The 71,878-nt window shown below is 47.4% G+C and overlaps 1 long non-coding RNA gene across 1 annotated transcript; it reads right to left on the bottom strand.

The window, feature by feature from the left end:
• Positions 1–37,810: 37,810 nt before the first annotated feature.
• Positions 37,811–66,180, bottom strand: LOC109940917 (uncharacterized). The gene is made up of 3 exons (XR_002263656.1): positions 66,016–66,180; positions 64,854–65,769; positions 37,811–38,110 (listed from the first exon to the last, which is right to left on the bottom strand). It is a non-coding gene; the product is annotated as an uncharacterized lncRNA (long non-coding RNA).
• Between the last annotated feature and the right edge of the window lie 5,698 nt (positions 66,181–71,878).

Raw genomic sequence — 71,878 nt, 5'->3', positions numbered from 1 at the left:
TGAGGTCAGTTAGATCTATTAGGATAAGATAAAATCTTTTTAAGGTAAGATGAATATATTAAGGTAAGAGAGAGTATTTTAAGATAAGATGGATTGGTTAGAATGAGATCTTTTAAGATAAGATAAATCTCTTAATCTAGATATGTTCCAATGGGGATAATCTAGGCGGTCTAGTTATTTTATAAATATATTTTTATACCTATGTGTATATGCAGATGCAATTGTGGACATTACTCCATAACTCATCACACTCAATCAAAGATCCAAATCAAACAAGTATCATAAGAACAAACATTCAAGTGTATAGTTAACTATAAAAATAGTTTTGTTTTTGTTCCTATGAGTAGGTCTCCTATTCCTAAAGGTCACTTTATGCACAGGACTTCAAAGTGCGAAATCCACATTTGTCTTTAGAAGGAAAAGATAAGAATAATCAGAGTAAAGCGGAAATAGATGAGAAAAGATTAAGATAAGTTTAGAAAAGAATCAGAGTAGCAAAGGTAAGTAGGTAATGGTTGTCCAGTTCTATCTAGGTTTCGTCCTACAGTCAACATTGCTCTGATACCACTTCTGTCACACCCGGATTTTAGGGGTCCAAAACCCGGGCGCGAACATAATCACCAGGTGTGCTGGGACCAAGTCTCACACATATGATGAATCATGGCACAGGATCGAATGTCACAACTTTACTTATAATAGGAGTTCTATACAAAATAAATAAATAATTACATTCTAAGGAGACAACGGTCCAGCAACCCAAAGCTGACTGGGAGACGACGGCCTAGATCTCTCACGAACTCATCGCAGCATCCTCCAAGCGCTTCATCCTGCGGTACCTGTTCTTGACCTGTGGGGGGGGGGGGTGTGAGACAGCAAGAGTGAGCTCACATACGTTCATCGCTCAATAAGTTGTGGGGAATAATGTGCATGAACTCGCCAAAGGTGGGAGCTCACGTGAAGTGTAAGGCTTACCAAAGAGGATGGTTGAAGCTGAGCATTGCTTTTAAAGTTGGTCAAAATTTTATTAGCAATTACTAAGTATAAGTAAATACCAACCCAATTAAGTAGTAGAACAAAAGTAACAACATCACCTGCGATCCAATGCATATGACAAATTGAATTTAGTTCCATAAATTAATCATGTGAGGGTCCGAGCTGCTCATGACCGTGAGCACGGCTAGTATACCAGTTTTACACTCTGCAGAGGTTGCACATCTTTACCCACAAGTCATGTTACCCATCTGCCAAGGGATCGCGACTTCCCATACACCTCTACCGAGGAGGCGAGGCAGGGTAACACTACGAGGCCTTTACAAAGTTCCACTAGCTTCAGAAAACCCGCTACAGTTTATAGGAAGCTCCAATGCAGGAATCCCTTGCAGGACCGCCATCGCAGCAAAATCCTCCCGAGGGCCTCCCTACACTGACCACTCCCCTACTGCCCTTGCCCCTTTCGGGTAAGGTAGTCTTCCACTAGCTTTCCTAATTAATCAGCGAAGGGGTCCCATTCCTCCCTTGTGGTAGCACTGTTTTCCCGGGTGGTCGCTCCATGTTCCAATTAACATAATGATCTTATCATGAACAGTAATAATAAACATATAATAAAAGTGTGATCATGAATAATGTACCTTCATACCCAAAACCACATAAAGCACTAGCAAGTACTACCCAAAAAGTTCAGTGGTAAACAAGGTATAAAGATAGACAAACTAGGGTAACCTATTGGGTCCCATCAAAATTAACCTATGCAGATCATTATGATTAATTAGAACATGGCTGGGTAAAAAGAAGTGATCAAGGGCACAACTTGCCTGGGATTTGAGAATCCAGGTACCAACTTGCTTTTCAGATGACACGTGTCCTCGCGCTAGTTGTAGCAATACAAACAAACATGATATAGACAAAATTAACATCACACCATACAAACTGAGTAATAATGATCTACGCGTTTCTACGAGACTAACACAACTTGAACGGATCAAATCGGAGTTAAAACGGAAGAGTTATGAATTTCCTAAGGTTTAATGTGCTTGAAATAGGATTAAATGATAAATTAATTTTCTAACTGTTTTCATGTCAAAACAGAGACACTAGGTGATAGATAATATTATTACAAAATTTTAGAAACTGGAATGGTTCAATTTGAATTTAAAATGGACTAGATATGAATTTTCCAAGTTCTAGCAATTGTTTTTGCATTAAAAATACATTCACTAATTCATTTATTCATTTTAAACAGGTTCTGGACTGGGCCTCGATTTCCAGAGAAGTCAGGGGCCCAGGCGTAAATGTAACCGAGACTCATAACACTGCAGAGGTGGACGGCGGGTTGATACTAAAATAACAGAGGGTTTCTTTTGCATAATACGCTAGCCGAAGGGGTATCTTCTAATCTGAACCGTTCGATGAGACCCCGGCCGCTAGGATTAGACGCGACCACGGCCGAATCGGTATGGCACGACAGGCGTCGGATCAAGATTCTAGGGTTGAGATTTTATGAGGTCTAACACATTCCAAACCGTTCGATTACATCGACGGTCTAGATTACGCCCTAGCGAATCAATACGCGCGGGATGAGCACGTCCGTCCGATAGGATCCGATGGCCAGATCCGCTAGCTAATCACCGCCGTCCATCTACCCATCCACGGTACAGACCTACTCCCCTACCTCTCGCGCCGGAGCGCGGCGGCGCACAGACCAGGGCCGCGAACTCCGGCGAACCGCCCAGGTGCAACCCCGCCCTATTACACACCCCGATTACTACTACATGGTCACCGAGTTAAAGCGAAAGGGGTGGTAGGAGACTCACCGGAGATAACGCCCCGACGAGCACTGACCGCGACAGGGGGGCGAATCCACGGTGGAGAGTACCTCCGGCGAGAAATCTCCAAGCCACCGAGTCCTTACGAGCTTCAAATCCCTCACGAACGCGATCTTCACCCACCAGCGAATCTTCTTGCACAGTTGTTTGACTCCGAGCCCTTGCAGTTTTGAGGAGATGCCGCGGCGGCGATTGTGGTCAACAATGGTGGCGTGAACGGATATGGAGAGGGGGTCGCGGCTCGAGCATTTATAGGCGCTGTCACACCCGGTTTCAGAAGGCAAACCGAATGCGAACTATGTACGTGCCAGGATCAGAATTCACGTACACAGCGATTACATAAATGAACATCATCGCACAGTGCTCGAATAATGACATAAAAGAGTATTAACTTATTACATCACAGAGTCATAGACATCCACATAGTCATCGAATTAACAGATAAATCAAAGTGCTAGCGAAACGCAGTAAAGATAAGGCCTTCACAGGCAGCTGACTGGGGGTTGCCGCCAACCCACACCTAAAACTCGTCGTAGTCTTGGAACTCCTGGAAGTCTCCTTCCACGACTTCGTCTTCTCCTAAGCAATGGTTGCAATGTGGACAACCTGGTGTTTTGTGGTAAAGCAAGGATGAGTACACATCAACGTACTCAGCAAATGCCCCGTTTGGCTGAAGTGGACTAGCTTTATGTGGGGTTAGGCTCAAGCAGTTGCTTTTAGTTGGTCAGGTATTTATTATTAGTGAAGCCAGGTTTTAGCAATAACCAACCCATGAACCATTTCCTCATCGAGGAACATCATTATCATCATCGAACCAAAATCATAAATGGAACCACTGTGTCTCGAACCATTTGTATCTCTAATCAAAGAGGATCCCAAGGCTGCTCTTAACCGTGAGCACGGCTGATATACCAGTTTCACTACCCTCTGCAGAGGTTGCACACTTTACCCATGAGCCGTGATTCCCTCTCTAGCCCGGGCTTGCAAGACCCTTATTCACTCCCAAGGTGAATGGCCAGGGATTCACTACGAAGCCTTTACAAAGATTCCCTAGAGGTCATAGCTGCCCGTTAGGTTTCTCCAGTTTGATAAACACAGTACCTCTCCCCGCAGGAGGGCGACTAAACAGCAAAACGAAAGAACCTCGGCACCCAGCCTCGGCAGAGCAAGCACTGTGCCTGGACCCCATTGACGGCACGACGGCGAAGCAACTACACTTCTAGTTCATCTAATTAATTAGCTAAGGGCACCCCATTCCACCCTCATGGTTGCACTGTTATCCCGGGTGGTCTCTCAACGAACAGGTCCTTACGGAGAGGTACTCAGGAAACAGCCTGAGCCCCCTAGAGTATCACAAGATCATCAACATCATCAGGATAACAGTATCATAAATAGTCACATCATGTTCATTGATTAAGTTAAAGCAATAGCAGAACGCTAACCATGATAACCCAGAGGTAAACAAGGATGAGATAAATAGAAAGCTAGTCAATCCTTAGGTTTCAATTGAGTAATGCGGGACAATAAATTATAAGTGAATGGGACAGAATAGGTCAGAGGACACTTGCCTTCACCAAACAGATGATCAGGGTCTTCAACCTTGTAGAACTCGAAGAGCCAGATCACTTGGTCGCCAACGCTTGATCTTTGATCCCTCGAAGTTCGGAAACGGATCATAGTCTATTCGCGATGCGCAACAGATACAAAAAGGCACAAGCAAACAAACATATATAAATGCATAAGAACATTACACCATACAAGATAAAATGTTATAAAAACATGTAGCATAAAATAGAGCTCGATTCTATGGTCACGCGAGAGAGAGAAACATCAAACTCGAAGCTACAGTTGAGAAGTTAGCGCGTTAACGCTAAGCAAGTATTAACTATAACTTTTAGTTCAACATTATCAAATATAAATATTACACATCAGTCAGTTCGATTAATCTGCTACACTAACAAATGTCAGTTAATTAAATAATTTAATTAAAACGAGAGATTCTAAGCGAGATAAAATTACGACGCGCGACACAACATGACATCGTGCAAACGACGCGCAGACAAGCGCGGCATAGCACGCTGACGACACCCGAAAATAGTGCGCGCGACTAGCGCGAACGACACACGAACCAGCACGCCGCCACGTGCGGAGCAGCACGCGCGACAGGCGAGAACGTGTTAAATAGAGGACATGTTTACACTAAACAAATATTAAATAAATAAAAAGTATTTAAGTTAACATTAACTATGGTAATATTTATTATCCAAATGCAAGCCGAAAACTATAAATAATCAAATTGGAATATTAATCTAATCAATATTAGTCGAGCAGACATTAAATAAATTATTTAAAATATGTGACCCAACAGATTACCGTTATTAACATGAGTGTTTGTAAGCGAAAACAATTTATTACCACGCGCAGACGCCGCGCGACACACGTGGTCGACACGCGACACTGTACAAAACAGCGCGTGGACGACACGCGAAACAACTCGCATGACGGTGCGCGATACACACGAGTCAACACGACTATGCGCGCAAACAGCACGATGACGCGCAAATGGCACGCGACAACGCACGCGACGCGCATGAATCACTAACAAATATCATGTTTATATTAAGTATATTAATTCAAAAGCACTTCGATCAGAATAATCACCTCAACAGTTATTTATAAATGCGCAAATAAAACTAGCAATTAGTTTTATTCAAATTGTTATTCTAATAAATATTGGATAACAAATAATTAATTAGTTGATTAAAACTTACGTCATGACGGAATAATGTTACTAATGTGAACTTGACGCTGCTACGGAGTTGACGCGACCGAAACGAGTCGAAACAGGTTTGCAACGCATTATATATAGAACCACTAACAATCATGGCTAATAAACAATTTCATTAAAGCGCGCGAATTGCGACTCGCGCGAACGACGACACGTGAACAGCACGCACGAACGTCACGCGGGTAGAACACACGATACACGAGAATCACTAACTAAATATTGTTTTATGCTAAACACTAAATAGATATTAAATACAATATCTAAGTTGTTAAAATCACATTACCACATATTTACAATCGCATAATTAAAATCACGACTTTGATCCGATTGAGTAGTTAAATTAATGATCGACAATTAAGTAGGGAATTAATCAGTGTAGGGTATAGACGCGGGATCCTCACCTTCGCGATGACGCATGGTGAGGCGAGGCTAAAGACGCTTGCTCTGGCATGCGGTGCTTTGCAAGCGACCTCGGCTCGGCGACTCACATTGGCGAGGGCGATCAACGACGAGCCAACATGGAGGTGGGGCTGCGCACGCTGGGAGACTCGACGGCGACAGCTGGGCGAGCGAGACGGCTCCGGGCGCGACGTCGAGTGCGGGCGAGATGGCTCTGTAGCCATCTAGAGCGGGCGACTGACCGACCCAGGGGTATCACCGGAGGACCGAGATCGGCCGGGGTGAGGCTTCGGGCGCACCAGCGGCTACAGCCGGCCGGCTGTAGTGCGCAGGAGACAACCGGCAATGGATGTGCACGGTCCCGGTCCCGGCCAGACTAGCGAGGTGTCGCGGGCACGCGCCTGGCCCTGCGAACGAACCAAGGCAAGGCGGACCCAATCAGCGCCGAGGATCGGCCGGACGGACGACCGATGAGTCGATCTGGCGGACCGCTCCAACATTCAGCTCGCCATGGACTCCTGGGCTCGAGCAGCGGTTTGCACACGACGCGAGTTTGAAGACCATCGACCGGACGAAGCAGGGGCACTGGGCGAGCTGGCTGTCCAGTTCTCGCATCATGGGTAAGAGGGATGGTTGAAGGAGAGGGTGGGGCGTGTGGGCCGAGGGAGGAGCGGCGGCTGGGCGCGGGTTTTTCCCATTTTCTTCGCGTCGTGGGCGGTTCCCTCGGAGAAGACGAACAGGAACGGGACGCGCGTTCTGGAGAAAAAAATCGCGTCAACTGCTGCCTGTGTCCGCTGCACCTATTGGGCTGCTGGGGGAGAAAGTGCCAAGCGGGCCACGGGGGGCGCTGCTGGGCCGAGGGAAGAAAAAAGGGGGAAAGCGCAGGGTGGGCTGCGCGCTAGGGCGCGGTTGGGCCGGGGGAAGCGCGTGGGCCAGGGAGGGAGAGCATGGCGTTGGGGGGCACTGGGCCGAGCGGCCTGGCGGCCTGGGCGGATGGCACCCATGCGACCAGGGCTGGGCGCGCGGGAGGAGTGGGAAAGGCGCGCGCTGCTGGGCCGCTGGAAGTCGAGCAGGCCGGGCGCGCTGGGGACGCGGGGGGGGGGGGGGGGGGAGTGTGGGCCGCGCGCCAAGGCCGGTTAGAGAAGATGGCGCTGGGCCGCGGGGGGAGATTGGGCCGACGTAGGCCGAGAGGGGGAGAGAAAGAAAGGTGGGCTTCTTTGTTGTTTTCCATTTTGCTATTTTCTCTTCCTTTTTATTCATATTCAAATCTAAATATAGTAATTGAACCAAAGATTCAAACATATTTAATGAGTTTGAATTGATGCACGAACACAACAATTTGACATAAGAAAAACTCGCCATGATGTGCAACAATCAAGGATTCTTTTTATGGTTTCATTTTACTAGGCTTACATATATATAAAACAAAATAATTTCTCCATTTTTAGGAAAAAGAGAAGAAAAGCAAAGAACTGAGAGAGTAACACCTGAATTTGGTGGATTTTAGAAAAGAAATTTTATACCCCCAAATTCAGGGTGTTACAGATCTAACCCCCTTAACAGGAATCTCGCCCTCGAGATTCAAGAAGAGGCTAGCAAGAAAATGAGATTTTTTCATCGGTTGATCGTGGCTTTCTTGAGTTGACTTTGGCTATGCAAGCTTAACTTGTGGACTGGTTGCTTTGGCCTTCAGGTGCTTGAGACCGATTGATGCAATTCTTGAGGATCTCTTGGACCGGTGGGTTAGGACCCACACACGCTTTGCTGCGCCACTCTGATCTTGTTGGTTGATGTTGATCGCATTGTCTTCATTGGGGTTAGCGGCTAACCCCCTTAACAGGAGCGTTGATACGCACTTGATGAAGATGCTGCCGACTGTGATGTTGATGGATTAAGAGAAGTTAGAGGTTGCCCACTGGACCAGTGCAAGAGGGAAGGGTATAGATAGAAAAGGTAAGCATAGTTGGATTAAAGAGAGAAAAGGGAGAGCACCCAGCTACCTAACCCTATGGCACTCAACTAGTAAACTGATGCCATTGCGGACCCAGGGGCCACAACACACCAACACTCATCACAAAGAAGCAACTCAGTCATTGCACGAAGACAAACAGCACAAGCATACCACGACAAACACCTCGTTGCTATACGTAACTTTTAATTAAATGGTGATCTTTCCTTACCAAGGGGAAATTATTCTAAGGCCATAGAAAGGCAAGGGGAATAATAAGACATACAGAATAGGGGCATGAGCACTATAAAGGATGGAGCTAAAGTAAGGATTGTAACCGACCGGGGAGAGAATGCAACCAAGGTCAAAATAGGGAAAACACCATTCTCAAATCGAGATGGGAAAGATAATATTTCAAAAGGTAGGCATAGGATAAGCATCAAGGTAAAGATCAAGGGATGACAAGGGTTAAGGTGATAATAATCAAACACACAACTAAGGATGTATTTAACAAAACTTACAAGGTGTCAAAGAAGGAAGAGCAGTCAATGATGAAGTAGGTGAGGCATTATTCTCGAACAGGGATGAAAAATAGGAGGCTTTGAAGGGTACGTTCAATGTAAGCAGGAAGGCAAGGGAATATGTATCACGAGGGTCTAAAGGTGATAACGGACAAGGATGTAGGAGAAGAGGTAAATGGGCATAAGAACAAAGGATATGAGATCGAGGGACGATAAGGTGAAGGTGATAGCAAATAAAAACACAGCAAGGGATGGAATTAACACAAATGTTTTAAGGCAACAAGAAGTGAAAAGAAATCAAGGTAGAGATGGGTAACTCGCACTCTCAAACTGGGTTGAAAGAAAGTGGAGGCTTTTAAAGGATAAGCTCGAGGTGAGCATTTAGGTAGAGGACATTAATATCGCAAGGGACAAAGGCGATAACGGACAAGGGTATAAGAGAAAAGATGAAGGCATAGAAGAGCCAGTGGTATGAGTACAACAAAGAATGGAGTTAAGATAAGACTCACACCTAGCAAAGACGAGGTTCCGACCAAGGGCAGGATAAGTAAAACACTTCCCTCGAATTGAGATGAGAGAGGGAACTTTAAATAACAGACATTTGATAGTCATCAAGGTAAGATGGAGAGACGGTGAAGGTAAAGGTAGTAACAGATAACAAAGGGTGGAGTTAAAAACTCGCAAGCGACACGGAATAGGATGCAACTGAGGGAAAATAGGTAACCTTCAATGTTTAAAATTGAGACGAAAGAGAGAAGGTTTTGGAGCATAGGTATAAGATAGGCATCAAGGTAAGATATAGAGGTGTCAAAGACAAAGGTGATAATAATGAAAGGCATAACAGAGGATAGATTTAAGGCAAGACTCGCGAAATGGCGAAGTGGAGAAAACAATCAAGGTAAGATAGGTGATGTTTCAATAGAATGGTTGAAGTAAGAATTCATTATCGAGAGAAGTTATAGAGGAACAACGAGATCATCAAGGATGGGCAACATAAAATGATCGCTCATGGACTGTTAAGAAACAGGGGTGGTCAAGGACATGTTAACTGAAATGTCTTAAACAGACATTGGGGTATGAAGATAAGCATACATGAAAATATAAGAGTAGGCAAGACTCAAAGGATACCAGCGTACTAAGACCAAGGTAATAGAAATTGTTGAAAGATAGCGACTTAACAACAGAATAAGAAAGGATCTCAGAAGACAAGAAGGTCATGGACACATAAACTGAACTGTTTAAATAGGCAACAGAGGTACAAGGGTAAGTACTTTAGATCAAGGGATAAGGGTATTAAAAAGGTAAGGATACAAGCATGTCAATAACAAAATGGAATAGAGGTCAAATGGTAGCAATTTAATAATGGAAGAGGAAAGAGTCCCAAAAGAATAAAGGCTATGGTCAGGGGGCACCTACAAAGATGTCGCAAGCACAAGAGTGAGAAAAGTTCTAATAGACTGAGAGAAGTATAGACCATGCTAGAATAAAATACCTTTTGACAAGGGGGCATATAGGAGCACAACATAGAATTAGTCGAGGTGACTAATATTTTGAAGCAGAACCAAGGGTGAGGTGAAGTAATGATCAATAAATCCTTAAAACGGCCAATGCTACTCTAGGTCAGCGGTCCTACAGTCAGCACGGCTTTGATACCACTTATGTCACACCCGGTTTCAGAAGGCAAACCGAATGCGAACTATGTACGTGCCAGGATCAGAATTCACGTACACAGCGATTACATAAATGAACATCATCGCACAGTGCTCGAATAATGACATAAAAGAGTATTAACTTATTACATCACAGAGTCATAGACATCCACATAGTCATCGAATTAACAGATAAATCAAAGTGCTAGCGAAACACAGTAAAGATAAGGCCTTCACAGGCAGCTGACTGGGGGTTGCCGCCAACCCACACCTAAAACTCGTCGTAGTCTTGGAACTCCTGGAAGTCTCCTTCCACGACTTCGTCTTCTCCTGAGCAATGGTTGCAATGTGGACAACCTGGTGTTTTGTGGTAAAGCAAGGATGAGTACACATCAACGTACTCAGCAAATGCCCCGTTTGGCTGAAGTGGACTAGCTTTATGTGGGGTTAGGCTCAAGCAGTTGCTTTTAGTTGGTTAGGTATTTATTATTAGTGAAGCCAGGTTTTAGCAATAACCAACCCATGAACCATTTCCTCATCGAGGAACATCATTATCATCATCGAACCAAAATCATAAATGGAACCACTGTGTCTCGAACCATTTGTATCTCTAATCAAAGAGGATCCCAAGGCTGCTCTTAACCGTGAGCACGGCTGATATACCAGTTTCACTACCCTCTGCAGAGGTTGCACACTTTACCCATGAGCCGTGATTCCCTCTCTAGCCCGGGCTTGCAAGACCCTTATTCACTCCCAAGGTGAATGGCCAGGGATTCACTACGAAGCCTTTACAAAGATTCCCTAGAGGTCATAGCTGCCCGTTAGGTTTCTCCAGTTTGATAAACACAGTACCTCTCCCCGCAGGAGGGCGACTAAACAGCAAAACGAAAGAACCTCGGCACCCAGCCTCGGCAGAGCAAGCACTGTGCCTGGACCCCATTGACGGCACGACGGCGAAGCAACTACACTTCTAGTTCATCTAATTAATTAGCTAAGGGCACCCCATTCCACCCTCATGGTTGCACTGTTATCCCGGGTGGTCTCTCAACGAACAGGTCCTTACGGAGAGGTACTCAGGAAACAGCCTGAGCCCCCTAGAGTATCACAAGATCATCAACATCATCAGGATAACAGTATCATAAATAGTCACATCATGTTCATTGATTAAGTTAAAGCAATAGCAGAACGCTAACCATGATAACCCAGAGGTAAACAAGGATGAGATAAATAGAAAGCTAGTCAATCCTTAGGTTTCAATTGAGTAATGCGGGACAATAAATTATAAGTGAATGGAACAGAATAGGTCAGAGGACACTTGCCTTCACCAAACAGATGATCAGGGTCTTCAACCTTGTAGAACTCGAAGAGCCAGATCACTTGGTCGCCAACGCTTGATCTTTGATCCCTCGAAGTTCGGAAACGGATCATAGTCTATTCGCGATGCGCAACAGATACAAACAGGCACAAGCAAACAAACATATATAAATGCATAAGAACATTACACCATACAAGATAAAATGTTATAAAAACATGTAGCATAAAATAGAGCTCGATTCTATGGTCACGCGAGAGAGAGAAACATCAAACTCGAAGCTACAGTTGAGAAGTTAGCGCGTTAACGCTAAGCAAGTATTAACTATAACTTTTAGTTCAACATTATCAAATATAAATATTACACATCAGTCAGTTCGATTAATCTGCTACACTAACAAATGTCAGTTAATTAAATAATTTAATTAAAACGAGAGATTCTAAGCGAGATAAAATTACGACGCGCGACACAACATGACATCGTGCAAACGACGCGCAGACAAGCGCGGCATAGCACGCTGACGACACCCGAAAATAGTGCGCGCGACTAGCGCGAACGACACACGAACCAGCACGCCGCCACGTGCGGAGCAGCACGCGCGACAGGCGAGAACGTGTTAAATAGAGGACATGTTTACACTAAACAAATATTAAATAAATAAAAAGTATTTAAGTTAACATTAACTATGGTAATGTTTATTATCCAAATGCAAGCCGAAAACTATAAATAATCAAATTGGAATATTAATCTAATCAATATTAGTCGAGCAGACATTAAATAAATTATTTAAAATATGTGACCCAACAGATTACCGTTATTAACATGAGTGTTTGTAAGCGAAAACAATTTATTACCACGCGCAGACGCCGCGCGACACACGTGGTCGACACGCGACACTGTACAAAACAGCGCGTGGACGGCACGCGAAACAACTCGCATGACGGTGCGCGATACACACGAGTCAACGCGACTATGCGCGCAAACAGCACGATGACGCGCAAATGGCACGCGACAACGCACGCGACGCGCATGAATCACTAACAAATATCATGTTTATATTAAGTATATTAATTCAAAAGCACTTCGATCAGAATAATCACCTCAACAGTTATTTATAAATGCGCAAATAAAACTAGCAATTAGTTTTATTCAAATTGTTATTCTAATAAATATTGGATAACAAATAATTAATTAGTTGATTAAAACTTACGTCGTGACGGAATAATGTTACTAATGTGAACTTGACGCTGCTACGGAGTTGACGCGACCGAAACGAGTCGAAACAGGTTTGCAACGCATTATATATAGAACCACTAACAATCATGGCTAATAAACAATTTCATTAAAGCGCGCGAATTGCGACTCGCGCGAACGACGACACGTGAACAGCACGCACGAACGTCACGCGGGTAGAACACACGATACACGAGAATCACTAACTAAATATTGTTTTATGCTAAACACTAAATAGATATTAAATACAATATCTAAGTTGTTAAAATCACATTACCACATATTTACAATCGCATAATTAAAATCACGACTTTGATCCGATTGAGTAGTTAAATTAATGATGGACAATTAAGTAGGGAATTAATCAGTGTAGGGTATAGACGCGGGATCCTCACCTTCGCGATGACGCATGGTGAGGCGAGGCTAAAGACGCTTGCTCTGGCATGCGGTGCTTTGCAAGCGACCTCGGCTCGGCGACTCACATTGGCGAGGGCGATCAACGACGAGCCAACATGGAGGTGGGGCTGCGCACGCTGGGAGACTCGACGGCGACAGCTGGGCGAGCGAGACGGCTCCGGGCGCGACGTCGAGTGCGGGCGAGATGGCTCTGTAGCCATCTAGAGCGGGCGACTGACCGACCCAGGGGTATCATCGGAGGACCGAGATCGGCCGGGGTGAGGCTTCGGGCGCACCAGCGGCTACAGCCGGCCGGCTGTAGTGCGCAGGAGACAACCGGCAATGGATGTGCACGGTCCCGGTCCCGGCCAGACTAGCGAGGTGTCGCGGGCACGCGCCTGGCCCTGCGAACGAACCAAGGCAAGGCAGACCCAATCAGCGCCGAGGATCGGCCGGACGGACGGCCGATGAGTCGATCTGGCGGACCGCTCCAACATTCAGCTCGCCATGGACTCCTGGGCTCGAGCAGCGGTTTGCACACGACGCGAGTTTGAAGACCATCGACCGGACGAAGCAGGGGCACTGGGCGAGCTGGCTGTCCAGTTCTCGCATCATGGGTAAGAGGGATGGTTGAAGGAGAGGGTGGGGCGTGTGGGCCGAGGGAGGAGCGGCGGCTGGGCGCGGGTTTTTCCCATTTTCTTCGCGTCGTGGGCGGTTCCCTCGGAGAAGACGAACAGGAACGGGACGCGCGTTCTGGAGAAAAAAATCGCGTCAACTGCTGCCTGTGTCCGCTGCACCTATTGGGCTGCTGGGGGAGAAAGTGCCAAGCGGGCCACGGGGGGCGCTGCTGGGCCGAGGGAAGAAAAAAGGGGGAAAGCGCAGGGTGGGCTGCGCGCTAGGGCGCGGTTGGGCCGGGGGAAGCGCGTGGGCCAGGGAGGGAGAGCATGGCGTTGGGGGGCACTGGGCCGAGCGGCCTGGCGGCCTGGGCGGATGGCACCCATGCGACCAGGGCTGGGCGCGCGGGAGGAGTGGGAAAGGCGCGCGCTGCTGGGCCGCTGGAAGTCGAGCAGGCCGGGCGCGCTGGGGACGCGGGGGGGGGGGGGGGGGGGGAGTGTGGGCCGCGCGCCAAGGCCGGCTAGAGAAGATGGCGCTGGGCCGCGGGGGGAGATTGGGCCGACGTAGGCCGAGAGGGGGAGAGAAAGAAAGGTGGGCTTCTTTGTTGTTTTCCATTTTGCTATTTTCTCTTCCTTTTTATTCATATTCAAATCTAAATATAGTAATTGAACCAAAGATTCAAACATATTTAATGAGTTTGAATTGATGCACGAACACAACAATTTGACATAAGAAAAACTCGCCATGATGTGCAACAATCAAGGATTCTTTTTATGGTTTCATTTTACTAGGCTTACATATATATAAAACAAAATAATTTCTCCATTTTTAGGAAAAGAGAAGAAAAGCAAAGAACTGAGAGAGTAACACCTGAATTTGGTGGATTTTAGAAAAGAAATTTTATACCCCCAAATTCAGGGTGTTACAGGCGCAGGGGGATCGACTCGGGTCCACCAAAATCCGTCCACCGCGGTCGGGTTCAACGGTCCGCATGGATCTCGGCGGAAATGGCGCTGATTCTTGCGATTGGTGCGCTTCTGCTGAGCCGATGCGCGCGGACATGGAAGAACGAAGGCCTGACGCGCGGGACCCGCGTGGCAGTGGGTGCATGTGAGACCGGCCCACCCGACAGCGCCGGTGGAGGCCTTCCTGGGCCGAGGAGAGGGAAAGGGGAAGTGGGCCGCAGTGGAGGAATCGGCCCAGCAGTCGTTTTCCCATTTTTCCTTCCTTTTTCTTTTTACTTTCCCTATTCTTTTCTCTTTAAATTTCAAATTTAAATCCCAATTTGAATTTATATGTGTGACTTTCATACCTAGATCAACTGTACAATACCTATATGAACCTCATTGAATTAATTATTATATTTATTTTATATGTACAGTATCTTTCCTATTTTTCTCTATTTTCTAGAATTTCTTTTAGATGTTAAATTCCACTTTGGACTTTTATATATTTCTTTTCACATGATTTTTTTATGTTATGTCACAAAAATGCACACCACATAAAACCCCAGCATGATGCACAATTTATTTGAGTGTCTCTTGCTAATTATTTATTTGTGTAAGTAATGTGTTCACATGAATGATGAATAGAGATGACACACTCATATATATAAAGGAATATATTCCTCCCTTTTAGGTTTTTTTTACAAAGTGGGTATTACAAGCACCGCCAAATCACTTGTTTTGAACGCCTTTTGAGTTGGGTTTTGTTTCAAACAATTTATTGGCTCTCTTAGGTTTACCCAGCACTAGTTTTTATAACTGTGAACCACCACACCTAACAAGACTTGCCTAGATTAACCTACCTATTTATGCCCCTTTATAGTATGACTAAATAAAAATAAGGCTCCATCACTACTTTAAGTGTCCAACAACTCTATTGGCACTTAGAACTAGCTAACCATTAAATTTCTTGATCATTGTTTGAAAATTTACCATTAATTTCCATCAATAAGTGCATGAATACTCTATCAGCCAAATCATCTTCCATTATTGTGACCTAACTTTACTTGTTTCTATAAAACACAAGTTAGTCACAATAATCTTATATTACCATTAACCATAAAAACCAAACTAGGGTCTACATGCTTTTAATGCTTTCTCATCTTCATCTCTCATGTTGCACTCTCTTTATTCCTATATTCACCACTTGCTATCTCTCCTTGTGCCATCACCAACCGTCTTCTCCCCTTGTGCTAGTGCTATTCATCATCCCTAGTATGCCCCGCCATGTCCCCGCCACCGTCTAACCACATGCTAGCCACCATCATGACTAGGCCTCTCCTAGCGATTGTCATTGAACACATCGAGGTTAGCAACCCATTGGCCTGGCTTCCTATGGTAGCCGATTGGTTGTTGCTTGTCCTCCCCACTGCCCTACCTCCCCATGCTAACGTCCAAAATTATTACCACGACCGAGTACATAATCTTTACACTTAAATAGATAATTATCCATTTATTTTAGTTAGTAACTTAGTGTAACACCCTGAATTTTGGGTATAAAAATTTCTTTGCTTTGTACTCAAAATTCAGGTGTTACCTTTTCTTTTCTTTGCCTTTTCTTTTCCCTTTATTAAAACAATAGAGAGCTATTTTGTTCTATGTTGGCGTGAGCCCTAGAAGTGTCTTGGTCGTTGCATTCATGTTGTTGCATACTATTTCTAAGTGCAAGAAGTGTTTGAAACATGTTAATATATCTTGTAGAAGTTTCCCATAAATTTTCATATTTTTCTGAATATTTTTCTATTTTTCGAAATTCAAAATATATTTATTTAAGGTACTTTAAAACTTTTTAAAAAGTTCTAAATAAGTTTTTTGAGTTCATTGGGGTGACAAATCATGTGTAAGAATTTTCCTATAAGTTTTGGAGACTTCGGGATATTGTTTGGACATTAAAAACGATTTCAGTCTTTTTTGAAATTATTTTTAATTTTAAAAATAGGATAATTACGAAAATAAAATATCTTCAAATACCAGCTATATATATATATGACTGGAATTCTCTCGTCGAGCCCTTTCCAAATTTCGAAACCGTTTCCTCAGTTTAATCCGAAACTCCCGAAATTGCTCGCCGAAGTTCAAAACGGTTCCAACTCTGACGAGAAATTACTTTCAATCTATGCGTCGTTAGCAGAATATGAGGGTACCGCTACGTTCGTATTGCCGAAAGCTTCATCCCGGTGCTTCCGATTCGTCGATCTAACCTCCGGTTTACCGTCAATCGACGAATTTCTTCTCGGCTCTAGCGAGGGTCCTCATCTCCGGTGAGCCCTCCACCATTGTTGTGCATAGAGTTCTTCGTTTCTCTCTCCTCCGTGCAGTCCCTCCCTCTCTTCCCTTGGCAGTGGCGCCCCCTCCCCCTCTTCCCCCCGCGCAGCCCCCGGCGGCGGCGACCGGGCCACGCGCTACGCCCACGCGCCCGCCCGGCCGGCCTAGCCCCCTCTCCCCCTTGCGCAGCCCCTTCCCCCTCCCCTTCCTTGCCATGGTGAGAGAAGAGGTGTAGGGAGGAAGGAGATGACTATTTTGCGAATAGGCCCCAGTAGTGTTTTAAAATTATGCGCAGAAAGATGTTTCAATTTAAAATCGCGATATATTTTGCGTTTTTAATTCGATTCGCTCCGTTCAAGTCACGTTAGATTCATATTAAAATTGTCTACATATTAGAAGTATTATTCTCTGCTGTTACATATTTTATTTAATTTATTTAAATGTTGGTCTGACCGATGGTTATTAAAGCAACATTTTAATTTAAATTTAATTTAGGGTTTTGATTTGCGCATTTGAAAATAAGCACCAACATGGTTAGTATTAATTAAAAGATTTGTATTAATAATATGTTAGTTTAAACGTGCTATCTATTTATTAGTCCTCGCGTGTCGCATTGGCCTGCGCGCTGTGCGCGTGCCAGCAGGCTGTTTCACGCGTCGCACACTTCGTCTTGTGCCTTTAATTCGCCTAGCTTATAGTCACTAATATTATTTAAATTATTTATTTAACTAAGAGCTGTTAGTGTAACGAGAATTAATTAAAACTAGGCGATAGCTCTAGCTGCATCTAATAAATGTCGAATAACGCAAGTACGTAGACGCAATAACTTCTCCATCGTAACTTCGATCTCGACGTTTATTTTTCTCATGTGACCGTAGAAGCGAGCACTATTTTGTTTTGCTCATGTTTATAATGTTTTTCCTTTTATGGTGTACTGTTTCTTTCTGTTTCAAGAATTTTGAATGTATGTTCGCACTCGCTTAGATAACGTTCCTTCCGCGGAGTCCGAGAAAGTTGTAGAAGAAGCCCCTAAGGAGCAGCAGTTTGGTGAAGTCAAGTGTCCTCTGACCTATTATGTCATATTAACTTTATAATTCACTGTCCCGCGTACTATGATTAACCTAAGGATTGACTAGCTTTCTATTTATACTGTCCTTGATTACCTTTTTTGGTTGGATTATTATAATCAGCAATATGCTAGTGCTTTACCCTAATCAACGAACATGATGAGAATTACTTTATGATACCATGATTTATTATGATTATGATTATGAACTTGTGACATTGGGGACCTGGCTATTTCTCGAGTACCTCTCCATAAGGACCTATTCGTTGAGAGACCACCCGTGACCACAGTACAACCATGATGGTGGTATGGGACGCCCTTAGCTGATTAATTGGAGGAACCTGGGGGTGTAGTTTGCTTCGCCGTTGTGCTGTCAATGGGGGTTGGGGCATAGTGCTTGCTTTGATAAGGGTGAGTGCCAAGGTTTATTCGATTTGGTTTTGTTAGTCACCCACATTAGGGAGGAGTATTGTGTTTGTACGACTGACGAAACCTAATGGGTGGCTACACACCAGGAGAATCTTTGTAAAGGCTACGTAGTGCAACCTTGCCGACTCACCTTGGAAGTGTTTGAGGGTTTGATCGACCTGAGGCAAAGAGGTACCACTGCTCGTGGGTAAAGTGTGCAACCTCTGCAGAGGGTTAGAAACTGGTATATCAGCCGTGCTCATGGTTAAGAGCAGCCTTGGAATCCTCTTTGATTAGAGGTACTCTAGATTCATTTATGTTGATGGTTTAATGATGGTGACTATACTTATGATATCTAGTTATTTCCTCTTGGAGGAGGTGCTTTCTTTTGAGAATATCAACTTAGGTTTTATGATAACTTGGCTTCCACTAATGATAAATATCTGATCAACTAAAAGCAATTGCTTTGAGCTTAACACCACGTACAACTAGTCCACTTCAACCAAATGGAACATTTACTGAGTACATTGATGTGTACTCACCCTTGCTTAAACACCAAACAGCAGGTTGTCCCTATTGCAACCATTGCTCAGGAGAAGATGAAGGCAACACGGATGATTTTCAAGACTTCGAGGAATTCTAAACTAGACTAGCGGCAAACTCCTAGTCGTCTGCCTGTGAAGGCCTTATCTTACTACATTTCGTTCAGCACTTTGATTTATGTTTAAGTTAATGACTATGTGTATGTTTCGGACATCATGATGTAATAAAGTTATACTTATTTCCGCTATTATTTTGAGCATTTTGTGATGATGTCTAATTATATAATCACTATGTACATGAATTTCTGATCCTGACACGTACATGGTTCGCACTCGATTTGCCTTTTAAAACCGGGTGTGACACTTAGTTAAATATTAAGTTAGTTAGATAGATAGTTATATAGTCAGTTTTGTAAGTATCTCAGTTAATTTATTTATTGTATTAGTTAGTAACTTAATTAGTCATTATATGTCACAAATTTAATTTAAAGTTTTTAAGAGATAACCGACCTCAACATAATCAACCATGTGGTCACACCAATAACCTATTTCAAGTTCCAAATGTAGGAGATCATAATTGGTTATACTACATTTGCATAGTACCACATGCTATAATATGTGCCTTCTCTTTCTTCTTTTGCTTTGGCTATGGCTAATGAGACATAGGTCTATAGATCCACTGATTGAAATGATACTTCCAATATTAGTGTTGCAAACAATGATAGATTAGTAATTCCAGATATACAAATACATGTTTAAGAGAAACAAAGATGTGGCTACTTCATTCTTGTTACCACAATCAAACTCAAATAAGCTGTAACACCCCGTCCAATCCCTGGACCGGCGATACTTACTCCTGGCAGCTCTCTAGAATCATATATCGTCCCCACAAACCAACACGAGTCTTTTGTGCGTACTTTATCCTCACTCGTGCGCACCCAAGAAAACTTCCTGATCGGTCACCCATCCAAATTGCTCCAAACCAAGCACGCTTATCTTGGAGGTTCTTTTGAGATAGGCTTCCGAAAAAGAAGATGCACATTGTTGGTATGAATACTCTATTAATTTTATCAAGCCTTGGGCCAGGATGTCACCATCCTAGGGGCCAGGATATCACAATCCACCCCCTTAGAAGACCAACGTCCTCGTCGGTCAACCCTAATCCAAGAACCTCCCCTCTTAGCCACGTCTGTGTGTCTAGTATCGACATATGCCATGCCATGTGACCACTCCAGGCCCACATGCGCCATGCATCATATACCCGAACCCCTAACCCACACACGCCCGTGAAACCGCGGGGTTGGCTCTGATACCACTTGTAACACCCCGTCCAATCCCTGGACCGACGATACTTACTCCTGGCAGCTCTCTAGGATCATATATCGTCCACACAGACCAACACGAGTCTTTTGTGCGTACTTTGTCCTCACTCATGCGCACCCAAGAAAACTTCCTGGTTGGTCACCCATCCCAAATTGCTCCAAACCAAGCACGCTTGGAGGTTCTTTCGAGATAGGCTTCCAAAAAAGAAGATGCACTCTATTAATTCTATTAAGCTTTGGGCCAGGATATCACCATACCAGGGGCCAGGATATCACATAAGCTCGATCACAACTAGACCTCTATAATCACATATAGGAGACTTATCAAGTCATTTTTGGTGACTTTGTTCTTCTCCTCGTCCATCATTGGCAGAGGGCTAGGGGAGGTGGGACCCTGAAAGGACAATGACCTCAAACCATTTTCTATATTGATTTTGGTGTTTGATGACCATCATAACCATATGGACTAACTAGTTTGTCAAGTCTTTGATTCACAGGTTCATAAGATTATCAATTGAGTTTCTAAGTTAGAAATAGCTCAAATCCAGGCAAAAGGGGTAAAACTTGGAATATATGAGCTAGCAATAGTTCTATACTTTAGATAAGTTCTAATTGCCCATAGGAACCTATTTGTTACATCTAAAATGTTTGGATAGCTCAATTTCAACAAATCACTCTTTTGGAGCTAGTTTGAGCCAAAACAGGAATATGAGTTAGAGAACTTAAAATGTCCAAGATCCATTACCTAGACTAGTTGGTTTGTAACTACATATGTTTGTCTAAGTCACAGGAACATCCTCAAAACTAGTAAAATTCATTTGGATATGAATTGGACAAGTTTTCAAAATTTGGTCTGTTGTGTGGCGCACTGGACCAGTCCGGTGGTGCACCAGACCGTTTACACAGATGAAAGCAGCCTAGAGGGGGGTTTAAATAGGCTAAACCTGAAAATTATCACAACAAACTTCGAGATAATGTCAAATCAATAGTTCAACTGGTGCAGGCTGATTCAACTGCTATAGAGGTGAGTTGAACCACTCTGAACCAGTCCAACTGCTAGAGTAAATCTAGGCTTCGAACTACACAAAAATACAATGAGAGAGTCCTTTAAAAGGGGAATGCAAGGGATACACTAAGTGTGGATGGTGAGAAATGAAAGGGAAATGGACTTAACCATTTCCTATAATCGATTTTGATGGTTGATGTCCAACACAAACCACATGGACTAACTAGTTTGTCTAGATATCATTTATCTCAGGTGCACAAGGTTCAACACAAACCAAGAAAGAAATTCAGTTAGGGACTCAATCGAAAATTGGAGCAAGACATAGAGTGTGCTGATTTTTTGGCGCACCTGACAGTGTCCGGTGCACCAGACATGTACAAATACAAACCAGCCACTCTCGGAAATTCCAGGGCAGCCTCCGCTATAATTCACCGGACTGTCCGGTGAGCCAGCGGAGCAACGACTCCCTGCGCGCCAACGGTCGTTTTGTCAGATGAATAGTGGCGCAGCAGAAGTCAGAGGTCACCGGACTGTCCGGTGCAGCAAGACGACAAGGCACTCCAACGGTCAACTGCCCCGAACCCTAACGGATGCGCTGACGTGGCACACACCGGACAGTGAACAGTGACTGTCCGATGGCGCACCGTACTGTCCGGTGCGCCCATCGCTTTGCCAACAGCTAGGAAGTGGTTGGGGGCTATAAATACCCCCAACCACCTCATTCATAGGCATCCAAGTTTTCAGAAGTTCACATTCAATACAAGAGCTATAGTATTCACTCCAAGACACAATTCCAAAGATCAAATCCTCTCCAAGTCCCAAATTCATCTCAACCACTTAGTGACTTGAGAGAGAGAGAGTTTTTGTGTTCATTTGCGCTCTTGTCGCTTGGATTGCCTTTCTTCCATCCTCACTCTTTTTCTAAGTACTTGTAAAGCTAAGCAAGAGACACCAAGTGTGTGGTGGTCCTTGCGGGGTCTTAGTGACCCGCGTGATTAAGGAAAAGGCTCACTCGGTCTAAGTGACCGTTTGTGAGAGAAGGAAAGGGTTGAAATAGACCCGGCCTTTGTGGCCTCCTCAACGGGGATTAGGTTCTTTGGAACCGAACCTCGGCAAAACAAATCACCGTGTCTACTCACTTTGATTCTCGCTTGATTTGTTTGACTTCTTCCCTCTCTCTAACATTTCCTTGCTAGTATTAATTTGAGTTTGCTCCCATACGTCATCCGCATCCTTTGAGCAACTCTTAGCAAGAGAAACATCCTTTCGGACTTGAATTTAATTCTAACGCTAACCCCGACCTTATTGTGTGCTTAACTTTATAAATTTTAGGTTTCGCCTATTCACCCCCCCTCTAGGCGACTTTCAAGAAATACAAGAGTTAATCCACCATGAGATCCACACGAAGAACAACTCTACATGCCTATTTTGCCAACTAGAAAAACACAACCACAGAGCCAACCAAGAGCAAAAGACACAAGATTTTATCCCGAGGTTCAGCCACACATCGAAGGTGTCCTACTCCCCGTTGAGGAGCCCACAAAGGGCCAGGTCTTTTCCAACCCAAATCCTCCACAACCCGACCACAAAGGTCAAGGGAAATCTTTTCTCAAATCTACTCACAAGAGCAGGTGATACAAACTTCTTAGGGTCATCCACAACTTTGGAGACTCCCAACCAACCTCAATCCGTCAAGGAACTCAAAGTTTCCAAGAACAACAAGTTCGCACAAGAGGTGCTTGCAATAAGCTCAAGAGACGGGAAAGAGAAGGGAGAGGAAAACAAAATCCGAAGGTCAGAAGCACAAACCTCACACCAAAGGGGCTCCTTCAATCAATCGATTTAAGAGCTACATCGGGGGTGTGTGTGAGAGAGGGAGAGTGCTTTGTCTCAAGTTAGGTGAGCAAGAAGTGTGGGAAGTGACCGGGGTAAATAAGGAGAGAGGTATGTGGGGGTATTTATTGAGAGCACCTAGAGGGGGGGGGGGGGTGAATAGGTGATCCTGTAAAAATTTAATACTAAATAGCCACAAACTTGGTTATAAAGATGTTAGTGCAATAGAACCAAGTGGCTATAGAGCGAGCTCTTGCGAAACACAATAATCACAGAGAAAGGCAACACAAGAGACACAGTGGTTTATCCCATGGTTCGACCAAGTATAACACTTGCCTACCTCCACGTTGTGGCGTCCCAATGGACGAGGTTGCACTCAACCCCTTTCAAGTGATCCGATGATCAACTTGAATACCACGATATTCTTCCTTATAGTTTTCTTCCCGTTTGCGAGGAATCTCCACAAGTTGGAGCCTCTCGCCCTTACAAGATTGATCACAAAGAAAGCAAGAGTAAGGTTGGGAAGAGCAACACACACTAGAATTAAATCCACACCGCAAACACGCACAGAAGTGAGAAGATGAGCACACACAACACGTGCGGGGAGTTTGTAACTCGAAAAGTGCTCCAATCTCAAGAACGATGAACGATTGCGTGAAAGTGAGGACTAGAAGTCTTGGAATGCTTAGAGTGTGCTTGGGTGACTCCTCCATGCGCCTAGGGGTCCCTTTTATAGCCCCAAGGCAGCTAGGAGCCGTTGGAGGCCAACAAGGAAGGCCAAAGTTGCCTTCTGTCGGGTGGTGCACCGGACAGTCACTGTAGCATGTCCGGTGCGGATCTCCTTCCTTATTTGGCGCAGATGACCATTGCAGCGCCGTGGCAGTTGGCGCACTGGACACTGTCCGGTGCACACCGGACAGTCCGGTGCCCCCTGCCGACCGTTGGCGCGGGCCACGTGTCGCCCGCGGATTGCGCGACCGACCGTTGCGCTGGCGGCCGTTGGCTCACCGGACAGTCCGGTGCACCACCGGACAGTCCGGCGAATTATAGCCGTACGCCGCCAAATTTTCCCGAGAGCGGCCTATTCACCGGAGTCCAGCCTGCACCACCGAACACTGTTCGGTGCACCACCGAACACTGTTCGGTGCACCACCGGACAGTCCGGTGTGCCAGATTGAGCTGAGTTTGGCTGCACCAAGCCAACTCCTATGGAATTCTTTTCTTGTCTTCTTTTCTCTATTTCTAACACTTAGACAGATATATTAGTACACAAAACCAATGAACTAAGTCTTGAAACATACCATCTCTTTGATTTTCACTTCTCTCTTCATTTAGCACATGAGAACTTATTTTAAATGTGTTGGGCACTTAATCACCAAAACATAATAGAAATTGCCCAAGGGCACATTTCCCATTCAATCTCCCCCTTTTTAGTGATTTATGCCAACACATCCAAAAGCAACAAAAAGAAGTGCAGCATCAATGCAATTGAGAACAAAATTGTCTTTAACAAGATTTGACATATTTGGATCATTCTTTGCCACCACTTGGTTTGTTTTTGCAAATAAAATTCATTTTCCTATCTCTAAGTCAAACACACTTGTTTAGGCACAAAGAGAGATATTCAAATGGAAAAATTGATCAAGTGCCAAAACTCCCCCTTTTCCCATAATCATAAAAACTCCCCACAAGAGACCAAATTTTGCAATAAGAGTATTTTGACAAATCAAAAGTTCTAACTCTACTATTTTCAAAATTCTCAAGTGGTAGCTGATCCATTTGATTTGGCCTTAATTTCTCCCCCTTTGGCATTAAGCACCAAAATGGGGTCATTTTTGGCCCTTTAACCCCATTGCCTTACCAAAATGTCAATTAAGAGCAAAAAGGCAATAAGATCATAAGAATGAACTTGGAGGTGAGTACACTAATACCGGAGTGCAGTGGAAGTCTTTGCATGGTCCAAGTTCACCTTTCCCTTTCAATTCACCTTTGAGACTTCATTAAATATACTCAAACACAACGGTTAGTCTCAAAGGGTCAAGTTGTAGCACTTCTCCTCCTAAATATGTGCATCATTCACACATGGACTTGTGAGGTCCGGGGATCCCTTGCACAACTTGAGCACCATAAATAGGCAACAAAATGCATAAATGTATAAGTAACATGATCAAAGGCATAAAACACATGTATGCTATAGATCAATCCAAGTTACGCGAATCTAAGACATTTAGCTCACTACACAGCCTGTAAAAGTTTTCTCATCTAAAGGCTTGGTAAAGATATCGGCTAGCTGGTTCTCGGTGCTAATATGGAAAACCTCGATGTCTCCCTTTTGCTGGTGGTCTCTCAGAAAGTGATGCCGGATGTCTATGTGCTTAGTGCGGCTGTGTTCAACAGGATTATCCACCATGCGGATTGCACTCTCATTGTCACATAGGAGTGGGACTTTGCTCAGATTGTAGCCAAAGTCCCGGAGGGTTGCCTCATCCAAAGTAGTTGCGCACAACACTGTCCTGCGACAACATACTCGGCCTCAGCGGTAGATAGGGCAACAGATGTTTGTTTCTTTGAGCTCCATGACACCAGTGACCTTCCTAGAAATTGGCACGTCCCCGATGTGCTCTTCCTATCAACCTTGCACCCGGCATAATCGGAGTCTGAATATCCAATCAAGTCAAAGGTAGACCCCTTTGGATACCAGATCCCGAAGCAAGGTGTAGCAACTAAATATCTAAGAATCCGCTTAACAACCACAAGGTGACATTCCTTTGGGTCGGATTGAAATCTAGCACACATGCATACACTAAGCATAATATCCGGTCTACTAGCACATAAATAAAGTAATGACCCTATCATAGACCGGTATGCCTTTTGATCAACAAACTTACCTCCTTTGTTGAGGTCGACATGTCCGTTGGTTCCCATTGGTGTCTTCGTGGGCTTGGTGTCCTTCATCCCAAACCGCTTGAGAAGATCTTGTGTGTACTTCGTTTGGGAGAGGAAGGTGCCATCCTTGAGTTGCTTCACTTGGAACCCAAGGAAGTACATCAACTCGCCCATCATCGACATCTCAAATTTCTGTGTCATCACCCTGCTAAACTCCTCATAAGACTTTTGATTAGCAGAACCAAATATTATGTCATCGACATAAATTTGGCACACAAAGAGGTCACCATCACAAGTCTTAGTGAAAAGAGTGGGATCGGCTTTCCCAACCTTGAAAACATTAGCAATTAAGAAATCTCTAAGGCATTCATACCATGCTCTTGGGGCTTGCTTAAGTCCATAGAGCGCCTTAGAGAGCTTAAAAATGTGGTCGGGATACCTATCATCCTCAAAGCTAGGGGGTTGTTCCACGTACACCTCCTCCTTGATTGGCCCATAGAGGAAAGCGCTCTTCACATCCATTTGAAACAACCTGAAAGAATGGTGAGCGGCATAGGCTAATAGATTGCGAATGGACTCTAGCCTAGCCACAGGAGCAAAAGTCTCCTCGAAATCCAAACCTACGACTTGGGCATAACCTTTTGCCACAAGTCGAGCCTTGTTTCTTATCACCACCCCGTGCTCGTCTTGCTTATTGCGGAACACCCATTTGGTTCCCGCAACGTTTTGCTTTGGACGTGGCACCAGACTCCAAACTTCGTTTCTTTTGAAGTTGTTGAGCTCTTCCTGCATGGCCAACACCTAGTCCGGATCCTGCAAGGCCTCATCTACCCTGAAAGGCTCAATAGAGGAGACAAACGAGTAATGCTCAAAAAAGTTAGCTAATCTTGAGCGAGTAGTTACTCCCTTGCTTATGTCACCCAGAATCTGGTCAATAGGGTGATTCTGTTGGATCATCGCTCGGACTTGAGTTGGAGGGGCCAGTGGTGCTTCTTCTTCTATAGGTTATTCTTCTTGTGCTCCCCCTTGATCACACACCTCTTCTTGATGAACCTGTCCATCATCTTGAGTTGGGGGATGCACCATCGTTGAGGAAGAAGGTTGATCTTGCTCTTGTTGTTCCTGTGGTCGCACATCTCCAATCGCCATGGTGTGTATTGCGGCCGTTGGAACATCATCTTCATCTACATCATCAAGATCAACTTGCTCTCTTGGAGAGCCATTAGTCTCATCAAATACAACGTCGCTAGAGACTTCAACCAAACCCGATGATTTGTTGAAGACTCTATACGCCCTTGTATTTGAGTCATACCTAGTAAAAACCCTTCTACAACTTTGGGAGCAAATTTGGAATGCCTACCTTTCTTCACCAAAATGTAGCATTTGCTCCCAAATACACGAAAGTAAGATACATTAGGTTTGTTACCGGTAAGGAGTTCATAGGAGGTCTTCTTGAGGAGGCGATGTAGGTAAAGCCGGTTTATGGCGTGGCAAGCTGTGTTCACAGCTTCCGACCAAAACTGCTCGGGCATCTTGAATTCTCCAAGCATCGCCCTCGCCATGTTGATAAGTGTCCTGTTCTTCCTCTCTACCACACCATTTTGCTGTGGTGTGTAGGGAGCGGAGAACTCGTGCTTGACACCTTCTTCCTCAAGGTACTCCTCTACTTGCAGATTCTTGAATTCGGACCCGTTGTCGCTTCTTATGTTTTTCACCTTGAGCTCAAACTCGTTTTGAGCCCTCCTTAGAAAGTGCTTTGGGGTCCCTTGGGTTTCTGATTTATCCTGCAAAAAGAACACCCAAGTGAAGTGGGAAAAATCATCAACAATTACTAGACCATACTTACTTCTTCCGATGCTAAGGTAGGCGACGGGTCCGAAGAGGTCCATGTGAAGAAGCTCCAGCGATCTTGATGTTGTCATCACATTCTTGCTGTGATGAGTGCTTCCCACCTGTTTCCCTGCCTGACAAGCTGCACAAGGTCTATCTTTTTCGAAACATACATTGGTTAGTACTAGCACATGCTCTCCCTTTAGAAGTTTGTAAAGGTTCTTCATCCCAACATGTGCTAGACGGCGATGCCACAGCCAGCCCATACTAGTCTTAGCGATTAAGCATGCGTCTAGATCGGCCTCCTCTTTCGAAAAATCAACTAAGTAGAGTTTGCCATCTAGTACACCTTTAAACGCTAATGAACCATCACTCCTTCTAAAGACAGATACATCAACATTTGTAAACAAACAATTGTAGCCCATGTGGCACAATTGACTTACAAACAGGAGATTATAGCCTAGCGACTCTACTAAAAATACATTGGAAATAGAGTGCTCGCTTGTGATGGCTATTTTTCCCAAACCTTTGACCTTGCCTTGATTCCCATCTCCAAATATGATTGTATCCTGGGAATCCTTGTTCTTGACGTAGGAGGTGAACATCTTCTTCTCCCCCGTCATGTGGTTTGTGCATCCGCTGTCGATAATCCAGCTTGAGCCCCCGGATGCCTAAACCTACAAGGAAAATTAGGCTTGGGTTTTAGGTACCCAACTCTTGTTGGGTCCTATAAGGTTAGTCACAATAGCTTTTGGTACCCAAATGCAAGCCTTGTCTCCTTTGCATTTGGATCCTAATTTTCTAGCAACCACTTTTTCATTTTTACATGAAAGTACAAACGTAGTGTTGCAAGCATGAAAGACAACAGTAGGTTTATTACACATTTTCCTAGGAGCATGAGACACAAAATTTCTCCTAGGCCTACCATTAAAATTAGAACTTGAAGCAAACACAACATGTGACTCACAAGCATCATGATCATATCTCCTATTATGACTAGCAATTTTTCTATTATACATGAAAGCATGATTCTTTTGAACGCTACTAGCCATAGGGGCCTTCCCTTTCTCCTTGGCGAGAATGGGAGCCTTTTGGCTTGTTAAGTTCTTGGCTTCCTTTCGAAAACCAAGCCCATCCTTAATTGAGGGGTGTCTACCAATGGTGTAGGCATCCCTAGCAAATTTTAGCTTATCAAAATCATTTTTGCAAGTCTTAAGCTGAGTATTAAGACTTGCCACCTCATCATTTAATTTGGTAATAGAAGTAAGGTGTTCAACGCAAGCATCAACATCAAAATCCTTACACCTATTACAAATGGCAACATGTTCTACACATGAACTAGATTTATTGGCTACCTCTAGCTTAGCATTTAAATCATTATTCAAAATCTTTAAACTAGAGATTGATTCATGGCACACAGACAATTCAGAGGATAACATTTCATTTCTTTTAGTTTCTAAAGCAAGAGACTTTTGTACACTAACAAATTTGTCATGTTCTTCATATAAAATGTCCTATTGCTTCTCTAGCAATCTATCTTTTTCATTTAGAGCATCAATTAACTCATTAATTTTATCTATTTTTGCTCTATCTAAACCCTTAAATAAATCGGTATAATCTACTTCATCATCACTAGAATCTTCATCGCTTGAAGTAGTATACTTAGGGGTTTCTCGAACGCTTACCTTTTTCTCCTTTGCCATGAGGCAAGTGTGGCGTTCGTTGGGGAAGAGAGAGGACTTGTTGAAGGCTGAGGCAGCAAGTCCTTCATTGTCGGAGTCGGAAGAAGAGCAGTCCGAATCCCATTCTTTGCCAAGGTGCACCTCGCCCTTTGCCTTCTTGTAGGCCTTCTTCTTCTCCCTCTTCCCATGCTTTTCTTGTTCCTGGTCATTGTTATTATCGGGGCATTATGCTATAAAATGACCAGTCTTACCGCATTTAAAACAGGAGCGCTTTCCCTTTGCTTTGCTCTTGTTGGGATACTCCTTGCGTCCTTTTAGCGCAGTCTTGAAATGCTTGATGATTAGAGCCATCTCATCTCCGTTTAGCCCGACCGCCTCAACTTGTGCCACCTTGCTTGGTAGCGCCTTCCTGTTGCTTGTTGCTTTGAGAGCAACGGGTTGAGGCTCGTAGACGGGTAATGGACCATTAAGCACGTCGTCTACATATCGGGCTTCTTTCACCATCATGCGCCCGCTCACAAACTTTCCGAGTATCTCCTCGGGCGTCATCTTTGTGTACCTAGGATTTTCACGGATGAGGTTCACAAGATGAGGGTCATTAACAGTAAAAGACCTGAGCATAAGTCGGATGACATCGTGGTCCGTCCATCTTGTGCTTTCATAGCTCCTAATATTGTTGACCAGGGTCTTGAGCCTGATGTATGTTTGTGTTGGCTCCTCTCCCCCGATCATCGCGAATCTTCCCAGCTCACCCTCCACCAACTCCATTTTGGTGATCATGGTGGCGTCGTTTCCTTCATGTGATATTTTGAGGGTGTCCCAGATTTGCTTGGCGTTGTCCAAGCCACTTACTTTGTTGTACTCATCCCTGCACAAAGATGCTAGCAAAACAGTGGTAGCTTGTGCATTTTTATGAATTTGCTCGTTAATGAATATAGGGTTATCCGTACTATCAAATTGCATTCCATTTTCAACTATCTCCCAGATACTAGGATGGAGAGAAAATAAGTGACTACGCATTTTGTGACTCCAAAAAGAGTAGTCCTCTCCATCAAAGTGTGGAGGTTTACCAAGAGGAATTGAAAGCAAATGAGCATTGGAATTGAAAGGAATACGATAATAATCAAATGAAAAATTTGAATTAACCGGTTTCTTTTTCTCGTTGTTGTCGTCTCTTGGTGAAGAAGAAGATTCGTCGCTGTCGTAGTAGACGATCTTCTTGATGCGCCTCTTCTTCTTCCCGTCCTTCTTCTTGTGACTCGGGCCAGAGTCAGTGGGCTTGTCGTTCCTTGGCTCATTGAAGATGGACTCCTTCTCCTTATCGTTGACCACCATCCCCTTTCCCTTAGGATCCATCTCTTCGGGCGATTAGTCCCTTAAGTGAAGAGAACGGCTTTGATACCAATTGAGAGCACCTAGAGGGGGGGGGTGAATAGGTGATCCTGTAAAAATCCAATACTAAATAGCCACAAGCTTGGTTATAAAGATGTTAGTGCAATAGAACCAAGTGGCTATAGAGCGAGCTCTTGCGAAACACAATAATCACAGAGAAAGACAACACAAGAGACACAATGGTTTATCCCGTGGTTCGGCCAAGTATAACACTTGCCTACCTCCACGTTGTGGCGTCCCAATGGACGAGGGTTGCACTCAACCCCTTTCAAGTGATCCGATGATCAACTTGAATACCACGATATTCTTCCTTATAGTTTTCTTCCCGTTTGCGAGGAATCTCCACAAGTTGGAGCCTCTCGCCCTTACAAGATTGATCACAAAGAAAGCACAGAGTAAGGTTGGGAAGAGCAAAGCACACTAGAATTAAATCCACACCGCAAACACGCACACAAGTGAGAAGATGAGCACACACAACACGCGCGGGGAGTTTGAAACTCGAAAAGTGCTCCAATCTCAAGAACGATGAAAGATTGCGTGAAAGTGAGGACTAGAAGTCTTGGAATGCTTAGAGTGTGCTTGGGTGATTCCTCCATGTGCCTAGGGGTCCCTTTTATAGCCCCAAGGCAGCTAGGAGCCGTTGGAGGCCAACAAGGAAGGCCAAAGTTGCCTTCTGTCGGGTGGTGCACCGAATAGTCCAGTGCACCACTGGACAATCAATGTAGCATGTCTGGTGCAGATCTCCTTCCTTATTTGGTGCAGATGACCGTTGCAACGCCGTGGCAGTTGGCGCACCGGACATTGTCTGGTGCACACCGGACAGTCCGGTGCCCCCTGCCGACCGTTGGCCCGGGCCACGCGTCGCCCGCGGATTGCGCGGCCGACCATTGCGCTGGCGGCCGTTGGCTCACCGGACAGTCCAGTGCACCACCGGACAGTTCGATGAATTATAGCCGTACGCCGCCAAATTTTCCCGAGAGCGGCCTGTTCACCGGAGTCCAGCCTGGCGCACCGGACACTGTCCGGTGCACCACCAGACACTGTTTGCTGAAGTCTACACATCTTTCTTGAAGTTCTTTCAGTGATTTCCGCAAATTTGAATTTTTCTCAGCTTCAGCTTCACGTTTGGCTTCAAAAATTTTCTTTTCCATGGAGAGTTCACTATTCAATCTAGCAATTTCGGCCTGGGCCTCCGCCAGTGAACCTTCCATGATTTGAAGTACGAAGTCTTTTTTCTCCAGGGTAGCCTCATGGTCTTTAATCTTCTTCTCCAGGTCCTCAATTATAACTTCGTTGTTTTTGTCCTCGAGGTTTGTTGCATCCTCAGGACTTTGCTCAGTAGTAAGCTCTGATAAAATAAGCTTCATCAGAAAACAATCTTCATATCAAAACAATGAAAAGTTAAGAATTTTACATTAAAGTTAGCATAAAATAGACTACCGGCGATATGCTGCCACCGGTACCTGCTGAGGTCTGCCTCAACCTTCGGGAGGCCAACACTCTTTGATATAGTGCCAACAACCTTCACCCCAGTGTGGTCCCGAAGGCATCCTAAGCTTTCTTCATTGACTCCCCCGAAGAGTAACGCACCTGGTCTGTACCCGCAAGATATAGCATACTCTTTCAGTTCTTCTTTTTTAGCCTTCGACAATTCTTGCCCAAGTATATCTTGAAAATTGAAGTCCTCTTCTTCCGAAATATCCTCGGCTTTCTCCTTTCCTTTTCCAGCCACTGTGCCCGCGATCTCTTCAGCGGCTGCAGCAGCTTCTTCCGCGGCCGCATCCAGAAGCATGGTATCAATTTCAGAGAGTGTGGCATCTAGATTTACATCTTCAGCGGTTTCAGCTTCGGCACTTTCGGCTTCGGTGGGTGCAGCTTCGGCAGCAGCGGTGCTCTCAATAGCTGGAGTCTTTGACGCCGATGCCAGTGGCGGCGTCTGCTCGATAACTTCAACTACATTAATAATTCTTCATTTTTTCGGCTCATCTGGCTTCTTTGCTGCCGAAGGCTCCTTTTCCTTCTGAAAAAGCTTCGTCAGATGTGGCCCTAGTGGACTTAGCTTGACAGGCAAAGATTCAGTCATTACCTTTAAAATTTCTTCCACGTCGGTAGAAGGAGGTGTTGAAGGAGCTTCATCCCCAATATCAATCGTTTTTCGCTTCAGAGCCGCAGTTTTCTTTTTCTTCGAAGCAGCTACCTTCGACTCAGGGCTTAATTTTATTTTCTTCAAAGTTTTTTCATCCTTTTTCACCAATTTAGCAGCTTCTTTATCCAGGGCGCTAGCAACTCTTTTTCTTTTTTGTCCTTCGACACCTCTGTCCAAACACTCGTAGTCAGGATACTCAAAGTTTAGGGCATCCATCACTCGGTTCAATCTTCGCTTCGGTCGAGTGCCGAAGGCTGCAGTCATTAATTGATCTTCTTTTTTGGAATAGTTGCCAAGGATCTCGTTGCACATAAATTCAATCATGTCTAACCATTCTTGGCAAGGTTCTTTGAAGTGTTTCTTGAATTTATAGTAATAGGGCAACCGAACAAGTTCCTTATCTTTCTTTTTCTCTTTGAGCTTCGGCATGTCCCATTCTTTCAAAATCGGGAATACTCTAAAAGCTAATAATTCTTGCACCAGATCCCTAGTACCAATGTGCTCCGCAATAACTCGAAATTCGCCTAGTGCAATCTGGCATGGACTCTCCGGTGCCATGTTGCATTGGGGCCTAGTCTCTTCGAAGATTAATTCTAATGGGCTTTGAACCAGCTTCTCCTTTTTCTCATCAAATTTGACATAAAACCATTCAGTCTTCCAGCCAGCTGGCCATTTGGTACGATAGCTGATAACTGGAGTCTTCACATCTTTGTGATAAGCAAAATTATAGCATCCGAAGTTTTTTGCAGCCCATCTTCTCTAGCTTTTGTCTGATAATGAAGCTCATGTGCCCGGCATAAGCCTTCGGCAAGCGGTTCTGCCCCTTGGCTTCGGAGAGCTCAGATGTAGATGCTAAGCCTAACGATGGCGTTAGGAGTTAGCTGATGAAGATAAATCCCAAAATTCCCCAAAACATCCGCAATCATCTCATTCAAAGGAAATCTTAATCCTGCTTTAAAGAAGCTTTTAAAGACTACTACCTCATCCTTTTCTGCCTTCGGAGTAATTTCCTCTCCGCCAAAGCGAATTAGTTCCTTTTTGGCTTCGCTGAAATAGCCTAACTTCATCAACTTAGTCATATCATCTTCGGTAACAGTGGACCTTCCAAACTCCAGGTGGCTGGGTTTAGATGGCATGACACTATAATCATCTTCAGATTCACCTTCTTCAGCACCAATCTGCTCAGCTTCAGCGGCAGGTGCACCTTCGTTAGAAACATCCTCTGGCGCTACCAGCCCCGACCGCTTCATCACTTCGGAAATTGGAGCGGTTTCAGCAGCTTCGGCTTCTTCTCCATCACGTGTAACCCTGGCAGTGGAGCGTACCCTTGCCATTTGATGGATTCCTCACAATTTTTTATGAAGTTGTTGACTTTTTTAATTTTTCCGAAGCTCTTCCTCTTGTGACAAAGCAAAACCAACAGCGGTGCTTTGGTTGAATGCGATGAACAAGCTTCGGCTATGGTCAAATTTTTGGCAGCAAAACAGTGCAATAGCAATGAATGCTGTGGTAACTTCACACCTACCCGTCTATTTATATAGTGCCACAGGTGGGAAGGTGAATCGTCAAGTCTTCCGCACCGGACGAACAGTCACCCGCACCCACTGAATGGTGGGCCACAGAACCCAAGAAGGTGAATCGCCAGGACGCGTCTACCCACCGCATGGTGGGGCCAACTCGCGCTTGGAATATTTTAATCGTTTCTCGGCAACGAGCTCAGGGAAGGTGTTTTTCGGACCTTCAGCATTCCGAAGCCTACGAGACTTTTTCATGGATCAAGCTCGTTACGAAAAACGATCTAGCACCGCGAAGGGGCTACTGTTGGGGGTATGCTTCGTTGCCGAAGATCCTGTAAGAAGAAACACCTTCGGTAGATCCTCTCAAAAGTAGTGCCGAAGCTATCATCCATAAAGCTTCGGCATAGTGGCATGTCTCAAGACGAAGGAGTGAACCGACGTAAAGATGAAATGACCAATCGACCCGTGATAGCTTGTATTATGATTGTAAGCATTTGTAAAGGGCATGAATGCAATTTCTCACAGGCTGCGTCCTGTGCCTATAAATAGATGAACAGTACCCCTGTACTGTTCATGCTGACTTGCATTCACTCGCACGTCACACTCGAATTCTCACCTTCTGTCAAGCCGAAGGTATAAATGTAATTCAATATTATCCATGTTTATTCATGATTATATAATAAAAATGTCTAAATGATATCATATGATTATTCATGTTTTTTATGTGTCATATGATCATGTTTTCCATTGTTTATTGAGATGATGAAGGTACGTCCTTCATGACCTTCATCCGAAGATCATTATATCTTAAGGGAAATAATGCTTCGAAGGACGAAGGTCTTTAACCATTAACTTTTGTGTTGTCTTGTTCTTAATTCATAGCATTTGAGAACAAGTCCCAACACCAGCATGAAAGATATTTATTCTTATTTTTATTTTATTTTATGTAGTATTTTCTCATTTCTTTCCTTCTCTTATTTTCAAACTCAAATTTTTATTTGGGGTTCAATCCACATCTCAAACTATTATCCTATTTTTATTAATATATTTATGACCATTGCTTAATGCAAAAACAAAAATTCCAACATGATGCATTAAATATTCTTTTATTAGATATCTTGTCCTTTTGATTAGGGTTAATCCCATGTTATAATGATGAGATGGCAAACCAATCAAGAAGATCAACTTATTCTTATGTTTTACAATTTTGGGCATTACACTCGGTCCCCTCCTCTATCGCACCGCTCTCGCCGACCCTGACTAGTGTCGGCCGTCGGGCCATGGAGGAGGAGTACACGGCCCTGCTAGCCAACCACACCTGGGACCTGGTGCCACGCCTGCCCGACACTAATGTGGTCACTGGCAAGTGGCTCTTTCGCCACAAGCTGACTTCGGATGGCTCCCTTGACCGCTACAAGGCCCGCTGGGTTCTTTAGGGCTTCACCGAGCGACCCGGCGTGGACTACGATGAGACCTTCAGTCCTGTCGTCAAGTTCACCACCGTCCGCACCATCCTCTCCCTTGCCCTCTCCCGGAACTGGGCGATCCACCAGCTCGACGTCAAGAACGCCTTCCTTCATGGCACTGTGACGGAGACTGTCTACTGCAGCCAGCACACCGGCTTCATCGATGCCGCCAACCCGGACCTAGTCTGCCGGCTGAACCGCTCACTCTATGCCCTCAAGCAGACACCGCGGGCCTGGTACAACCACTTTGCCACCTATTTGGACTCCATCGGCTTCGTCGAGGCCAAGTCGGGCACTTCCCTGTTCATCTCCCAGCGGGGCGAGGACATCGTCTACCTACTCCTCTACGTCGACGACATTGTGCTCACGGCCTCCAACGCTGATATCCTGCAGCGCACAATCGTCGCCCTCCAGCGGGAGTTCGCGATGAAAGATCTGGGGCCTCTCCACCACTTCCTCGGCATCACTGCTGAACGCCGGCCCCAGGGTCTCTTCTTGCACCAACGTCAGTACGCCATCGACATTTTGGAGTGGGCTGGCATGTCTGACTGCAAGCCCTGCTCCACGCCTGTCGACACTCAGGCGAAGCTCACTGAGGATGACGGGCCCCCGGTCGCCGGCGCGACGTCTTACAGGAGCCTGACAGGCGCGCTCCAGTACTCGCCGGCGTGACGTCTTATAGGAGCCTGACAAGCGCGCTCCAGTACCTCACCTTCTCCCGGCCAGACATCACCTACGTCATTCAGCAGGTGTGCCTTCATATGCATACACCATGGGAGCCCCACCTCACCGCTCTCAAGCAGATTCTGCTCTACCTAAAGAGGCTCCCTCGACTATGGCCTCCTCCTCCGACCATCCTCGACGTTGGAACTTGTGGTCTACACCGATGCTGACTAGGCTGGCTGCCCCGACACACGACGCTCCACCTACGACTATGCCATACTTCTGGGCGCCAACCTCATCTCTTGGGTTGTCAAACGTCAGCCCGTCGTCTCCTGCTCTAGCGCCGAGGCCGAACACCGCGCTGTGGCTAACGGCGTGGCTGAGACATCCTGGATGCGCCAGCTCCTCCACGAGCTCTACAGCCCCCTCCAGCGCGTCACCCTTGTCTACTGCGACAACGTCAGCGCTGTCTACCTCTCCACCAACCCCGTGCAACATCAGCGCATGAAGCATGTGGAGATCGACCTGCACTTCGTCCGGGAGTGTGTCGCAGCGGGCGACGTTCGGGTCCTCAGCGTCCCCACAACGCTGCAGTTCACCGACATCTTCACCAAGGGCCTATCATCCAGTGTCTTACTCGACTTTCGGTCCAGTCTCGACGTCTGTACATGATAGAGTTGTGACTACAGGGGTGTTAGAACTGTATTAGGGTTTAGTCTCATCCCTCTATAATGGGCCTAGGCCCAAATACTCTTATTATAAATACATCTCCCAACCCAGCTAGGGTTAGGGTTTTTCCCAATATATAATAGTTTAGAACTGTGGTTTACTTAAATGGACCATTTTTAAGCTAGAACTCATGTACATCAGAAATTGCCACAAAATTTTGTGCTTGTTACTTCTGGGTTTCATTTGTATATGTAATGTAGGAACATGATTCTTGTAGATTGTAAACAATTGCTTTTTTAGCAGGTTGTGATTCTTTCATAACTGAAACAAAAAAAAAATAATTTTCGGTGTGCTACGATTCTTCCGGAGTCCATTTAGTTTTTACTTGCTGTCTAGAAATTTGAACACTCTGCGCTCGTTCTGGGCATGCTATTTTTTTAGATAATGGGAATTCAAAGTTCCTGGCCTTTGTCTCAAAGAGACTATAGCCGAATTATTACAGACTCAGATAGAAACAACACTATCTGAAAACTCAAAGAAAGGCAAAACATAGTGTGGCGAAACGAGATTAAAGACAAAGTCTAAATGCAGATCCCCATCCATGATGTCTAAAAATCTGCATTACCAACTCCTCCAATCTACGTCATGCCTTGATTATTAGTTCTTGATCATCCTGTCTAAGTTGTAGTTGAGCTCAGAACTGGAGCCAATGCGTAGCCCGAAAAACCACCTGCAAAGAAGATTTTATTGGAGCATTATCAAACACTGCATCATTCCTGCTCATCCAGATTGCCCAACATATAACCGAAGCTGCTAGAATAAAGTGACTTCTCTTTCTATTGTCCAGACCAGTTAACCAAGAACCAAAGATATGTCTAATATTGTTTGGTGGACGGACACCACATCTGATTCGAACTAAACGCCAAATAAATTTAGCAAGTTGGCAGTGGAAAAAAGATGATCAATTGTCTCATTCTGTGTACAAAAAGAACATTTTGCATTTCCCTTCCAATTACGCTTGAGTAAATTATCTTTGGTAAGTACAACACCACTATGTAAATACCACATGAAGATTTTAATCTTCAAAGGCATCTTAGCCTTCCAAATGTCTTTGTGCCATGCCACATTGACATTAGTTATTAGCCCCTTGTACATCGAATGAACACTAAAGGATCCATCCGCTGACAAGTCCCAACGAAACATGTCACTCGTTGTGTTTAATCGAACATGAACAAGGTGAGCCACTAAATCCAACCATTGTTCACGTAGCTGCCCCACTAGACCTCGATGAAAAGAAATATTCAGCGGAATGGTTTGGAAGATATTAGCAACCACCACATTTTTTCGTCGAACAAAAGCATATAGTTGCGGGTATATTTCTTTTAGGATGCATATCCTCAACCATTTGTCCTCCCAAAACCTAATATGCGTGCCATTGTTAAGTTGAATGGATCCAAAGTTTAGGAAGTTGTCTCTAACTTTCAGAAGCCCCTTCCAGAAATGCGAATCAGAGGGTCTAAGTTGAGCTTGTGATAATGTATGTTGTTGCAAGTATTTCCTCCGCAACATGGTTTGCCATAAACCCTCCTCATTTAGGAGTTTAAACAACCATTTGCTTAAGATGCATTTGTTTTGTGCATCAATGTTTTTCACCCCTAAACCCCCACCTCCCTTGGTTGACAGATGATACTCCACTTGGTGAGTCTATACTTTTTCTTATTATCCTCCCCTTGCCAAAAAACCACGATCTGTAATAGTCTATTTTTTCCAAAACACCTCTTGGAATCTCAAAAAAAGACATCATAAACATCGCAAGGCTTGTAAGGGTAGAGTTAATAAGAACTAGCCCTCCACCCACAGACATGTATTTCCCTTTCTAGCTGGATAATTTCTTTTCGAATTTGTTCTCGATTATCTTCCAATCTGACATACTTAGTTTTCTATAGTGCATTGGTAAACCTAAATATCTAAACGGGTAGTCCCCTTTTCTGCAACCAAATAGCTGTGCATATTGCTGTTCGTGAGTTTTTTGCTTCTCCAAAGCAATAAACCTCACTTTTGTGGAAATTGATTTTGAGCCCTGATAACTGTCAAAAGCACATAAAAGCATTTTCATATTCACTGCTTTCTCAAAATCGTGAACCATAAACAGAATGGTGTCATCCGCATATTGGAGAATCGACAAGCCACCATCCACCAAATGTGGCACCAAGCCAGATAATTGACCCACTTGTTTTGCTCTATTGGTTAATATAGCCAACATGTCAACTACAATATTAAACAAGAGAGGAGATAAGGGATCACCTTGTCGCAGCCCCTTTTTCGTTTGAAAAACTGTCCCACCTCATCATTTGTTTTGATTTCCATGACCACCCCTAATGAAAGCATTAATCCAAGAGCACCATTTATCTGAGAAACCTTTCATCCGCAACGTTTGATGAACAAAACTCCACCTCACTTTATCATAAGCCTTCTCAAAGTCTATCTTGAGAATTACCCCATTTTGCTTCTTTCGATGCAGTTCATGAATAGTCTCATGTAAGACTGCCACTCCCTCCATAATGTTCCTACCCGGAATAAAAGCGGTCTGTGTAGGTCCAATTATCTTTTGTGCAATTGTGGAAATTCTATTTGTTGCCACTTTTGTGAATATTTTGAAACTTACATTCAACAAGCAAATGGGTCTATATTGTTGGATCGCAACAGACTCTTTACTTTTCGGGAGAAGAATTATAGTTCCAAAAGTAAGGCTATGTAAAGGCAGCATATTATCATGAAAGTCCCTAAACAAAGCCATTAAATCATATTTTAACGTATCCCAAAAGGCCTGATAGAATTATGCTGGGAATCCATCAGGCCAGGGGCCTTATTATTTTCCATCTCAAAAATAGCTGCTCTAACCTCCTGTCGGGGACCATAATTAGGGGTACCCTCAAGACGCCTAATTCTCAGCTGGTAACCCCCATCAGCATAAAGCTGCAAAGGCCTGATGGGTACGATTAAGTCAGGGATCAGTCCACACGAGTGACTCGATCACGCTTCACCCGAGCCTAGCCTCGGCCAAGGGCAGCCGACCTCGAGAGACTTCCGTCTCGCCCGAGGCCCCCCTTTTTACGGCGGACACATCACCGGCTCGCCCGAGGCCTTGGCTTCGCTCAGAAGCGACCCTGACTAAATCGCCACACCGACTGACCGAGTTGCAGGAGCATTTAACGCAAAGAGTGAGTCAGACAGACAGTCAGGCCTTGCCAAAGGCGCCACGACGAACTCCGCTCCGCCCGACCCCAGGGCTCGGACTCGGGCTAAGACCCGGAAGACGGCGAACTCCGCTCCGCCCGACCCCAGGGCTCGGACTCGGGCTAAGACCCGGAAGACGGCGAACTTCGCTCCGCCCGACCCCAGGGCTCGGACTCGGGCTAAGACCCGGAAGACGGCGAACTCCGCTCCGCCCGACCCCAGGGCTCGGACTCGGGCTAAGACCCGGAAGACGGCGAACTCCGCTCCGCCCGACCCCAGGGCTCGGACTCGAGCTAAGACCCGGAAGACGACGAAACTCCGCCTCGCCCGACCCCAGGGCTCGGACTCCGCCCTGGCCTCGGCCAAACGACCTCCGCTTCGCCCGACCCCATGGCTCGGACTCGGCCTCGGCAACAGAAGACAGACTCAACCTCGGCTTCGGAGGAGCCCCCACGTCACCCCGCCTAGGGCACAGACCCGCCACGTCAATAGGAAGCGTCATCATCGTCCTACCCCGAATCGACTCGGGTCACGGAGAACAAGACCGACGTCCCATCCGGCCCGCTCCGCCGGATGGGCAATGATGGCGCTCCACAAGCTCTGTGACGACGGCGGCCCCCAGCTCTCTTACGGAAGCAGGGCGACGTCAGCAAGGACTCGACCGCTCCAACAGCTGTCCCTCCGCCAGGCTCCGCCGCACCTCCGACAGCCACGACATCACGCCAGCAAGGTGCCAAGACCTCTCCGGCTGCCACATTGGCATGTACCTAGGGCGCTAGCTCTCTCTCCGCTAGACACGTAGCACTCTGCTACACCCCCCATTGTACACCTGGATCCTCTCCTTACGACTATAAAAGGGAGGACCAGGGCCTTCTTAGAGAGGGTTGGCCGCGCGGGACCGAGGACGGGACAGGCGCTCTCTTGGGGCCGCTCGCTTCCCTCACCCGCGTGGACGCTTGTAACCCCCCTACTGCAAGCGCACCCGACCTGGGCGCGGGACGAACACGAAGGCCGCGGGACTTCCACCTCTCTCACGCTCGACTCCGGCCACCTCGCCTCTCCCCCCTTCGCGCTCGCCCACGCGCTCGACCCATCTGGGCTGGGGCACGCAGCACACTCACTCGTCGGCTTTGGGACCCCCCTGTCTCGAAACGCCGACAGTTGGCGCGCCAGGTAGGGGCCTGCTGTGTGCTGACGAACAGCTCCCCGTCAAGCTCCAGATGGGCAATCTCCAACAACCTCTCCGGCTCGGGGCGGTGCTTCGTTTCGGGACTCTTGAGTTCATGTCCTTCGACAGCAGCTACGACATGATACTTCTTCCACCGCCGCGCGACAACGACAATGGCGGCCGACAACCCGCTCGCCGGCGGTGGAATCGACGACACCTTCCCCGCGTGGTGGAAGAACAACATTCGAGCTCGCTCCGTTCTCTCCCCCGCCAACGGAGGAGGTGGCGGGGCCATCAAGGCCAAGCGGGAGGCCGCGCTTCGTTGGCCGTCGAGCGAATCGACGCCCCCGACGCCCCGACGGAAGGCACGCCGGACGTCGACCTCGCGTTCAAGACGAAGGCAAGCGCCGTCCCCCCGCGACACGCTGACCCCGAGCAAGAAGACGACGCCGGCGCGCTCGCGGAAAGCCTGCAGGACGTCGCCCTCGTACCTGAGATGACGGTGCAACCAGTCCCCGATGCGACTACGTCGCTCCTCGTCGACCAAAAGGTACTGACTAACTCCCATCTTACGTCATTTCGACTCGGCCTCAACCCGCCAAACGACCTCGCTTTGGCGGGCGCTCTCATTGAGGCGAGTGCAACCCCACTGGGGTTTCGTATACGGTCGCCTTGGGACCGGCTGACGGACGTCTCGACCTACGGGCCCTCTGGGTCCAAGGAAGATGACGACCCCAGCGTCGGTTGGGATTTCTCCGGACTTGGCAACCCCAGTGCCATGCGGGACTTCATGACCGCATGTGACTACTGCCTATCCGACTGTTCCGACGGAAGCCGCAGCCTTGGCGACGAGAGCTGCGGCCCAAGCCGCGAATGTTTCCACATCGAGCTAGGGGATCCCTCCGAAGGCAACCGTCTCGGCATGCCGGAGGACGGTGATCTTCCTAGGCCGGTGCCTCGCGCCGACATCCCACGGGAGCTAGCTGTGGTCCCCGCTCCGGCGGGGGGTTACGACCCACAACTCGAGCAAGTCCGCGAGGCGCAGGCCAGGCTCAACGAGGGAACAGGAGCGCTTGAGCCGATCCGTCGGGACGTCGGGCAGGTATGGGCGGACCAACCCCTGGCCGGAGAAATACGTCACCTGCCCCAAGGTCTCCAGCACCGCGTCGCCAACGATGTCAGGGTCAGGCCGCCGCCCGCATCCAGCGGGGTTGGTCAGAACCTGGCAGCCGCAGCGATGCTCCTCCGCGCGATGCCGGAGCCATCAACCACCGAGGGTCGGCGAATCCAGGGAGAGCTCAAGAATCTCCTGGAAGGCGCTGCGGCCCGATGGGCCGAGAGCACTGCCTCCCGAAGGCAAGGATATCCCTCGGAACCTCATGCCGCGACTTCCCGATTCATGCGGGAAGCCTCGGTCTACACCGGGCGCACGCGCAACACCGCGCCTGCGGCCCCGGGCCACCTCGGCAACGAGCACCATCGACGCGACCGTCGAGCCCACCTCGACGAAAGGGTGCGCCGAGGCTACCACCCCAGGCGTGGGGGGCGCTACGACAGCGGGGAGGATCGGAGTCCCTCGCCCGAACCACCCGGTCCGCAGGCCTTCAGTCGGGCCATCCGACGGGCGCCATTCCCGACCCAGTTCCGACCCCCGACTACTATCACGAAGTACTCGGGGGAAACGAGACCGGAACTGTGGCTCGCGGACTACCGCCTTGCCTGCCAACTGGGTGGGACGGACGACGACAACCTCATCATCCGTAACCTCCCCCTGTTCCTCTCCGACACTGCTCGCGCCTGGTTGGAGCACCTGCCTCCGGGGCAGATCTCCAACTGGGACGACTTGGTCCAAGCCTTCGCTGGGAATTTCCAGGGCACATACGTGCGCCCCGGGAATTCCTGGGACCTTCGAAGCTGCCGGCAACAGCCGGGGGAGTCGCTCCGGGACTACATCCGGCGATTCTCGAAGCAGCGCACCGAGCTGCCCAACATCACCGACTCGGATGTCATCAGCGCGTTCCTCGCCGGCACCACTTGCCGCGACCTGGTGAGCAAGCTGGGTCGCAAGACCCCCACCAGGGCGAGCGAGCTGATGGACATCGCCACCAAGTTCGCCTCTGGCCAGGAGGCGGTCGAGGCTATCTTCCGAAAGGACAAGCAGCCCCAGGGCCGCCCATCGGAAGAGGCTCCCGAGGTGTCTGCTCCGCGCGGCGCCAAGAAGAAAGGCAAGAAGAAGTTGCAATCGAAACGCGACGCCGCTGACGCGGACCTTGTCGCCGCCGCCGAGTACAAGAACCCTCGGAAGCCCCCTGGAGGTGCGAACCTCTTCGACAAGATGCTCAAGGAGCCGTGCCCCTACCATCAGGGGCCCGTCAAGCACACCCTCGAGGAGTGCATTATGCTTCGGCGTCACTTCCACAGGGCCGGGCCACCCGCCGAGGGTGGCAGGGCCCGCGACGACGACAAGAACGAAGATCACCAAGCAGGAGAGTTCCCCGAGGTCCGCGACTGCTTCATGATCTATGGAGGGCATGCGGCGAATGCCTCGGCTCGGCATCGCAAGCAAGAGCGCCGGGAGGTCTGCTCGGTGAAGGTGGCGACGCCAGTCTACCTAGACTAGTCCGACAAGCCCATCACCTTCGACCAGGCCGACCACCCCGACCATGTGCCGAGCCCGAGGAAATACCCGCTCGTCGTCGACCCCGTTGTCGGCAATGTCAGGCTCACCAAGGTCCTGATGGATGGGGGCAGCTGCCTCAACATCATTTACACCGAGACCCTCAAGCTCCTGCGCATCGATCTGTCCTCCGTCCGAGCAGGCGCTGCGCCCTTCCACGGGATCATCCCTGGGAAGCGCGTCCAGCCCCTCGGGCGACTCGACCTCCCCGTCAGCTTCGGGACACCCTCCAACTTCCGAAGGGAGACCCTGACGTTCGAGGTGGTCGGGTTCCGAGGAACCTACCACGCCGTACTAGGGAGGCCATGTTACGAGAAGTTCATGGCCGTCCCCAACTACACCTACCTGAAGCTCAAGATGTCGGGCCCCAACGGGGTCATCACCGTCGGCCCCACGTACAAACACGCGTTCGAATGCGACGTGGAGTGCGTGGAGTACGCCGAGGCCCTCGCCGAGTCCGAGGCCCTCATCGCCGACCTGGAGAACCTCTCCAAGGAGGTGCCAGACGTGAAGCGCCATGCCGGCAACTTCGAGCCAGCAGAGACGGTTAAGGCCGTCCCTCTTGACCCCGGTGGCGACACCACCAAGCAGGTCCGGATCGGTTCCGGGCTCGACCCCAAATAGGAAGCAGTGCTCGTCGACTTTCTCCGCGCAAACGCCGATGTCTTTGCGTGGAGTCCCTCGGACATGCCCGGCATACCGAGGGATGTCGCCGAGCACTCGCTGGATATTCGGGCCGGAGCCCGACCCGTCAGGCAGTCTCTGCGCCGATTCGATGAGGAGAAGCGCAGAGTGATTGGCGAAGAGATCCACAAGCTAATGGCAGCAGGGTTCATCAAAGAGGTATTCCATCCCGAATGGCTCGCCAACCCTGTGCTTGTGAGGAAGAAAGGGGGGAAATGGCGGATGTGTGTAGACTACACTGGTCTCAACAAAGCATGTCCGAAGGTTCCCTACCCTCTGCCCCGCATCGATCAAATCGTGGATTCCACCGCTGGGTGCGAAACCCTGTCCTTCCTCGATGCCTACTCAGGGTATCACCAGATCCGGATGAAAGAGTCCGACCAGCTCGCGACTTCTTTCATCACACCGTTCGGCATGTACTGCTATGTCACCATGCCGTTCGGTTTGAGGAATGCGGGCGCGACGTACCAACGGTGCATGAACCATGTGTTCGACGAACACATCGGTCGCACAGTCGAGGCCTACGTCGATGACATCGTAGTCAAGACAAGGAAGGCTTCCGACCTCCTCTCCGACCTTGAAGTGACATTCCGATGTCTCAAGGCGAAAGGAGTCAAGCTCAATCCTGAGAAGTGTGTCTTCGGGGTGCCCCGAGGCATGCTCCTAGGGTTCATCGTCTCCGAGCGAGGCATTGAAGCCAACCCGGAGAAGATCGCGGCCATCACCAGCATGGGGCCCATCAAGGACTTAAAAGGTGTACAGAGGGTCATGGGATGCCTCGCGGCCCTGAGCCGCTTCATCTCACGCCTCGGCGAAAGAGGTCTGCCTCTGTACCGCCTCTTAAGGAAGGCCGAGTGTTTCGCTTGGACCCCTGAGGCCGAGGAAGCCCTCGGCAACCTGAAGGCGCTCCTTACGAAGGCGCCTGTCTTGGTGCCCCCGGCGGATGGAGAAGCCCTCTTGGTCTACGTCGCCGTGACCACTCAGGTGGTTAGCGCCGCGATTGTGGTCGAGAGGCAAGAGGAAGGGCATGCATTGCCCGTTCAGAGGCCGGTCTACTTCGTCAGCGAAGTGCTGTCTGAGACCAAGATCCGCTACCCACAAGTTCAAAAGCTACTATATGCTGTGATCCTGACAAGGCGGAAGCTGCGACACTACTTCGAGTCTCATCTGGTAACTGTGGTGTCATCCTTCCCCCTGGGGGAGATCATCCAGTGCCGAGAGGCCTCGGGCAGGATCGCAAAGTGGGCGGTGGAAATCATGGGCGAAACGATCTCGTTCGCCCCTCGGAAGGCCATCAAGTCCCAGGTGTTGGCGAACTTCGTGGCCGAATGGGTTGACACCCAGTTGCCGACGGCTCTGATCCAACCGGAGCTCTGGACCATGTTTTTCGACGGGTCGCTGATGAAGACAGGAGCCGGCGTGGGCCTGCTCTTCATCTCGCCCCTTGGAAAGCACCTGCGCTACGTGCTGCGCCTCCATTTCCCGGCGTCCAACAATGTGGCCGAGTACGAAGCTCTGGTCAACGGGTTGCGGATCGCCATCGAGCTAGGGGTCGGACGCCTCGACGCCCGTGGTGATTCGTAGCTCGTCATCGACCAAGTCATGAAGAACTCCCACTTCCGCGACCCGAAGATGGAGGCCTACTGCGACGAGGTTCGGCGCCTGGAAGACAAGTTCTTCGGGCTCAAGCTCAACCACATCGCTCGGCGCTACAACGAAACCGCAGACGAGCTGGCTAAAATAGCCTCGGGGCGAACGACGGTCCCCCCGAACGTCTTCTCCCGGGATCTGCATTGACCCTCTGTCAAGATCGACGACGTGCCCGAGCCCGAGGCACCCTCGGCTCAAGCCGAGGCGCCCTCAGCTCGGCCCGAGGCACCCTCGGCTCAGCCCGAGGTACCCTCGGCCCCCGAGGGCGAGGCACTGGACGTCGAGGAAGAGCAGAGCGGGGCCACGCCTGATCGAGATTGGCAGGCCCCGTACCTGCAATATCTCCGTCGAGGAGAGCTACCCCCCGACCAAGTCGAGGCTCGGCGGGTAGCGCGACGCGCCAAGTCGTTCGTCTTGCTGGGCGATGAAGAGGAGCTCTACCATCGCAGCCCCTCGGGCATCCTCCAGCGATGCATCTCCATCGCCGAAGGTCGGGAACTGCTGCAAGAAATACACTCGGGGGCTTGTGGCCACCACGCGGCGCCCCGAGCCCTTGTCGGGAATGCTTTCCGGCAAGGCTTCTACTGGCCAACGGCGGTGGCTGACGCCACTAGAATTGTCCGCACCTGCGAAGGGTGCCAATTCTATGCGAAGCAGACCCACCTGCCCGCTCAGGCTCTGCAGACGATGCCCATCACCTGGCCCTTCGCCGTATGGGGTCTGGACCTCGTCGGTCCCTTGCAGAAGGCGCCCGGGGGCTACACGCACCTGCTGGTCGCCATCGACAAATTCTCCAAGTGGATCGAGGTCCGACCTCTGAACAGCATCAGGTCCGAGCAGCCGGTGGCGTTCTTCACCAACATCATCCATCGCTTCGGGGTCCCGAACTCCATCATCACCGACAACGGCACCCAGTTCACCGGCAAAAAATTCTTGGATTTTTGCGAGGATCACCATATCCGGGTGGACTGGGCCGCCGTGGCTCATCCCATGTCGAATGGGCAAGTAGAGCGTGCCAACGGCATGATTCTACAAGGGCTCAAGCCTCGGATCTACAACGACCTCAACAAGTTCGGCAAGCGGTGGATGAAGGAACTCCCCTCGGTGGTCTGGAGCCTAAGGACGACGCCGAGTCGCGCCACGGGTTTCACGCCATTTTTCCTGGTCTACGGGGCTGAAGCTATCTTGCCCACTGACCTGGAATATGGCTCCCCGAGGACGAGGGCCTACACCGATCAAAGCAACCAAGCTAGCCGAGAAGAATCGCTGGACCAGCTGGAGGAGGCTCGGGACAGGGCCTTACTACACTCGGCGCGGTACCAGCAGTCCCTGCGACGCTACCACGCCCGAGGGGTCCGGTCCCGAGACCTCCAAGTGGGCGATCTGGTGCTTCGGCTGCGGCAAGACGCCCGAGGGAGGCACAAGCTCACGCCCCCCTGGGAAGGGCCATTCGTCATCGCCAAAGTTCTGAAGCTCGGAACATACAAGCTGGCCAACAATCAAGGCGAGATCTACGGCAACGCCTGGAACATCAAACAGCTACGTCGCTTCTACCCTTAAGATGTTTCCAAGTTGTTCATATACCTCGCACCTACGCAAAGTTTAGTCGTCAAGGAAGGGTCGGCCTAGCCCCGGCAAAGCCCGACCCTCCCTCGGGGGCTAAAAGGGGAGAGACCCCCTCTGCGTCGAATTTTTCCTCGAAAAAGGATCTCTTTCTAGCAGGATTACTCTCGTGCTTCTTGACTACTTTGGAAAGCGGATCCTGGAAACGACGGAGTACACGTAAGCAGCCAAGGCTGACCGAGCCGAGGGACTCCTACGCCTCCGGGATACGGATACCTCACTCATCACCTTCTGCGATAAGTAACTCACGCTCGGATAAAGCGACTCCGTGGACCGAACAAGTCTTCACGCTCGGAAGCTCTCCTGCCGAAGCAGTCCTTCAAGCTTTCTCGACTAAGTCGGGGACAGGGCCTCATAGACGGGTGAAAGTACGCGTAAGCGGCAAGGCCGACCGAGCCGAGGGATTCCCACGCCTCTGGGATACGGATACCTCACTCGTCCCTTCCGCGAGAAGTAACTCTCGCTCACACAAACATCCCTGTTACCGACAGAGTCCAGATGCTCTAAACAAGAGGAAAAAAGACGCAGCTTCGCAAGCACGGCGAGGGTGTGTTTTCTGGCCTCGGCGGCCGCAGAAGGCACACGCTACAAGACGATCTGATCCTGCAGGCTCGGGTCTTCACGCTGAAGGGAGTCGTAGCACCCTCGGCATCGACGACGTCTTCAGCTATGTCCGACCCAGCCTCGGACGACGGCGCGGTCCAGGGACCCCTCCGGGAATCCGACCCGAGCAGGCGGCTCGGCCGGTTACCCCTGGGGCCTCGGCCAACCGGCTTCCAAGGGCGCCAGCCTGACCCGAGGCCTCGGCGGATCGACTTTGGCGTCGACTCCGCTGACGGACAACACGGCTAGGCTCCGGCCAACCAGGTTCCCATTCTCGAGCCAACTCCGCCTCTGTTCATACTGATATCGCTACCCCTGGCCTCGGCTCATCGAAGGGCGGCCGAGGGGTCTCTTTAACTAAGCTAGAGGAGCCCCAGACAACAAGGCCGATCGGGCCGAGGGATTCCCACGCCTCCGGGATACGGATACCTCATTCGTCACCTTGACACGGGGCGACTCATGCTTGGTAAAGCGGTTCAGATAACCAACAGGCGAGACTTAGTGCTCGAAAATGAGGAAAAAACACGGCTCCATGCCGAAATTACATACATGTTCAGGCCCCGACAGCCGCAATGAACAAAAAACACACTGGCATTCAAAGTGCCATCACAAACGGAACTCCGGTTCCGTCCCCGTGGGTACGAGCGACCTCGGGCCTGCGGGGCGGCGAACGCCGGGAGGCTCGCCAGCGACCTCTGCAGCAGCAGCCATGGCCCCGGGTGAACGCGGCCACCGGAAGGCTCTTGTTCGTGGTCCCGCTCAAGGGACACGAACAAGCCATCAAAGCCAAAGAGCGGGCCGCTCCCAAGCGCTCCGGTAGATCCTCGCTGCCGTCCTCGCCGCGAATGCGAGGAGGAAGACGGAATGTTGCATCCTAGCTGGACAGCAACAGTTCGCCTTCCCCGGCATGACTGGAGGACGACTCCGTCGTAGCGCGGGAGGGCGATTGCCACCACCAGAAGCTGGAAGAGGAGGTGGTTCGCCGACCCGCACATGAGGTAGAGTCTCGGCTCGCCTCGACCCCCGCCCCAGCGAGGATGACGAACGCACCCGATGCTGAGGGCAGGATCACAGCCTGGTTTGCCTCTCCCCATCCAGGAGCTGGAGGTCACCGTCTTGGGTGACCACCGGCGGGAGAAAACAACCAGGCTGCGTGATGAAAATCCTTGAAGCCGAATGATGGCTGAGAGGTACCAACTCCCATGGGGTTGCGTTCCTCCAACGAGGAGGCGGAAAGGCGGCGGATACCCCCCATCCGGGGGCTTGGAAGATGGAAAGACACGACGCATAAGGGAGGAAGAAGACATGGTTGCCTTCCGAAAGGAGTCTCCCTCCTTTTAAAGGCAACTCTCCCTACGTGCGCCCCCAGACGCCGCGGGCTGAGCCTTCTCCAACACGCTCCAAGGCCCTCCCCTGCGACTCGGGGGCTGGGTCCCGCATGTCATGCAAACCAGCTCAGGGCAGAAGAAGCCAAACCGCCGCGCGTGGTGCGCACGACTGTCCAGCGGTTACAAGCGACCCCCCACTTTTGCCCGGACCCACGGGCGGAAGGGGCGGGCAGCCATGCAGACGGCAGGCAACTGCGCCAGGTGGACGCGCTTCTCCGACTTCTGACACGCCAGCTTGGAAGCCCAGGCCCACGCGTCAAGCAACCGGCGCGCCAGTTGCTGCATGCAAGCAACCGCACCGCCACTTGCGCCACCGTCGCGCCTCTTCGGTTGCGGAGCCTATGCCACGACTCGAGGCGACCCAGCAGCGCTAGCCTGGCGCGTTGGTCAAAGCGACCGAAAGTGGGCCAGCAGTAATGGCGGTGGCAGGCGGGCGGGCGCAGCAGTCACGTCGTCAGCCAGGCTCACGTCTCATCCTGGGGCAGCAAGAGAGCCTCCTCCCACGGCGTGAAGACGGTGCGCCCGTGACCCGTTCCTCGAACGAATCGCGCACGCGCAACGGCCGCCTCGCCAACCACTCGCCCCGTCGCATTAACTCCGCGGCGGGACACGCGGCGCCTCTGGCGGGAGAAGCGCGCGACGCTTCACCTTCGCCGTAATAACCGCGCCAAAAAGAGGTACGCCACGTCGTTCGATTTCGTTTCCTTTTCCTTTTCCCTCTTTCTCTATCTCTTGCAACAGGGACCGGGAAAGGGGGATACCCCGAAAAGGATCCTTTCCCGCGAAGGAACCGGGCTCCGAGCCCCCCCTACTGATCAGGGGTTCGAAGACTGGCCCTCCGAAGGGTTCAACAGTCGCCTCAGATCGCGTGGGCCCGACACCCACTACTGGTCAGGGGTTCGAAGGCCAGCCCCCCGAAGGGCTCCATGGCCGCCTCAGGCTACTCGGGCTCCGCGCCCATTACTGATCAGGGGTTCGAAGGCTGGCCCCTGAAGGGTTCACAGTCGCCTCAGACACCGAGCGAGGGATGACCAGGGGTACGTTCGATACATAACTGAGGCTCGGGCTGCGCTCCCGAGGTACCCTAGGACATTTCCGAGACCAGCGGGAACGATCTTGTAACGGAATCCCATCGGAGGGAGGCATCGAGCCCTCGGACCCCGTCGCCAGGGGACCGGGTCCGGCAAATCACCCGTAGGTACTTTTGGGCGTGCCTCTGGGCCCCTAGCCGACCCCCAACGAACGGGGCACGGACGCCCACTCGGATTACCCGCTTGCAGCTCACCGGAGACACCATGTTCGGTGCCCATCGAGGGTAAATGGCGCACTCCCCCCCTCCTCCTTGCGGAAAGGCGACGTAGGGGCGTATGTAAAAAGTCGAGTCTGTCCCTGATCGTCCTCTCGCCCTGTGCAGAGGCTCGGGGGCTGCTCTCGCAAAAACTGGCTCCGGCCAAACCGTTGACAGCGTCAACATACCAGCCCGAGAGCTTGGGCCCCGACCGTGCACCCGGGCTACGGCCAGTTCGCATGAGGGAACGACCAGACCAGCCGAAGCATTACGCAAGGTATTAAGACCTCGAAGGAGTGTAACCACTCCTCCGAGGCCTCGGGGGCTACACCCGGCGGGTGCGCTCGCGCGCACCCACCGGAACAAAATGCAACCGAGAAAGGCTGGTCCCCTTGCAAAAAAAGTGCGACGAAAGCCTCCAAGCGAGTGCTAACACTCCCTTCGAGGCTCGGGGGCTACTGTCGGGGACCATAATTAGGGGTACCCTCAAGACGCCTAATTCTCAGCTGGTAACCCCCATCAGCATAAAGCTTGAAAGGGAATTAGGCTTACACCTAGTTCCTATATAATTTTGGTGGTTGAAGCACCCAACACAAATCTTTGGACTAACTAGTTTTTCCCAAGTGTATAGATTATACAGGTGTAAAAGGTTCACACTCAGCCAATAAAAAGACCAAGTTTTGGATTCAACAAAGGAGCGAAGGGGCAACCGAAGGCACCCCTGGTCTGGCGCACCGGACTGTCCGGTGTGCCACCGGACATGTCCGGTGCACCAGGGGGACTCAGACTCAAACTCGCCACCTTCGGGAATGCCCAGAGGCGACTCGGCTATAATTCACCGGACTGTCCGGTGTACACCGGACAGTGTCCGGTGCGCCAAGGGAGGTCGGCCTCAGGAACTCGCCAGCTTCGGGAAACTCCAACGGCTAGTCCACTATAATTCACCGGACTGTCCGGTGTGCACCGGACTGTCCGGTGCGACTCCGGGGCAACGGCTAACTCCGCGCCAACGGCTCTCTGCAGAGCAATAAATGCGCGCGCAGCGCGCACAGGAGTCAGAATCGCCCATGCTGGCACACCGGACAGCAAACAGTACATGTCCGGTGTGCACCGGACACCCTGGAGGGCCCACAAGTCAGAAGCTCCAACGGTCAGAATCCAAAGGCGGTGATGACGTGGCAGGGGGCACCGGACTGTCCGGTGTGCACCGGACTGTCCGGTGCGCCATCGAACAGACAGCCTTCCAACGGCCACTTTTGGTGGTTGGGGCTATAAATACCCCAACCACCCCACCATTCATTGCATCCAAGTTTTCCACTTCCCAACTACTACAAGAGCTCTAGCATTCAATTCTAGACACACCAAAAAGATCAAATCCTCTCCAAACTCCACACAACGCCATAGTGATTCGAGAGAGTGATTTGCTTGTGTTCTTTCGAGCTCTTGCGCTTGGATTGCTTTCTTCTTTCTTGATCCTTTCTTTGCAATCAAACTCACTTGTAATCGAGGCAAGAGACACCAATCTTGTGGTGGTCCTTGTGGGAACTTTGTGTTCCAAGTGATTGAGAAGAGAAAGCTCACTCGATCCGTGGATCGTTTGAGAGAGGGAAGGGTTGAAAGAGACCCGGCCTTTGTGGCCTCCTCAACGGGGAGTAGGTTTGCAAGAACCGAACCTCGGTAAAACAAATCTCCGTGTCTCACTTGCTTATTCGCTTGGGATTTGTTTTGCGCCCTCTCTCGCGGACTCGTTTATATTTCTAACGCTAACCCGGCTTGTAATTGTGTTTATATTTGTAAATTTCAGTTTCGCCCTATTCACCCCCCCTCTAGGCGACTATCAATTGGTATCAGAGCCCGGTGCTTCATTAGAGCCTAACCGCTCGAAGTGATGTCGGGAGATCACGCCAAGAAGGAGATGGAGACCGGCGAAAAGCCCACTACAAGCCACGGGAGCACTTCATCGGAAGAGTCCCGCACCAAAAGGAAGGAGAAGAAGAGGAGCTCCTCCAACAAAGGGAAGGAGAAGAAATCTTCTTCTCATCACAAGGAGAGGAGGGAAAAATCTTCTTCTCACAAGCCACGTCGGAGAGGGGACAAACACAAGAGGATGAGGAAAGTCGTCTTTTACGAGACCGACACTTCATCAACATCTACCTCCGGCTCCGACGCGGCATCCGTCACTTCTAAGCGCCAAGAGCGCAAGAAGTATAGTAAGATCCCCCTACGCTACCCTCGCATTTCCAAACATACATCTTTACTTTCCGTCCCATTAGGCAAACCACCAACTTTTGATGGTGAAGATTACGCTAGGTGGAGCGATTTAATGCGATTTCATCTAACCTCGCTCCACAAAAGCATATGGGATGTTGTTGAGTTTGGTGCGCAGGTACCATCCGTAGGGGATGAGAACTATGATGAGGATGAGGTGGCCCAAATCGAGCACTTCAACTCTCAAGCAACAACAATACTCCTAGCCTCTTTGAGTAGAGAGGAGTATAACAAAGTTCAAGGGTTGAAGAACGCAAAGGAGATTTGGGATTTACTCAAGACCGCGCATGAAGGTGATGAGCTCACCAAGATCACCAAGCGGGAAACGATTGAGGGGGAGCTCGGTCGGTTCCGGCTTCGCAAAGGGGAGGAGCCACAACACATGTACAATCGGCTCAAAACCTTGGTGAACCAAGTGCGCAACCTCGGGAGCGTAAAGTGGGATGACCACGAGATGGTTAAGGTTATTCTAAGATCTCTTATTTTCCTTAACCCTACTCAAGTTCAATTGATTCGTGGTAATCCTAGATATACTAAAATGACCCTCGAGGAAGTTATCGGGAATTTTGTGAGTTTTGAGTGCATGATCGAAGGCTCAAGGAAGATCAACGAGCTTGATGATGCCACCACATCTGAAGCTCAACCCGTTGCATTCAAGGCAACGGAGGAGAAGAAGGAGGAGTCTACACCAAGTCGACAACCAATAGACGCCTCCAAACTCGACAATGAGGAAATGGCGCTCGTCATCAAGAGCTTCCGCCAAATCCTCAAGCAAAGGAGGGGGAAGGATTACAAGTCCCGCTCCAAGAAGGTTTGTTACAAGTGTGGTAAGCCCGGTCATTTTATTGCTAAATGTCCCATATCTAGTGACAGTGACCGAGGCGACGACAAGAAGGGGAGAAGAAAGGAGAAGAAGAGATACTACAAGAAGAAGGGCGGCGATGCCCATATTTGTCGGGAGTGGGATTCCGACGAAAGCTCAAGCGACTCCTCCGACGACGAGGACGCCGCCAACATCGCCGTCACCAAGGGACTCCTCTTCCCCAACATCGGCCACAAGTGCCTCATGGCAAAGGACGGCAAAAAGAAGGTTAAATCTAAATCCTCCACTAAATATGAATCCTCTAGTGATGACAATGCTAGTGATGAGGAAGATAATTTGCGTTCCCTTTTTGCCAACCTTAACATAGCTCAAAAGGAAAAATTGAATGAATTGGTTAGTGCTATTCATGAAAAGGATGACCTTTTGGATTCACAAGAGGACCTCCTTATTAAGGAAAACAAGAAACATGTTAAGGTTAAAAATGCTTACGCTTTACAAATTGAAAAATGTGAAAATTTATCTAGTGAGCTAAGCACTTGCCGTGAGATAATTGACAACCTTAGAAATGAAAATGCTAGTTTAAATGCTAAGGTTGATTCTCATGTTTGTAATGTTTCAATTCCCGATCCTAGAGATAATAATAATTTGCTTGCTAGGATTGAAGAATTAAACATTTCTCTTGCTAGCCTTAGATTAGAGAATGAAAATTTGATTGCTAAGGCTAAAGATTTTGATGTTTGCAATGCTACCATTTCCGACCTTAGAACTAAGAATGAAATGTTGCATGCTAAGGTTGTAGAACTTAAATCTTGCAAACCCTCTGCATCTAATGTTGAGCATGTTTCTATTTGCACTAGATGTAGAGATATTGATGTTAATGCTATTCATGATCACATGTCGTTAATTAAACACCAAAATGATCACATAGCAAAACTAGATGCTAAAATTGCCGAGCATAACTTAGAAAATGAAAAATTTAAATTTGCTAGAAGTATGCTCTATAATGGGAGACGCCCTGGCATCAAGGATGGCATTGGCTTTCAAAGGGGAGACAATGTCAAACTTAATGCCCCTCCTAAGAACTTGTCTAACTTTGTTAAGGGCAAGGCTCCCATGCCTCAGGATAACGAGGGCTACATTTTGTACCCTGTCGGTTATCCCGAGAGCAAAATTAGGAAAATTCATTCTAGGAAGTCTCACTCTGGCCCTAATCATGCTTTTATGTATAAGGGTGAGACATCTAGCTCTAGGCAACCAACCCGTGCCAAGTTGCCTAGAAAGAAAACTCCTATTGCATCAAATGATCATGCTATTTCATTTAAAACTTTTGATGCTTCTTATGTGCTTACAAGCAAATCCGGCAAGGTAGTTGCCAAATTTGTTGGGGGCAAACACAAGGGATCAAAGACTTGTGTTTGGGTACCCAAAGTTCTTGTTTCTAATGCCAAAGGACCCAAAACAGTTTGGGTACCTAAAGTCAAGAACTAAATTTGTTTTGTAGGTTTATGCATTCGGGGGCTCAAGTTGGATACTCGACAGCGGGTGCACAAACCACATGACCGGGGAGAAAAGGATGTTCTCCTCATATGAGAAAAACCAAGATCCCCAACGAGCTATCACATTCGGGGATGGAAATCAAGGTTTGGTCAAAGGATTGGGTAAAATTGCTATATCTCCTGACCATTCTATTTCCAATGTTTTTCTTGTAGATTCTTTAGATTACAACTTGCTTTCTGTTTCACAATTATGTCAAATGGGCTACAACTGTCTTTTTACTGATGTAGGTGCCACTGTCTTTAGAAGAAGTGATGATTCAATAGCATTTAAGGGTGTGTTAGAGGGTCAGCTATACTTAGTAGATTTTGATAGAGCTGAGCTCGACACATGCTTAATTGCTAAGACTAACATGGGTTGGCTCTGGCACCGCCGACTAGCCCATGTTGGGATGAAGAATCTTCATAAGCTTCTAAAGGGAGAGCACATTTTAGGATTAACAAATGTTCATTTTGAGAAAGACAGGATTTGTAGCGCATGCCAGGCGGGGAAGCAAGTTGGAGTCCATCATCCACACAAGAATATCATGACGACCGACAGGCCGCTTGAGCTACTCCACATGGATCTATTCGGCCCGATTGCTTACATAAGCATCGGCGGGAGTAAGTATTGTCTTGTAATAGTGGATGATTATTCTCGCTTCACTTGGGTATTCTTCTTACAGGAAAAATCTCAAACCCAAGAGACCTTAAAGGGATTCTTAAGACGGGCTCAAAATGAGTTCGGCTTAAGGATCAAGAAAATAAGAAGCGACAATGGGACGGAGTTCAAGAACTCTCAAATTGAAGGCTTTCTTGAGGAGGAGGGCATCAGGCATGAGTTCTCTTCTCCCTACACCCCTCAACAAAATGGTGTAGTGGAGAGGAAGAATCGAACTCTATTGGACATGGCAAGAACCATGCTTGATGAGTACAAGACACCGGACCGGTTTTGGGCCGAAGCGGTCAACACCACCTGCTACGCCATCAACCGGTTATATCTTCACCGAATCCTCAAGAAGACATCATATGAACTCCTAACCGGTAAAAAGCCCAACATTTCATACTTTAGAGTTTTTGGCAGCAAATGCTTTATTCTTGTTAAAAGAGGTAGAAAATCTAAATTTGCTCCTAAAACTGTAGAAGGCTTTTTACTTGGTTATGACTCAAACACAAGGGCATATAGGGTCTTTAACAAGTCCACTGGACTAGTTGAAGTCTCATGTGACGTTGTGTTTGATGAAACTAACGGCTCTCAAGTAGAGCAAGTTGATCTTGATGAGATAGGTGATGAACAGGCTCCATGCATAGCGCTAAGGAACATGTCCATTGGGGATGTGTGTCCTAAGGAATCCGAAGAGCCTCCACATGCACAAGATCAACCATCCTCCTCCACGCTAGTATCTCCACCAACTCAAAATGAGGATGAAGCTCAAGTTGATGAAGTAGAAGATCAAGCAAATGAGCCACCTCAAGATGACGACAATAATCAAGGGGGAGATGCAAATGATCAAGACAAGGAGGATGAAGAGCAAAGGCCGCCACACCCAAGAGTCCACCAAGCAATCCAACGAGATCACCCCGTCGACACCATCCTCGGCGACATTCATAAGGGGGTAACCACTCGATCTCGTGTTGCACATTTTTGTGAACATTACTCTTTTGTTTCCTCTATTGAGCCACACAGGGTAGAGGAAGCTCTCCAAGATTCGGATTGGGTGGTGGCGATGCAAGAGGAGCTCAACAACTTCACTAGGAATGAGGTATGGCATTTAGTTCCACGTCCTAACCAAAATGTTGTAGGAACCAAATGGGTCTTCCGCAACAAGCAAGACGAGCATGGTGTGGTGACAAGGAACAAAGCTCGACTTGTGGCCAAGGGATACTCCCAAGTCGAAGGTTTGGATTTCGGTGAAACCTATGCACCCGTAGCTAGGCTTGAGTCAATTCGTATATTATTGGCCTATGCTACTTACCATGGCTTTAAGCTTTATCAAATGGACGTAAAAAGTGCCTTCCTCAATGGACCGATCAAGGAGGAGGTCTATGTTGAGCAACCTCCCGGCTTTGAAGACAGTGAGTATCCTAATCATGTCTATAAGCTCTCTAAGGCGCTTTATGGGCTCAAGCAAGCCCCAAGAGCATGGTATGAATGCCTTAGAGATTTTCTTATCACAAATGGCTTCAAAGTCGGCAAGGCCGATCCTACTTTGTTCACTAAAACTCTTGACAATGATTTGTTCGTATGCCAAATTTATGTTGATGATATTATATTTGGGTCTACTAACGAATCTACATGTGAAGAATTTAGTAGGATCATGACAAAGAAATTCGAGATGTCTATGATGGGGGAGTTGAAGTATTTTCTAGGATTTCAAGTCAAGCAACTCCAAGAGGGCACCTTCATTAGCCAAACCAAGTATACTCAAGACATTCTTTGCAAGTTTGGAATGAAGGATGCCAAGCCCATCAAGACACCCATGGGAACCAATGGGCATCTCGACCTCGACACGGGAGGTAAGTCCGTGGATCAAAAGGTATACCGGTCGATGATTGGTTCATTGCTTTATTTATGTGCATCTCGACCGGACATTATGCTTTCCGTTTGCATGTGTGCAAGATTCCAATCCGACCCTAAGGAATCCCACCTTACGGCCGTAAAACAAATCTTGAGATATTTGGCTTATACTCCTAAGTTTGGGCTTTGGTACCCTCGGGGATCCACTTTTGATTTGATTGGTTATTCGGATGCCGATTGGGCGGGGTGTAAGATTAATAGGAAGAGCACATCGGGGACTTGCCAGTTCTTGGGAAGATCCTTGGTGTCTTGGGCTTCAAAGAAGCAAAATTCGGTTGCTCTTTCCACCGCCGAAGCCGAATACATTGCCGCAGGACATTGTTGCGCGCAATTGCTTTGGATGAGGCAAACCCTGCGGGACTACGGTTACAAATTAACCAAAGTCCCTTTGCTATGTGATAATGAGAGTGCAATCAAAATGGCCGACAATCCCGTCGAGCATAGCCGCACTAAGCACATAGCCATTCGGTATCATTTTCTGAGATATCGAGATTTCTTACATTAACACTAAAGATCAATTAGCCGATATCTTTACCAAGCCTCTTGATGAACAATCTTTTACCAGACTTAGGCATGAGCTCAATATTCTTGATTCTAGAAATTTCTTTTGCTAGCTTGCACACATAGCTCATTTGAATACCTTTGATCATATCTCTTCTGTATATGCTATGACTAATGTGTTTTCAAGAGTATTTCAAACCAAGTCATAGGTATATTGAAAGGGAATTGGAGTCTTCGGCGAAGACAAAGGCTTCCACTCCGTAACTCATACTTCGCCATCACTCCAAGCAACTCTCTATTCCTTGGGAGAAATGAGCATCAAAGAAAAGGACTTCGTCTTTGGAAGAAAGTAAGAGCCCAAAGCTAAAGGACCGGACTTCGCCTTTGGTATAATCCTAACTCATTTATTTATGACCAAAGGGGAAGATAGCACTTCGAGGGCTCTAATGATTCCGTTTTTTGGCGATTCATGCCAAAAAGGGGGAGAAATGAGCCCAAAGCAAAAGGACCGCACCACCACAATTTCAAAAAAACTTAGTGTTTTCCAAGAGTATTTTTCATTGGTATCCTATTGTGTTCAAAAGAGGGAGAAAGTAGTATTTCCAAAATGATATATCAAAACCCTCTTGAACACTAAGAGGAGGATCTCATTTAGGGGGAGTTTTGTTTAGTCAAAGGAAAAGCATTTGAAACAGGGGGAGTAAATTTCAAATCTTGAAAATGCTTTGCAAACTCTTATTCATTTACCTTTGACTATTTGCAAAAGAACTTTGAAAAGAATTTACAAAAGAATTTTGCAAAAACAAAACATGTGGTGCAAGCGTGGTCCAAAATGTTAAATAAGAAAGAAACAATCCATGCATATCTTGTAAGTAGTTATATTGGCTCAATTCCAAGCAACCTTTACACTTACATTATGCAAACTAGTTCAATTATGCACTTCTATATTTGCTTTGGTTTGTGTTGGCATCAATCACCAAAAAGGGGGAGATTGAAAGGGAATTAGGCTTACACCTAGTTCCTATATAATTTTGGTGGTTGAAGCACCCAACACAAATCTTTGGACTAACTAGTTTTTCCCAAGTGTATAGATTATACAGGTGTAAAAGGTTCACACTCAGCCAATAAAAAGACCAAGTTTTGGATTCAACAAAGGAGCGAAGGGGCAACCGAAGGCACCCCTGGTCTGGCGCACCGGACTGTCCGGTGTGCCACCGGACATGTCCGGTGCACCAGGGGGACTCAGACTCAAACTCGCCACCTTCGGGAATGCCCAGAGGCGACTCGGCTATAATTCACCGGACTGTCCGGTGTACACCGGACAGTGTCCGGTGCGCCAAGGGAGGTCGGCCTCAGGAACTCGCCAGCTTCGGGAAACTCCAACGGCTAGTCCACTATAATTCACCGGACTGTCCGGTGTGCACCGGACTGTCCGGTGCGACTCCGGGGCAACGGCTAACTCCGCGCCAACGGCTCTCTGCAGAGCAATAAATGCGCGCGCAGCGCGCACAGGAGTCAGAATCGCCCATGCTGGCACACCGGACAGCAAACAGTACATGTCCGGTGTGCACCGGACACCCTGGAGGGCCCACAAGTCAGAAGCTCCAACGGTCAGAATCCAACGGCAGTGATGACGTGACAGGGGGCACCGGACTGTCCGGTGTGCACCGGACTGTCCGGTGCGCCATCGAACAGACAGCCTTCCAACGACCACTTTTGGTGGTTGGGGCTATAAATACCCCAACCACCCCACCATTCATTGCATCCAAGTTTTCCACTTCCCAACTACTACAAGAGCTCTAGCATTCAATTCTAGACACACCAAAAAGATCAAATCCTCTCCAAACTCCACACAACGCCATAGTGATTCGAGAGAGTGATTTGCTTGTGTTCTTTCGAGCTCTTGCGCTTGGATTGCTTTCTTCTTTCTTGATCCTTTCTTTGCAATCAAACTCACTTGTAATCGAGGCAAGAGACACCAATCTTGTGGTGGTCCTTGTGGGAACTTTGTGTTCCAAGTGATTGAGAAGAGAAAGCTCACTCGATCCGTGGATCGTTTGAGAGAAGGAAGGGTTGAAAGAGACCCGGCCTTTGTGGCCTCCTCAACGGGGAGTAGGTTTGCAAGAACCGAACCTCGGTAAAACAAATCTCCGTGTCTCACTTGCTTATTCGCTTGGGATTTGTTTTGCGCCCTCTCTCGCGGACTCGTTTATATTTCTAACGCTAACCCGGCTTGTAGTTGTGTTTATATTTGTAAATTTCAGTTTCGCCCTATTCACCCCCCCTCTAGGCGACTATCAAAGCTGCAAAGGCCTGATGGGTACGATTAAGTCAGGGATCAGTCCACACGAGTGACTCAATCACGCTTCACCCGAGCCTAGCCTCGGCCAAGGGCAGCCGACCTCGAGAGACTTCCGTCTCGCCCGAGGCCCCCCTTTTTACGGCGGACACATCACCGGCTCGCCCGAGGCCTTGGCTTCGCTCAGAAGCGACCCTGACTAAATCGCCACACCGACTGACCGAGTTGCAGGAGCATTTAACGCAAAGAGTGAGTTAGACAGACAGTCAGGCCTTGCCAAAGGCGCCACGGCGAACTCCGCTCCGCCCGACCCCAGGGCTCGGACTCGGGCTAAGACCCGGAAGACGGCGAACTCCGCTCCGCCCGACCCCAGGGCTCGGACTCGGGCTAAGACCCGGAAGACGGCGAACTCCGCTCCGCCCGACCCCAGGGCTCGGACTCGGGCTAAGACCCAGAAGACGGCGAACTCCGCTCCGCCCGACCCCAGGGCTCGGACTCGGGCTAAGACCCGGAAGACGGTGAACTCCGCTCCGCCCGACCCCAGGGCTCGGACTCGGGCTAAGACCCGGAAGACGACGAAGCTCCGCCTCGCCCGACCCCAGGGCTCGGACTCCGCCCTGGCCTCGGCCAAATGACCTCCGCTTCGCCCGACCCCATGGCTCGGACTCGGCCTCGGCAACAGAAGACAGACTCAACCTCGGCTTCGGAGGAGCCCCCACGTCACCCCCGCCTAGGGCACAGACCCGCCACGTCAACAGGAAGCGTCATCATCGTCCTACCCCGAATCGACTCGGGTCACGGAGAACAAGACCGACGTCCCATCCGGCCAGCTCCGCCGGATGGGCAATGATGGCGCTCCACAAGCTCTGTGACGACGGCGGCCCCCAGCTCTCTTACGGAAGCAGGGCGACGTCAGCAAGGACTCGACCGCTCCAACAGCTGTCCCTCCGCCAGGCTCCGCCGCACCTCCGACAGCCACGACATCACGCCAGCAAGGTGCCAAGACCTCTCCGGCTGCCACATTGGCATGTACCTAGGGCGCTAGCTCTCTCTCCGCTAGACACGTAGCACTCTGCTACACCCCCCATTGTACACCTGGATCCTCTCCTTACGACTATAAAAGGGAGGACCAGGGCCTTCTTAGAGAGGGTTGGCCGCGCGGGACCGAGGACGGGACAGGCGCTCTCTTGGGGCCGCTCGCTTCCCTCACCCACGTGGACGCTTGTAACCCCCCTACTGCAAGCGCACCCGACCTGGGCGCGGGACGAACACGAAGGCCGCGGGACTTCCACCTCTCTCACGCTCGACTCCGGCCACCTCGCCTCTCCCCCCTTCGCGCTCGCCCACGCGCTCGACCCATCTGGGCTGGGGCACGCAGCACACTCACTCGTCGGCTTTGGGACCCCCCTGTCTCGAAACGCCGACACCTCCTCTTCCAGAAAGTGCCTTACTAAGACTTCATTTTCTAGTGAATTAACTTGAGGAATATCATCTCTTCGGAGCTCATCCAGACTAAAATCATTATTCTCTGGTGGCCCAAAAAGCTTTTTGTAGTACGTGGTGATGTGTTGTTTTAGTTTAGACTCACCCGTAATAACTTGATTCCCGTCTTTCAACTGGAAAATCCTAGTCTTTCTAAACTTTCCATTAGCAACCATCTGAAAATATTTTGTATTAGAGTCACCTTGTAACAAATCCTGCACCTTTGCCCTTTGGTACCATTTTATTTCTTCATCCCTTAGCAAATTGGCAAGCCTATTATGAAGGCAACATTTCAAATCAAGTTCTTGTTGCATCAAAATTGTTGACTCTGCTCTTCTGTCTAGCTCATCAAGCTTGTTCACCAAACTTTTCTTTTCCTTCTTATTAATCCCACTTGTATGCTTTGCCCACCCCCTAAGATATTGGCATAATTTTCGAATCTTTGCTTGCCATCTATCCATAGGGGTATTGCCATCCATTTCGGTAGACCATATCTATTTTACCATATCCGAGAAACCATCCTGCAAAAGCCATCCCAATTCAAATTTGAACATAGGTGGGCCTGATTGCATCGTATTGTCTCTGGAGTTTAGCAATAATGGAGTATGGTCCGATATCTCTCTAGACAAGGCAGTTAACGTGGTTGTTGGATATTTTTCCTCCAATTCCATACTAATTAAAATTCTATCTAATTTCTCAAAAGTTGGGGTTTGTCGAGAATTAGCCCATGTATATTGTCTACCTGACATCTCTAATTCCCGTAGATCCAGACTATCAATTATGGCATTAAATAAGAAAGGCCATCGATGGTCAAATCTGTCATAGTTTTTACATCTAGTTTCCTAATGATGTTAAAGTCACCACCTAACATGATAGGCAGAGCCTCATGTCTGCACATATTTACTAATTCAGATAGAAAACTTTCTTTAAAGTTATCCTGTGCTGGACCATAAACCTCAACTAAAGCCCATTTGAAACTATTATTTTTATTGCACAGATGAAATTTCACATAAAAATCTCCCTCATCAATAGCTCCTATGTCATACACATCCAAATCAATACCTAACAATATACCACCAGACCGTCCCCTCGGCTCCTTGCAGTGCCAAAAAAAATTTCTTCCAGCACACAAGTTTTTGAGGAAACACACAAGTTTTTGAGGAAACGATCTGTGAAACTCCTCCTTCCAGTCTCTACAATAGCAATAAAACTGAGAGCATGCTCCTTCGTGAGATCAGAAATAAAACGATGCTTTTTGGGGTCCTTTAAACCCATCACTATTCCAAAATATTCCTTTCATTGAGAGAACTATAAATTTTATTTTCTTTTATTTTTTTCCTATTTTTGGTTGGATGGTTCCGATCAGTACAAGCCATCATCAGTGACTCACTTCCGAATTCCAACACATCATCGGTAATCTCACTCCCCAAATTATTTAAAATAAAATTATCTAACTCCTCTTCTAAAACTTTCTGCTCTTTATCGACTAATGATTCCCTAAGCTCCTGAGCAAAAACTGCATTTATTCTGTCATTTTCTAAAGCCTTTAGGTTACGAATTGACTTACTGATGCTACTATCATTGTTGCCCAACTTTATTCCAATCAACTTAAAAGAAGAAGCAATAACATTATTCTGCAATGGAAGAATTGAATGAGTTATGTGATTTTTACCTTGTCCTGTCGCCATATCTAGGTTCCGTCCTGCTTTGAGACGTTCTGCCCGGCCCAGGGATCCCTCTCCCGTTGATGCCGCGCGACGTTTACTCCAACACAGAAACTCCTGGCTGTCATCAGCTTTCGGAATTGCAACCATCATTTTAACCTCATTCTGTATCCGAACTTCTTCAGCAATATAGGACTCACCACCCCAACCTGCTTCTGATCCATGCTGTTTTCCTCAACCATAATATGCTCCTGCTCAACTCGAACATCTTCTGTAGCAGAAAATAGTACCTGTTTGACCACCTTGGAAGAAGAAATTCCCTGCTACTCAGTTCCCCCTTCTTTTCTTCTCTATTCTGTTTAGCATCATACATTGACTTCTCCTCTGCAGCATCGCCATTAGTGGCCTCCCCATTGCCATCCTCCGTAATATCATCCATGTCCATTGGCTCCGGATTGGAGTCCTCCAAGTTCTTCTCCACACGAAAACGAAGCTCATATAAAAAGTCACCAATGACTACATCCACATACCGTGGGATAATATTAGGATCTAATACTAACACTTGGAGTCGACACCGACCATATTGTCTGGTAAAAATCATATCCACCTCCTTTGACACTCCAAGGATTGAGCCAACAGCCCATATAACTGGGAAATCTCTTAATTCCTCTGGCAATCCAGTAAATTGGACCCACACTTTTGGCATAACATACTTCACTTCGTCATCTACAGTAGCCTCTTTGATTTGCAGTTTTGCCTTAAACTTTGTTTGCACAACGCCCCATTCAATCATCCTCTGCATTTCACCCATTGATGGAAAAGTAACCCTAAAAGAATTGTTACCCATATCATGAATATTCCATGCCCATTTTGCAGAGACAAGTCTTTCTAATTCAGCCTGTACTTGTTCCTTAGTGAGGGTACCTTCAATGACAAAAATAGATGCAGATTTGCCCTCATGCTTATGTTTTTGAGACGGAGTATGAGGATATGATAAAACCCCAACCCCTCAACAGCATACCCACAGGGCATGGCACAAAACTTGGCAGATTTGAGGACTGAACATTTTGCCTTTGAATGTGTAGCAACATCACATATATCACATTATAAAGGAGTATTACAGTCTTGCATGTGATGCCCTTTGGTCTTGCACCGAAAGCAGTAACGTACCTTCTCCTTTGAAGGTCCATGAGCTGTGGATTCATGGAGATCTCCCTGGCAAATCTGGACCTTCCCTTGCTTTGATCAAAAATCCTTTGATCAACCTTCAGACCAGAAGCTTCTTTCTCTTGCGCAACATCCACCATACTCCTAGAATCATTGGAGGCAAGTGGTTGCTGCAATAATTGAGCCACATGAGACAACGTGCTGGTCGAGTTATTTTGCACTGATGTCTCCACACCCTGCCCTCCCTGTGTTGTTGCTGTTGCTTGTTTAAGGATCTCGACAGCCTGCACAACATTCACAGAAGGTTGAGCCAGAGCACTTATCTGCTTATCCTGGGTAACTAAACCAACACCGCCAATGCAAGAAACAACAGGATTGTATGTCTGCTTGCTGTGATCTCTGCCTGGCACGAAAACATGTCCAGTACCGGACCCTCTCCCGGAATCAGACATACTGATAGGAATGGGGGTGCCCGATCTTTCGTCAGGTGAAGGTAACTATCGATTTGGTGGAGATGTCATACACACGATTCGGCTTCCAATCAACAAGACTAAAACCCCACAATCGCAGCACCACTTCTCCTCTGGTTATCAACCATGCGCTGCTCGATTGACCTCGCCACGAAGGCTAATCCTTGCCTGCGAATCGAAGACATAAGCAAGAACGAGAAAGAACACAATCTGAAAAATTGCGGATGGATGATTAAGCTCTCGAGTTGGGGTCTCACAAACCTATCTAACGGCGAACTGTTCTTGACAGATTAACTTAAACAAACCCCCCTAACAAGAATGTGGCAGCTACTAATAAAGACTCTAGGGTTATGCAAGACCCCCTGGACGCGCCCCTAATGGGCTCAACGAAGATACACAACCCAAAAGACCAAAAGACGGCGTCGCAGCGCCGGAACAGATTCTGGACGTAAACTTGTTTAGACAATTCCCGTCGATTCTGGATGAATTTGGACCTGAAACTGGTGCCATTGGAAGCTCCTCGAAATTATCTTTCCATCCATATAAAGAATGTCCAAATCCGACTCCGTATGCGACTTGGGCGTCCATTTTATTATAGGCTATTCCTGGAATCCAAAAATGAAATGAACTCGAATCGGTTTGGGCCTCCATCTTGATCGAGACGTCCTAGCTGGTCCTCCCCACCTCCAAGGACTTTCATACACCTAAGCTGGTCCTCTCCTTCATTCCTAAGTATAATTAAATCATTAGGTAGCATACTACTCTCAAATGCACAAGAATAATTACTTAGGAACGAGATCACCTGTAAATTCAATTGTCGAGCGCGTGCGCGAGTAATTGGGGAGTCAACTTGAGGAGTGTTGTTTGTATCCATGGGAGTGATGTCCTCATCATCCTCCCCCTCTTGAAGTGGAGTCGTCCTCGACTCAAGCTCATCTTCTTCTCCCAAATATGGCTTTAAATCTGAAATATTAAACGTGGGACTAGTCCCAAACTCGGGGGGCAACTCAAGTTTATATGCATTGTCATTAATCTTCTCCAAAATTTTATATGGTCCAGCAGCACGGGGCATCAATTTAGACTTTCTCAAATATGGAAATCTAACCTTCCATAAATGTAACCACAATAAATCACCCGATTCAAGTTTTACTGCCTTTCTACCTTGACTACCAGCAAGTTTATATTTCTCGGTCATCTTTTCTATGTTCTCTTTAGTTGAAGCATGCAATTTCAAAATAAAATCAGCACGCTCCTGTGACACTATAAAAATCATTAAATAAAAATAATACATTTAGTTAATAACGATATTTATGGTAATTAATTTTCTCTTAAGTGTTCGTTATTTATTTGCCTTTGGGATGATTTTTGAATGCTCATGATTGATTTTGAATATGGAATATCATTTCTTCTTAAATGAAAATTCACATAAATAATATAATAAATATTAGTCCAAGAAATAATATATTATTTACAAATAATTTTGGTTTGATTATTATGAATTTTATGATTATTTGAATAGGTATTTCGAAATTAGAAAAGAAAAAAAAACAAAAAACAAACCTAAACTAATCGGCCCACCAGGCCCAACAAGCAAGCGCCCTGCCCCTGACCTAGCCGCCGCCGCCCTCTGCACCTTCTCTCCCTCCCTCTCTCCTCTCCCCCTCCTCCCCTGCTCTCTTCCCTGCCCCTGCACCCGACCGAGGACCGCAGGACCGCGCCAGGAACATGCCGTGCTCAAGGACCGAAGCCCGACCTCGCGCCGTCCATTTCTTCACCGAGTTAATGGAGATCAATGCTTCTGTTTCCTCTTCTCTCTCCCTCCATTCAAGCTCTATGAATGCCATCAATGACCATGAAGCACCCGGTCGACCCTTCCTCTCCCTCTGGTGTCTCTTCCTCTCACCTTTCTCCTCTATAAAATCCGACATTGTGCCTGCGAGCCCCTTGCCTTTCCCCTGCTTGCCCTTCCCCGCGCTCGCGCCTCCCTACTGCCTAGCGAACGAGTCGCCGTAGCCTGCTCCCTGCTCATGTGCCGCTTTCAGCGTCGCCGGAGCCTCTTGCCGAGCTCACTCTCTCGTCCCTCGCGCGCTAACCTCCCGAACCCCGGTTGGACCATCCACCGCCTCGCCGTGCTCGGACCGCCCGTGGAACTCGCCGGACCGTCCGCCTACACCACACCCTCGCCATGCTCGTGCCTAGCTCACCGAAGCGACGCCACCTACTGTGTCGAACCTTCGCCTAGACGCGCGCCCAAGCCCCGTCTGCCGTTTGTCGCAAGGTTGAAGACAACGATTTATTTTCTAAATCATGTTTTGAATCTTGCGATTTATTGTTGTAATATTGATGCGATTTGGCGATTCGTGTATGATTTTAGAGATTCGATATATACGTGTAACCAAAATCGAACCACGCGACAATACTTTGAATATGCGTATGATTTTATAATTTAAAAAATGAGTACGGTCACTATTCACTAACTTAGTGATTTTCATACTAGAAATGTTTATAGTTAATTTCGCTTTAGTGTATGGAGCGATAATCGGTTAGTATTGATATACGCGATATAAGAAATTGAAATAGAAATTAAGCCACATATTTCTGGTCGAATGAAAATATAGATTTTTCTATTCATAATAAATATATTCATAAGTATAGCACTTAATTACTTAGAATAGTAAAAGGCTTATTTATATCATAATAACCATGAATATGTTATTAAAAGTCCCATTTAGTAATGTACAATTAATTCTAGTATATTAATGTTAAAGGAATTAAATAAACAATTTTTAGTATACGTATAAATTCTATTTAAGGAGAAAAATGAAAGAATAGAATTTTATTACTAAAGAAATTGATAGTTACATTGATAGTTATATTGGTAAATATAGGTTTCTTACGAAAGAATTAGAGAATTTGTTTCTAACTATAAAATGACCTTTTAATAGACATCATGATTTTGATTTAATAAGATTCGTTATAGATGTTTAAGTATAGTCGTACTAAATAGTAATATGTCATATAACTTTTCTAATAATGATATAATGGCTTAATTAAGTGTTCACATCGTCATAACTTAAATGATAGTTAATACCAATAAATATAGTATTCATTTTAATTATCTAGATCATTTGTTCCTACAATAGAATTAAAGATAATTAATAGATTAATTATCCTTTATTATAATTTATTAGTCACACCTATTGTCAACTTGTTCATAACTAGTTATATGGGCTTGATTAATTTTATCACATTTAGTCCATGTTATATAAATCATTTAGTTTTTCCTAAAGGGTAAAATAAAGTAATAACTAAAATGTTACTTTATATATATACTTCGAATATAATAATATAGACTATGTGTTTTTAAATGAAATTAAAAGATAGTTGTTTGTTCATTGTCTTTTACATAAAAGTTCATTTAAGGCATATACCATAACTTCCCATAAATAGGTGTTTAATAATAATAATGACCTTTTCACATAAAACCTATTTAGACTTATATCTTAATTTATCATAAGTGATAGGTTTAACAATGAATTATATGCTCCATAATGCTTCTAAAATTAATAACGTTATTAGTAGCCCATTAACCCTAGATATATAACTTATATCTATTCTAAAAGGTTAAAAATGTTTAATATCGTTATAACATGTTTTATCGTCTTATAAATCCTTTATCTTAGACGTATAACGTATGCTGTTTTATAAAAGATTAAAATTGATGAACCCAATATTTGTATATTTTAATTAAGATTAAGATATTTTAAGCTTATATCTTGTTTATAAAGTATAGATCACACATTTTTGAAAAGAATACCCTCTTATTATAACTATGACTTGCGACGTTTTTGAAAAGCGAACACTCTCTTTTTCTTAGGCTTTCTTTTAACTTTACGTATGGTGAATGTTGTATGTTAATGAGTGGTGTTTGTTCTTCTTGTTTGTTTGTGTGATATTCAGTGGTTGATCTAGTAGTTAATAATCAAGATCTATTCCTATCCGTGGAGAACCTCAAGTTTTCAATAAGCAAGGCAAGTGGACTTCTCCCTCTGCATACTCTGTTTGATCCTAAACAATACATTTAATAAAGTTTATTCTTCGATGAATATATGCATAATTTGATGGGTTACCTATTTAGATACCCCTAACCTTTCCAACCTTACTCCTTGTTTAACCTGGGATTATGATCTAATCAAGTAGCTATGCTATTGCTACAACTTAACTTTATGCAGTCAATCCCGCTTATGATATTAATGTTCCAAAATGGTAAGTTTACATTATTGTTGTTAACCCGATGGTTAAACAAGATTATTGCATATTAATTGGAACATGGAGTGACCATCCAGGAAAACAGTACTACCATGAGAACTATCATGGCTCTGGTCTTGGCTAAATAACTAGGGAAGTCTTATGTTGGGTGCTGGTCGTGGTCGACCAGAACGGGGGCATCTGGCAAGCACTTGTAGTACTGGCTCAGGCAGATTGGATACATGCATAGTTCCCAAAGCTTTACCCTGTGGTCCGGACTATAAGTTGGTTACGATAGGTGTACCTTATGCAGTTGACCATTTCTAGCATTTGCGTAATGAGGACTCTAGGGAGAAGCCTCGTAGTGAGACCCTGGCCATTCACCTCGGAAGTGAATACGGGTCTAGCTAACCCGGGCTAGAAGGGAATCGCGACTCATGGGTAAAGATGTGCCACCTCTGCAGAGTGTAAAACTGATATATCAGCCGTGCTCACGGTTATGAGCAGCATGGACTCCTCACATGATAATTGAACTTGAAGACGGAAATAAATCGAGATCCGATGATCTGCCAATGGTTTTGCTTAAGTGGTTTCACTTAAGTGTTTTTGATATACTCTTATACCTTTGTTTAATGGGAATACTTGGGATTCACACTTATTAGTAAGACAGGTGTTGTTAATAAAATGTTGACCAACTAAAATGCTTACTGCTCAACTTTAGCCTCACCTTGTTAAACTTGCATTAATTTTTCCCCCACTTGCTGAGCCCGACCATAAGTGAGCTCACCCTTGCTTAATTTTGATCAGAAGTTGCAGATGAAGATATGATGCTGAACTCCATGGATGCTAGTCTAGTGATACCCCCGGTCATCTTCCTGTGGATGGATGTCCATATTCGATGTACTTTGATGAATAAAGGTTAAGACATTATGTCTGTTCAAAGTGTAATATGTTAATATAATCATTATTTACGCTCTTATGCATTGTTCTTTTGATATATTACACTTGTGACATCAACATATGTGTGGAAATAGATCCTGGCACACATATGCTATGCATCCGGCTCTGCCCTTGGGAAACGGGTGTGACAGCTCCTTAGCATCACTATGTACACGCTCCATAGTAGGTAGGGCAAAAGATCAATAGGC

This window comes from Zea mays, chromosome 7 (assembly GCF_902167145.1).
Source record: "Zea mays cultivar B73 chromosome 7, Zm-B73-REFERENCE-NAM-5.0, whole genome shotgun sequence".
NCBI classification, from domain to species: domain Eukaryota; kingdom Viridiplantae; phylum Streptophyta; class Magnoliopsida; order Poales; family Poaceae; genus Zea; species Zea mays.
The sequence above is the reverse complement of the archived record's forward strand: the minus strand, read 5'-3'. Positions and strand labels throughout refer to the sequence as shown.